The 72,089-nt window shown below is 41.3% G+C and overlaps 1 protein-coding gene and 1 pseudogene across 2 annotated transcripts; one reads left to right on the forward strand and one right to left on the reverse strand.

The window, feature by feature from the left end:
* Positions 1-4,371: 4,371 nt before the first annotated feature.
* Rap2c (RAP2C, member of RAS oncogene family) lies at positions 4,372-19,331 on the reverse strand. 2 transcript variants are annotated; one of them, XM_057760340.1, is made up of 4 exons: positions 19,268-19,331; positions 16,978-17,757; positions 14,363-14,676; positions 4,372-6,840 (listed from the first exon to the last, which is right to left on the reverse strand). In XM_057760340.1, the coding sequence occupies exons 2-3, from the start codon at positions 17,248-17,250 to the stop codon at positions 14,398-14,400; spliced, it is 552 nt and encodes a 183-aa protein (XP_057616323.1). In that variant the 5' UTR covers positions 17,251-17,757; positions 19,268-19,331; the 3' UTR covers positions 4,372-6,840; positions 14,363-14,397. The 2 variants fall into 2 exon arrangements, with proteins under 2 accessions (XP_057616323.1, XP_057616322.1); XM_057760339.1 differs by lacking the exon at positions 19,268-19,331 and adding an exon at positions 17,902-18,038.
* LOC130868632 (ATP synthase subunit gamma, mitochondrial-like) lies at positions 17,249-45,577 on the forward strand (annotated as a pseudogene).
* The last annotated feature ends 26,512 nt before the right edge of the window (positions 45,578-72,089 follow it).

The following is a 72,089-nucleotide window of genomic DNA, read 5'->3' on the forward strand; positions in this document are numbered from 1 at the left end:
TCACGCTCAGGAATTCCCTTGGTTTCTCGGCTTTCCATTAGTATTCTTGTTATTCCTTCTTGCAGAGGAAGTTTGCAGTTTCAAGCTCAAATATTTTTAAAATTTATTTTTTGAAATAATATTATAATTACATCTGTCCGCTTTTAAGTTGGAAGGAAAGATTAGCATGGGCTTGGCCTGGCACCTCACCAATTCCCAGCTTCTCAACATTCTAGCTGCCTGCAGGAGCCCTGGACTGGAAGGCTTTAAACACTGGGACATTCCATGGTGTTTGCTGCAGAGTATGGAATATGTAGACCCTCCGTATCCAGTTCCTGGAGGACTTTCTGGGGCATCTGGAAGACTGCTTATATGACAGACTGCACAGAGCACTATATGGGAGTACATGTTGATATTCCCAGGATAGTCTTAGACTGCCGGAAGGACAAACAGCAAACTGTTCCAGAAACCATTGCAAAAGGAGTTAGGAACTGCGTTTTAGGGCTTCATCACTCATTAAACTGATTCATACAGAAAAGGGCGATGGGGGGGGGTTGAGTACTTCACTTAAATTTAAATGAGGTACAAGCTGGTGAGAAGAACAGTAAGAAAATGGGGGGTAGAGACAAAGGCAAGGCAGAGGAGTTAACAAGCAGTCTAGGTAGGAGTTCATTTGATGGTTTAGAAGGAAAGTGGAAATTGCTACCTTATTAAAAGGGAAACATTTGACAGCTTGGGGATCTTCACGGGAACATTTTTTCTCAGACGTAAGCATTGAGTGCAGTTGAGTGTAGAGAGGAAAAAAACCCCAAGGATGGGCAGCAAATGCTTTCCTGATTATACATTTTAAAGAAATATTTAAGTTTCGCTTAACATATTTTGACCATATTTACTATTTATTCTCCATTCACACTCAAACTCCTTCCTCCCAGATCCGCACCCACCTCCCTGCCACCAATCCTGTTGTACTCTTGGAAAAAAAAATAACCCATCAAGTCCAATTTGTGTTGTCCATATACTCATATACTCACAAGTGTAGGGCCAGCCATTGGGGATTGGTTGATCTACCAAGAGCCAGGCCCTTAAAGAAAACTGATTTCTCCCTCCCCTAGAAGTCATAAACTGTCAGTCAATAGCTCCTTCGGCGGGGTGGCTGCTGACCTCCCCTTTCCACTCCATGCTAGAATGTTGACTGGCTTGAATTTGTGCAGCCAGCCACAGCTGCTGTGGTTTAATGACAACAGAACTTCTGTCATGTACAGAAGACCCTGGCTCTTACCATTTTTCCACCCCCTGTTGTAGGGAGAGGGCCCGCTTGTTCTTCCCGGCCATCCGGCTAGCTTAGCCCCAAAAGAACCACACAGAAATTGTATTAATTAAATTACTGCTTGGCCCATTAGCCCTAGTTTCTTATTGGCTAATTACATCTTAATTTAACCTATTTTTATTAATCTGTATATTGCCACGTGGCAGTGGCTTACTGGGTAAAATTTTTAGCATCTGTCTCTGGTGAATCCTACTCTGCCTCTCTTCCTCCCAGCATCCAGTTCTGTCTTCCCGCCTACCTAAGTTCTGCCCTATCAACTAGACCAAGGCAGTTTCTTTATTCATTAACCAATGAAAGCAACACACAAACAGAAGGAACTCCTACACCAACCCCCCCATCCCTGAGCCTTGGGGAGAAGCTGTGACTGAGCACTCCAGGCACCCTCATTCTCTGCATTTGATTGACAGTTGATTCTATGCAAACCACTGCCCACTGCACGAAGAAATGTCTCTGAGGAGGTCTGAGAGGTACAAATTTTGAGGGAAGTTTGACACTATGTCCATTTATTTAGCAGAATAATATATAATGTATAATAATATAGTAGTAGGGTCCCCGTGGTGTCTGTGAGCTCATGGCCAGATTTACCGTGTCAGACATTCATCTTATTTGTGGAGCAGGTCTTAAATCCACTCATTATAATGTTGTCCCTTGAATCATAGAGGATTTGATTATGGACCCAAGGCTTTTAAATCCAGTCACATAATTCCTATATTTGACATCTATCCATGCTATACTGTTACTTTGGAAGTGATTTTAGAAACCACTATTAGAAACAAAATGAAAAGGCATAACGAAAAAGAAATCCAACATTACCAAAGATGAAGGAAAAAACCCATTTCCCAAGATACCCAATGGATAAAGTATGAAAATCCAGCAGGGAACAAGGGCGGGGGAGGGGTTGCTAAAAGACAAACACCTAGGTGCATGCCTATTTTGTAAAACATTTGTTGGATCTTCGTAACTAGGGATAAGCACCAAGGATAAACAGGTGACGTAGCCAAAGTTCCTGGAGCTTGCGCTCCAAGGAAGCAGCTCAATTTAAAATACAAAGGTAGAAACCACAGCATTTCTGAACGGGGTAACCTGGGCAATGAAAACTATCTGAAAATCATGGAAGTAGTGTTCTTTACTAAAGAAGAACGTGACTGGGACCAGCTGCACTTCTGATTCTCCATGCATACTGTTAAGTTTAAGCACTGGGTTGAGGGGCGGGAAAGCAGCTGAGCTCTGCAATGGATTCTGGATACAGCTGCTAAATCAAACTTCAGTTCTTTTTGGCACTAACAGGGCTGGATTCTGTCTGGTAGTCAAAGGCTGCCAAATCCCTGATTTAAGACATTCCCTTTCCAATGAAAAATAGCTATAATGAAAATAGCTTATGTCTTACATAAACTCTTAGCAGTATCACACACACATTAAATAGGACCCACAGTACTTTATTGCACGTGGACTGTCACACTGAGTTAAACAGCCATTTCTTTTTTTTTAAAGTCTTGCTTCTTCAAGGTTTCTACAAAATAAATAAATAAATAAATAAATAAATAAATAAATAAAACAAAACCCAAAACTTTAATATTAGTCTGTGAAGAATGCTTCCTGAATGCACACAGACTATGTGTGTGTGTACCTGGTACCTACAGGCAACAGAAGAGGGTGGAGTCACTGGGACTGGAGTTAAGAGCATTATTAGTCACCTGATGTGCATGCTGGCAACAAAACCCTTTTCTAGTATAAGTACCCTTTAACTGCTGAGCCATCTCTCTACCTGTACAAGATTTTAATAGTACCAGTTTGATTCTACCCAACGATGAATTCATGTCCAAAATAATCATTTTTTGTCATGTGATTTTTCCTTTATGCGCTTAAACCATGACTTTCCTGCATCTTAGTTTCCTCAACTATAAATGAGACTCTACTTCAATCCTAAGTCTTACAGTGTTGGATCGTGACCCTAGTATCTTATATCCTGATGGAGTGTAAAGATTAGATTAACCATCTTTCTAGGTAAGAATGACCTCTCAGGACCACGTGGAGGAGGTACAGGTGATGTGGGATAGAGTTCCTTCTGAAACTTGATGCTAGTTTTAACTCATCTGCTGACTTTTCCTTAGCTTTTTCTTGTACCACCCCATCCTCTTTCTTTGGCTCACCGGGTTAAAAATGTGGGCCTTACTGGATGAAAGGATTCTATTCCTTTGGCCAAAGTTGGACAAACCCTGGAAGAACTGGGAGGATGTATCTAACGCAGCATATATGGGATGCTGGAACAGCATATAAGGGATGCTGGAACAGAAGTCTGTGATTGACAGTAACAAACAAACAACAATAATAGTAATAAACAATAAACATTTTCTAAATGTTGTGACACAGGAATTCTGCCAATTCTTTCTGAATTCCCAAATGTAGTCCATAGGCACCTACACAGGCATTTTCATTTTAAAAAGTTGATCTTAAGTTTAAAAAGTAAGGTTAAAACACCAACACAGTTCAAGTTAAAAGTACTGTTCTTGACAGTGAATTAAGTGACTGGCAAAACCTTCAAATGGAAAAGACAATGTAGCAATGCACCTGAGTTTACCCAACACGTACAAAGCTCTGGATTCAATTCCAAGCACTGCCAAAACAAACAAATCAAATGGCACCCCAAAAGCAAAACTACGATAACTTTTGAACTTTGTTTGAACTTTCCTAATTTGGTATATCAAAACTTAATTATACACATAATATTGTCTGAAATTATTAATCTATGGATAGTTTCCAGCCAACCAATTTGTATTTGGATCACCTTCTGCATATGGACTAAGTTATATGCATTTTTACTCATTTATCATTTCTGAGTTTTTCCAATTGATTAAGCATTATAATTTAGGACATCTTTTAAAATTCCCTCTACAATGTCAAAATAGCAATTACAGAAATAAGTGAATAAATTTTTAATTTCTATTTAAATTATGTACTATAATATGTATCATGTGGGTAATGACTTTCTGCTAAAAATCAAGTTAGCAAATCTAGAACAAGAAGCAATATACCAATAATAATTAAAGAGACAAGCCTCAGTAATACAGATATCTATTTTATTAAAAAAGTTACAAACAGGTGGACTGCAGGGTCGTCTTACAAAATGACAAGAATGAAATCTATTGGAAAAATTTTACTTTTACAAATCTTCATAGGTAATTGTTCAATGTTTGTACTTGTTATTGGAGATTTTACCGTTCACTGATAGTTACAGTACATTAGATCCATGATAATAGGTTACATTGTTTATTCGCAGAGCCCTACTGCAGTGATCTGGACAACTCCTAAACAGATGCCATAGTAAAGACAAGACATATATTGCATTTAATATTCACTTCTTATCCTAATAAGCAACATGCAATCTATTGAGGAAGCTAAAATAACTTTTGGTCCCTTTTCTTAAAATGTGCTGGAGAAACCACCTTTAAAACCACTTTTCCCCTGATTCCTGTAATCCTAAGTGAATCCGAGTGAAATTTGCTGCTGAGGTCAATGATAATGAACACTGTGATAGAGATAGAGGTGATAGAAGGCGAAGAAGGGAAGGAGGGAAGAATGTCCATAGGAAAGAACACTGTATAAAATCAGTCTGCAGACAATTGAAGTCATGATGAATTACTTGATTCCCTTAGAATTTCACAGAGCTAGTAATGCGGAGCCACAAGCACTTACGCTACTCTGAAATGAGGGTTTGGTTTTAAAGTGCAAACTTAAATGAAGCATTCATTTCAAGCCGTTTGTAAATAAGGAACAATGTTTTGATTGCCTCTACCTTTATAATCTCACCATCAAATCCCAAATTGAAGAATAAGAGCTCACTTTGAGGGAATCTGATCAGGAATCAAATGCAACACGATTTAAAAAAAGGAAATCAAAGCTTAATCATTTTCTACTCATTAATGGCCATGCTGACCAGTAAATCACATGAATGTAAATATCACTTTATTTGAACACCACACACAAGACAAATTTAAAACTGCCACACCCTTCCACAAACCATCACTGCATACAGTAGAGCTTTTCTTGACAAAGTTATCGAGCTATTATTATAGATCAAAAGTATAGTTTTGGTTTTATTTTATTTAGAAGCAGTTTCAAATGACTAAAGCTGGGCTCCTAAAATTGAGAACTTTGGTGCAGTAGGTGAGCTGCAGTTTCTAACTTCTGCAAATTAAAAGGACACAAATAAAACCAAATAAAAATTCAAGAACAAAATACTGTCAAACTTATACAATTGAAAAACAACTGCTAGAAAAAGCACTGGTCATGATGTTAAAACTGAACCAATAGATTACTCATTGTAAGTTTTTCTTTCTCTGTTTCTATACCTGCGTTACTGGTAAAATGTTCAAGTATTCAGACAAAATGTGCTGATTAGGTAAACAACATGGAAGGCAATGGCTATTAGAAAGCACATTTGCAAAAATGAAAGAAAAAATAAAAACAGCCAGAGAATTGGCGCTATTCTCCCTCCTGTTACACAGATTTTTGTCTCTACTACGAACATGCTTCTAGAAAAAAAAACCTAAAAAGCAGTTGTGATAGTGCAAGAAAAACATCAACAAATATTGCTCTAAACTACCGTTTAGAAAGACAAATATTAAGAACTAGAAAGTGTACATGATTTTATTTGAATTCAATTTTACATGTGCAGAAGTCTACAAGATGTCAATGACATGCCTGACAGGCAAAACTGAGCTATCTCTGTTTAGGTATACAATTAATTTACCATGGACACAATATCCCTTTTCAAAGGCATTGCTAAGTAGGTCATAACTAAGTTTAGAACTTCACAGAAAGGAAAATGTTACTGCCGCAATTTGATGCTGTAAATGAGATTAACACATGTGAAGGCCTAATGGAATCAAATTCTTCAAGTAACTGCAGTACAATCAACTTCCAATATCACCTGTAACTTTCAGATTGTTAATTACAAACCACATCACAAACTGCACTTGAAGAAAAGGGAAATTCCATCCACACAGGTAAATGTGATCTTTAGTTTCTTCTTACAACACTGCCACACGTAAACAAAGTCTCAGAGTATTAAGCAACCATTTAAAGGAGAAAGATTTTACAAACAGGATGAAGCATTGGTACGAGGTAATATACAGAAGTAACCATTTGTTTAAGGCTCAATTTTTCTCCATTATATCTTTCTTTTAAAAGGCATTGAGTAGGTAATACTGAGTTTGAGTAATAAATACAAGTTGAGAAACTGATTAAAGAAATCAACTAACATATTAAAAATTAACCCTTTCATATTAGCCATCAATAAGAACTTAAAAAGCTATAAAAGGACGGATTGATAAAGAACAGATTTTAAATGTATGGTAAACGTGCTAAGCATTACTGTTAAGGTCCTTGGATCTTGAGGGCCAAAGACCTTATGCACTTCATTAGATGTATGGCAACATGCTGTGATAGAGACAGGTTTACCAAGGCTCAGTTCTGCAACCCAGGTTGTAAAGTTCTCCAAAGCAGCATCTGTGCAAATTTCCTCTGAGTTTTATCTGCAAGTAAGATCAAAGAAATTTCATGAAAACTTAGAGATACACAGTTGAATATTCAGAAGCAACCCTGACAACAGATCCATATGTATGCATGCATGCTGAAGCTAATTAGTATGGGATCTTACGGTCTAATTTCACTGTGGTCTCCATCAGCTTAAGCAACAGAATCATTTTCTGCAGATTCAGAAAAGTCATCAGAAAGCATTAGTGTAGTATGGCTGAACTGGAGAGAAGACACTGCGTCTGTTAGTAGTTGTTATAATCCTATGTATGACACTTCCTACTCATACATATGTGACATTAACAATATTTGTACTGATTAAAATGATCTTACAATACAGAAATTGGGACAAATGGTGCTTCTGGTTTGAAATGGTGATAGATTTCATTGCTCATTATGAGTTACCTTGTAAGTATACTACTTTTTCCAAAGTTTGGCTTTGTGGGAATTTTGTATGATTCAGAGTGTAGATACTCAGACCTGGAGGGTGACACACAGCAGGCCACATACCCTACTCTGATCTGCTCTTTTCATAGAACCCTCCCACTCACAAGAATTTCTCCAATAGAGATTCTTCAGTTTCTATCCTTATAGCTGACAGATTTCTGCCTTCCATTTAATACTAGGAGAGAAAAAACTATCATTCAGACACATATTATGCCCTTCAGCTGTGCTGAGTCACCAACTGACTTCTCCAGGAATGAAATTGTGTTTGTTGTTTACTGTAGAAGATAAAATATGCTAGCCTATCAGGCAGAAACAAAAGAAAAGCAACTATGAAGGAGTGCCAAGTAAGTTGATGTGAGATCTGCATGGGCTCTAGCAATGTCTACACACACATAATTTTACATTCACTTAACAGCTACACTTCTTTAGTGTTCAAAGAGCTTGCAACAGTGTGTTCTCATTAGCTGTATAATAAACACAATCACTTTAGAAACTATAATAAAAACTTTGTCTTCTTAAAAGTCAGGCTTAAACATGAAAAGCAAAGTATTAGATTAGAACATGGGTTAAGTTTGAGAAAGTACAGTTTCATCATTATTAAAACAGCAAGAAAAATTCTTCCCTCACAGAGATATTATCTCTATCATATAAGGCAATGTGGGAAAGTACTCCATAAAATGAGGATATAATATAAGGAATTGCTTTCCTTTTCCAACCATGTTATTGATTTTTAAACCGCTAGGATCAGATCATCAATTCTTCAACACCTACACTAAGGATATTTGCCTTTCAAGCTTAGTTAGGATTTATGTATCTTTTAAACCAAAAAGTGCTTGATTATTTATATATAATACTTGACTTTCTACTAATTCATATTAGACTTCCCCTGATTAATTCAAAGCAGTATACTATAAATTCTAATTTGCAATTTTCAAAATAAATATACAAGAGCTTGGATTTTTCAGATATGATTGCAGCATCATATCTAAGATACTAAATGTGATGGTTTAACACTCTACCATCAAAGTGACAAAATACTTACATCCCACAAACCAGCTTACTAATCACAATCTATATGAAATAAAAACTACGTATCCATGACTTCCCACCCAGAAAGCCCTGAGTAACATTTGGTCTACCTACATGCCTCCAGTGAAATCAAGCCAAGCAGACAAACTCTGCGTCACACCCAACAATGTTAACACTGAGCATACCTTTAAACAAATAAGGGTCACTTTTTAAAAGAGCAATACATTATAATCCTCTGCAGCAATAAATCCTGAAGCAACTTCTTTCATTAAGCCAAAAGGACAGTGTCTCTCATATTAGGAATTTTCAGGACGGGAAATGTAAATGTCCTTGCTGTACAGCGACAGCGAAATGTTCAGTTTATTAACGCTCTCGTCCACTTAAAAGAAATGCACTTCCAACTCTTTAAAGGCAGCCACTCAGACCAGTGCATTTGCACTCTCGGCTATTACACTGAGGCACACTTGATGCAAAGCTTTAACTCGCTACTTTCCTTGTCCACAGGCCAGAGGATAATACTTAAGCTACCATCCAGCAAACAAATCTTGGTTCTGGCAGCTTCTACTCAAACTCTCACTAAAGTGTTTGGTTTTATTTCATATTTTTTTCTAATAAAATTATCAGAGTAAAAAACAGAAGCAAACAGTAGTTCAAACACTGACTCAGTAAATGAAAAAGGACCTCCCAAGTGTAGTAACCTGGTATACAAACACACCACACACAGACCTGAAAGAACAAAGATCATTATTTATGTCAGCCTGAAGAAAAAGGCAGATTCTTGATTCACGACAAAACACATCATTTCACGAGGCAGCAGAACGCCTGGGATGGTAACAAAGGATCATGAGACACTGCCAGTCTGTCAAGTTTTTTAGCTTAACTGGAGTTTCCATTTTCGAACACAATGGTATTACTACCATACTTTTCTCACTTTAGCAAACACAGACGTGCAATAGCAGTCACTGTTTCCTTTCCTTTCCTTCTTTTCTACTTTCAGACATTTGAAATTCTGGAGATTTGAGCAAGGGACAATCCTAAAAGATAAAATTCTTTTTACATTTTTACTTGACCTTTTCATATTTGAGCTAAATATTAGTTGTATTAATGAAAGCCTGTTATGTGTTCGAGGCAGATTGTTATTGTTGTTGTTACCTATCTTGTTTCATTCCTTAATTCTAATTTGCATGAATCTTATTGGTACTGGAATAGGAAGACCAAAACATTAACAGTATTCATTGTCTCCCATTAAACAGACAGCAAAAGATGAATCCATGCTGGAAGGGAGGCACACATGCTGCGTGCACATGATGAACCCTGAGTCAAGAGGAATGGTTTAGATAGTGTTCTTATTGTCTAGACCTAAGATTGTCAATGCTTTAACATGATGAATTCAATTCCAACATCTCAAATACTGTCGCCATGTCCAGTGGGAATAATGTGAGGCCAATGATGTGACTCCAACTGTTAACTTTGAATCACACCAAGTAAAGTACTGTTCCCCACAAATATAAGTAGTACTTTCTGAAAGAGACATTTCCAATACTTATGCCTAATCCAAGGAATTGTGAATATGGTTTTGATTGGATGTTTTTCCAACAACTGACAGGACTTCATTTTTTCTTAGTTCCATTATCTTCTGATTTGTACAACTCCACTGAGAAGCAATCCCATGAGGAGAATTGTTCCAGTAGTAAGGCTAGAACGCTTTCTCAGAGGCACTTCTCCAGCGCCATGATGCAATATTTGTTAATTCTACTGACGATCCATTCTAAGCCAGAGAGGTAATGGAGTAAAACTTAGCAGTCTGCACACATTTCATTCTATATTAAAAGCCTAATCTTGAGGTGGAGAGGAAGCAATTAAAGAGGGAACAGGTACACAGTCTCTCTCTAGTCACACCCCCACACCCAGTGCAGGACTAATGAGGCACCTATCTCGTCCGAAGTGTCAAATTGAGAACCCTGTGGAGGTCAAAAGGGCCAGGGAGAATCAAGAATGGCAGGGAAGGCAAACAGCTCTGTTCATCCCTAGCACCCCAGGTCCACTGTAGGCACTCATGGTACTCTGCCCCAAAGCAAGCTTTTCCCCAACCCAAATCCTCCTGTTCTCTCTGGCTCACAATATGAAAAGGGGACTGTTTTCCCACTCCAAGTTGCACGCTCAATAGGGCAGGGGACAGAAGATGTACCTGATGACGATGCACTTTTTGCAACAGAAATGCACCCTAGGGTTTTACTCATATGAGAAATATTTGCCTTGGATACAAAAATGCCAGCATTTTAAGGTACATGTGATTTGATATTGAGGATCTTCCTTTTACATTTGCTGAACTATCATATTTAGTGAAAAGAAAAAAAAGATTAAGAAACTGTTCTTAGTCTACATTTACATTAAAAATCTTGAAAATTGGAATCCATCCTAGTCCATTTAAGAAATAATAAACCCAGCTAGAATAAAATCCCATTCATAGATGGCTGAGCCTCCCAGGAGTCTTTGTTACCATCCTGGGCACTCCGCTGCCACGTGAAATGACGTGCTAGTCTTGAAATAAGAATCTCCCTTTTTCTTCAGGCTGACATATATAATGAACTGGGGCTGCCATAAATAATGATCTTTGTTCTTTCATTCCGCTTCCTGGTGTTTGGTACTCTGATGCACCATTTACTGTACTTGGGAGAACCTGTTCCATATCATGCTGAGGAAAATGGTAGAACATTTTTCAGACCTTCAGCCCACAGCAAAGAACACATTTCTCTTTTGTAAAAAAAAAAGTTTCCTTTGTAACATTCATCAATGCTGGACTGACATATACGACTGCTTCAAGTATCATTTTAAAAACTCTATTTGCCAAAAGGTTAGACCAAATTATCACATAAGAGATAACCTGAATGCACATCTCCCTTCTTTGGGGACATGGCTAGAACATTTGAGGCTATTATTATGCCTTTTCTTCAGATTCCTTCTGTTTAGGAAAAACTCTACCTTCTATCCCCTGCACCATATCCATTTGCCAAGGCCCGACTCAAATGCTACTGTTCCCAAGCTCCTTAAGCTCACTGGCTCTTAACGAGGGGTCGCTCAATCCCCACAATCAATGGGTAGTCTGCAATTTCTAGAGATAATAGGTTTTGTCAAAAGTGGAGGGTTGGAGCGTATCAAATCTACAGGATAACTGCCAGGGATATTGCTCAACATAGGACAGCCCTCAGAAACAAAGCCCTGAGTACCGGGAATTTCTGCTTTTTCCTTCTTCTCAATGCCCATACTGCTCTGATTTTCTTCCTTTATAGTATGTTATTAACAAAACAGCCATCCTTCTCAATACCATTATACCCAAACAGCACATGTCGACTGAAATAATATCCACCAGATGGAACTGAAACAAGGGCTCCAACACTGACCTAGGCTTTTATGAATCTGCGGCTGCCTGGGGAAACAGTTCTACAAAGTGCTTGCTAGAAGCCACTGTGGGTCAGTCAGTAAGGAAATCAGGATGGCGGCTGGGTCTAAAGAATCTGCCACACTTCCTAATTTACAATAAAATGACTGCCAGTGGGAGGGTAAAAGGGGAAGAAACAATCATGGGAGCCGGGCCCTGAAGCAGGTGTTGGGCAACAGACTGCTGACCCAAATGAAAGAGTGTTAGAAGATAAATGTGAGGGACTACCAGCAGCCATTCTAAGAGCACTACGAGATCCCCATCTCAGTTGAACACATCCAACGATCAGCACAAGCCATGGTCTTTTTGTCTTAGTATTACTACTTCTAAGCAGACAAAGTACTTTCCTAAGACGAAGGACAAACCCTTCTCAAGTCACCTTTCCTGTCGAAGTTTGATCGTCAGTCTAGATCTGGAACTGACAGCCTGCAGGGCTCCATGACTCACAGGGACTCACAATCCATCACACACTTGTTCAGGTAACAGTGAGGAAGGACAACACGAACTCCACTGGCCTCAGGTTACAGACCCGCATACCTATCAGTTCCATCTGACTTGGCGCTAGAAAAAACTCTGCATACACTGCACACTGTTCTAAAAGATGCTTCAGAAATCCAGCTGATTAAGTGCTTTATTTCAAGGGCCACACCTTCAGCCATGTGCTCTGCTTACAAGAAGAATAAATCAAGCAGAAAGCTATATATTATTACAAAGTCACTTAATAAAAATATGTAATTACTGGTAGAAATAACATCTCAGTTTAGTTGCTGTTAATCAACAAGAAACATGAACGTAGTAGGCTTGGTATATTTAAGCCTTCCCATGTACACATTCCTGTAAGTAAGAAAACTGAGATCATGAGAGCATATATGGTCAAACAAACTCAGAATTTATAATAAAAATTTAAGGATATCTGTAGAAATTATCCAAATCCCAACAGGTGTAACAATTGACCCTTTAGGTATATGAGACTAATTTTGCTTTTACCCTCCTTTCCTACATTAACAATGACAAGAACCATTTTACATGTTTTGGTTAATTTTTTATAAGGATGCTAAAACTGAAACAAAGTGCACAGATTTACGTCTTCTGTTCAAAAGTGTGAGAGAAGTAGAACTTAGTAGTACAGATACTATCAGCATACAGGACTTGTTCAAACCTGAAGCTGGTTTACAACTTAAAAGACAGATTGCAGAGTCAAGAATGTGGGACTCAATCACACACACAGCTACATAAGCCTGTTCCCACCTCAAGAACTACACTGGATGGGCGCCACTGTCAGTATTCATAAGCTAGACCAAAGCCCCAGCAGTGCCTGTATAAAATAACAGATGTAGCTAGAGGTTATAAAGAGGTTGTCATCAATGTTTTGGGATGAGAAAGGCATTTTGAAGAAAGCACCATTGTCATCCTTTATTTTCAAAGGTGACACTACCTGACAAGAGTTCTTGTCTAAAGAGATAAATTAGGGTCTGTGAGTCCTTTCTCTAGGCAGCACAAATAAAGGCAGACCTCTGGTTAGGAATCATGTCTGTGATCTGGCATGCCTCTTGCCATTTGCAAAGCCGCTTCCTAGACTGGAGGTCAGCCCTGGCTCAGAAGGGTCAGCTGCATTCTGATACTGTCTTGCTAGTCTGGCATTTACTGTGGTTTTCTTAATCTTCCACAGTATTGGTGCTTTATATGATTATTTAAATACTACTCTAAGTGAGACTATTTGACCGATTACAATTCAGCTGAAAATCTATCAATCACAATATAGACATATATATATATATATATATATGCAATCATCTCATTTTAAATGCTCGATAAAGTTTTACATGACCTTATTTTCCCAAAAGCTCTTCAAAACATACTATAACTTATCATAAGGTGTGAAGGTTTTTATTGTTCTCAGTTGCATTATTTATTAAGCTGAGTAGAAATGCCCCCTGTGCTTCAGATGGTTCCTTCTGACATATGAGAGATGATTTAAGCAGATTTTCACTTCATCGGGTATTCGAATGAAGTGAAGGTACTTTGTGACGGTGTAATTTGTTACCAGAGGTCACTTAAGTTGCACAAGTGCAAGGTACAGATGAACTTGATTAAATAATCATTCTGTTAAATCAAGTACTTGAGTGATTAGAAAATTAGTGGTTTCAATTATAGTGGCTCTCTTGCCCAGAATATAAAAGTATTAAAAACATCAGAAAATTATTCATCATCTTGTGATATTATTTTCAGTGTTTTGCTGTGCATATTGGACACTAAGACTACAGAACATGGGAAAGATGTACTATGGGATGAATCATCCCCTCCAAATGTTATCGAGTAAGGCTGAGAAGGAAAAATAGGAAGCCACTCCTTAAAAAACCAAATCTCATCAATGGCAATACACACAATTTCTTACCTTTGTTCTGCTTATCTGCAGTTTAAAAAGGTTTTCTGCATTGAATGATGATGGTTTTATGCTGAGGAAAAAATGTTATTTTAAAAATACAGAAACTTAAGGTGGTATCAAATGTATGGACGTATTACTATTAACCAGTTGTTTATTTTATACTTCATCAAAACCAGAAGGCCACCTGGCCCGTACAATTACAATTCCACCAACAACTAACCTGCTCGGTATGGCCATAATTGAGGTTTTCTTTCTTTACTGGACAACACAAGTTGTACAACACTGATCTTGCTTCTCAGGGAGGGATGAATAGTTCATTTGCCTGACGATCTCAGCAAAAAGTTCATCCACCATTGATTTACTTTTTGCTGATGTTTCCATGAAAGGACAGCCCCATTCTTGAGCCAGAGCTCTGCCTTCTGAAGACATAACCTCTCTTTCTGGTTCCAGATCCACCTTGTTTCCTACTAGGATTAGTGGAACTTTTTCATATCTCTTCACTCTCACAATCTGATCTCTCATTGGCTTGATATCCTATTCAAGCAATCACAAAGGAAAAGAACAAAATTATATGTTTGCATTCCACAGCAGATGTGTTACAATATCACAAGAATCATTCCTTGGTATCATATAAAGCTAGAACTACATAGTGAAACAAAGACAACAATGTCATTTTCCCCCGTGGACATGAGAACTAGATAATCTCCACAGGCATTAGCTGTGCTTCTGCATCAGGAATATAAAATAGAAAAGTTGCACACTAACCTTAAAATTCATCTAACCACTGCCCCCACCCTTCCATTTCAATTAAAGAATCAAGTTCCCAAATATGATTAATCCATTTGCACATACAGATGTTTGGCCAGCTCCCTAAACCCACCTAGCTGTCTTCGTTCCCTGTAACACCTGTTATCCCAGCACAAGACTGCAGTGTCTATGTAACTCCTAGTCATTCAGCAAGAGGGCTTAAGAGAAAGTATTTTAAGAGGTAATCCCCCCCAAAATCCACCCCAAAACAACAACCCCTCAAAAACCCACTTTGTAATGCTTAGAAATCCAGTTTTAAAAACAGATTCATACACATAAATATTTCATTTTAAATTGGTTACTATGTGCTTGGCCTTGTACCACCGAACAACTGTCCTAACAGTGAGCATGGCCCAAGAAGGACACCGCATCTGGAGGGTGGGTGGGAAGTCACACATTTCTTCTCCCATGTGTGTTTCCTTCTGATGTCCCCCACGAAGATCAGAGTCTTAGCTGCCTTTCAGTAACATCAATTTTTTGGAAAGAACTCTATTGATGTAAGACAATATTAGAGGCTTAGGCCCAAAATTGCATTTTTTTTTAGTTTTGTAACTTAAATGAGTTGACTTAAGATATAAAATATGTATTTGAGTAACTCCAGTAAACAGAACACTCGCACACACAGGTCAAATACACCCCTTCAATCTTCTCTCAATTGTCAAGCTGCTTTTCTGAGTTTCCTTATGGAACAAGTTTAGCTAAGAATACTAACTTTCGCCTCAAAAAAAAATCTGTGTATCTGCTGAAATAATGCCACAGTTCCATATTCCACACTGATGTCCAGAACAGAAGTGGGTCCAGTGAAAATCTTAGGAGACGCCCTTGAAAAGATTCCCAGCCTCGGGAGAGGCTGCTGATAACAAACTAATCTGAGGACCCCTTAGAATATACCCTTAGTACTTTCTGAAGGAAATGCCTTTATGGTACTTTAGTTTGGAATCTCAATCTACCTAAAATGTACTTTAGATTCATTTACTCAGAACTTACTATCTTTACAAAGAAGTTCTTGAAGTTGTTCTGAGGTTACTGGAAAAATTCCTATGTAGCACTTAAACTTCAGCTCCTGAAGAATGGGAAACTAGCACATTATACTGGCTAAGGCACTTAAGATTTCTTAAGTAAGCAACATTAAGTGCATACCTTTAAATGCAGAAAAAAATATCCGTTTCCTAAATCAATGGAGGTCAATATAACGGGTCAATACAAGGTCATTTATTTTCAAAGAATAAATAACACAATTATTGCATCTCTTAAAATAACGTTAACTTCAGTCTGTTTCCCAGTGAAAGACAGGACGCATTTTCTGAAGCAGCTGGACCAGATCCAGGTTGGCTACCCCGCTGGGATAAGAAAACTGCCCGCGCTCAGCGTTCCCAGTTCCACACATTTTCTCTAAGTATAGCCTACGATGGCAGAAACGATTCGGATCAACGAGAGAAAAGGAGAGTCATTCTTACTTTCTGGTGGTTAGGAATCCTAGGTACTAGTCCTGTAGACTAGTAACTTCCTTTCTGGCTGCATTCCCCCCAGTAAAATACCACGAAAACCGGACTTGGACTCATTTTGCAGCACTGAGATTTAGGATTCCAGTTGAGGAACTTAGAGGCGAACAGAGAAGTGGAGGAAGGAAAAGCAGGCGCACAGGTTTTTTTTTATCTATGTGTACGAGATAATGGACTTAACAATTTCTTCGTGCTCCGTTTACTTGAGATTATCTATGAAATATTTTGTTGAACACGTTAATCAATACTTGTTGAATTGAATACGCAACTTCAGGTTAGAGTAAGGGCTAAATATACGCAGGCTGACCTATTTCGTTTTCACTTTTCTTTTCCTTAAAAATAACTTTAAAATGTTTGTCGATACCTGTGACTTTAGCACTCTCCAGAAATAACCCAGTGCTTGCCCATGCCACACCAAACTTTCAAAAGCCAAACACACTCATTAACGCACAGCTCAGGCAAATCAGAAGTACATGTAGGATTACCACACCCCCTTCGAAGAAATTACAAGACTCGGTTTGATTACCTGAAAAGACTGTTGATTAACCAAACTATACACCAGGATGAAACCTTGGCCGTTTTTGATGTACAGATCTCTCATGGAGGCAAACTGCTCGGTTCCTGCGGTGTCCAGAATTTCCAGTACTGAGGGGGAAGAGTCCACTTCGATCTCTTTGCGGTAGAAATCTTCAATGGTGGGGTCATATTTCTCAATGAAAGTCCCGGTGACAAACTGCACGGTGAGGGCAGATTTGCCAACCCCTCCGCTCCCTAACACCACTACCTTGTATTCCCTCATGAGTCTCACCTTCACCAACTCCTACCCAAAGGGGGGAAAAAATAACACCCCGCTAGCTGCGCTGCGGCAAGGCGAGGCGGAAGGTGGGCGGAAATGTGCGAACTGGGGAGGAGAGTGCGGAGAAGCCGAGGGCCCAACCGGGGACGAGGAGGAAGTTACAGGAGGGGGAGGGGAACGAGCCAAGTGTCGGGTGGGTGGGGATGATAATGCCCTTCCTATAGGAACCCAAGGCTGGCCCGGGGGGCGTGGGGAGGAGGGAGCGCCCGCGAGCGGCCGAGCAAGGGTGGGGGAGCCGCCGCGCGCGCACCCCCCACGCGGGAAGGGGCGGGGGCCTCGCGGCCGGGGGCTGCCCGCCACCCCTCCCCCGCCCTGCACACAAAGGGGCCCGGGGACCCCGCTTCCTGCTGGCGCTGCTGCCGAGCCGGCCCGAGGCTTCGGGGCCCCGCTGCACTCGCTGTCACCGGGGCGGGGTCTCTGGGCCCCGGGTTCCCGCGGGGGTCGTCCGGCCTGTAACGACGGGGGGGGGGGGGGAGAAACGGGGACGGAGGGGGGCGGAAAGGGGCGCACGTTAGGAGTCGCCTGACCTCCACGCCGGCCCCCAAAGTCGTCGCCTCTGCTGCCTCCTTCCCTGGAGCTGCCGCCGCCGCTTACCCTGCCGCCTGGGAGGCTCTGTCAAGCCAAGGCCATGGCCACTCGGCCGGCCCGGCCTTGCTGCTCGCGGACGGGAAAGGGGCGGGAGCCGTCCGGCGGCGGCGGCGGCGGCCGCAGCGACTCCAGTCGAACCCACCTCTTTTTTTTTTCTTCACCCACCCCCCCACTCCCACCCCCCACCCCCACCCCCAGCATAAACCCGGAAGGGTTTCCCTGACACACTGGCTGAGGTGCCCCAATTCCCCGAGACTGGACGCGTTCACTTCCGGTGGGGAAAGTCCCACCTCTTCTTCGGGGCGAGCCGGGTGGCGCTAGGGCCGCGCCCTGCTGAGCGAGCCAGCCGGCCCGGCAGGGTTACAGGTCGGGGCCATGGCCTTGAGAAAGGGCGCCTCGGTGAAACCTAAGGCTCCCTTGCCGGCAGGCTGGTAGCGATTGGCCGATTTTTCTCGACCCCTGGCCCGCCCGAGTCTCCCTGGCTTCTAGGCGTCCACCAGCTGTTTCTGAGGACCAGATTCTCTTCTTGGTCCTTGCAAGACCGCCAGCTAATAATCTAGCAACCGAGAGAACACCAAACATCCCTAGGCTGGAAGTTGCTAGGAAAATAAAACAGTTTAGGAAGTTGATTCTCTTCGCTGACATTTCTTCAACTTGATGTTTGTCCTGAGCAATGTATGCCAAGGACCCTCAGAGTTGGTTTGGGCTCTGATTTTTTAAGGTGCTGTTTTATTCATAAGTGCTACTTTGTACTTTATCAGTTGGCATAGCTGCCTCATGCCCCTCAGCAAATACAAGCTCTTTTTTTAAAAATCACAAAGTTCAAAACATCAACATTACAAATAGACGTTATGGTGGGCTGTTCAGTTTTGTTTAACACAGCAGAAATTGGAACCAGTATTCAAGAAAGTTGACTGCAAATGTTTGGGCCCGTGAAATAATTTTATATAATCTTTTTTTTTTGTCATCTGCATGTCTAAGAAATTTCCCAGCTGGCTGTTCCACAGTGGGACTTTGTTTTAAAAGCCATCTTTCATAGCCTTGAAATTCAAAAACAAATAATAACTCTCCTGTTAAACTGAGTTCTATTTTTAGAGAAAATTGTTACTGCTAACTTTCTATTTGTAAACTTTATGTCAGATCCACGGGGCCACAAGGCTGGGCAGTATTTTGAGCTTTTCACTCCCTTCTTTATTCAAACACACTCAGAAATCTGAGAGAGTCGCTGACCAGCCTAGTTAAAGTGACTCCACATTTCCTCATTTGCAAGCCTTAATGAGCAGTCTGAAGTGTTAGACATTAGAAAAAAAAGGTGAAACACAGAAGAGGGAGGTCCCATTGTCCCTGGTCAATATTCCCCAATGTCACTTACAGTAGTCAAAGGATAGTTTGATTCAGTTTCTCCTCGGTGGCAAGCTGGTGCAGTCTCTCCAGCGAAGTCTCCAGCTCTGCCTCCTGCTAGCCTGGGTCCTGCCTGCAATCCAAGGCACTGCCCCCTGCTGGAAGAGCTTTGGCCTGTGAGCTCGGAGTCTTCCCCCATAGGTCACTGTTCCTTGCCCACACGTGCTGTTGCCAGATTTGGAGCTCTGCTGCTCATCGCCCAGTCTGGCTGTCTCCAGACTGTCTGGTGAAATCCACAACCCTCCACCAGCCATGCTTAGAACAGAATGGGGAAATTCCTCTTCTGATCCCGCCAGCAATGAGCCGTCAAAGCAAGGCTGTGCTGTCACACAACTGTCAAAGCTGTTCTTTTTGAGGCCATCTCACCTGTTGTCAACTTTAATATCTTTGTTTTGGCCTCGCTGAGGAGAAAGTTCTTTGCTTTTGTATATACTGAAACACACTCCAGCATGTAACAGAGTTCTACTGAGTCACTCCCAACTCTCTTCAGTACAAGAAGGCCAAATGGTACGTCCCGTCTGAAGAGCCCTTCAGATCTTGGCCGGAAGAATGCTTGTTCACCAGTTACACCACTTGGTAGGAGATTAGACTTGGAAGTAACTTCGATTCCAATTTATTTCAGGTACTTTGTAATAATTGCATATGTTTAAAATGGAATGCTCTGCAGTTTAGAGGCACAAGAGTTATGTGTTGGTATTAAAAATGGCCTGTGGAGGACTAAAAGAGAAGAAAAATGAACAAATATATAGTGAAATGTGAGTGTGATACAGCCTTTGACTCGGAAACACAGCCATTAATTATGGGCTCAGAGCATGATGAGTGGACTTTGATCTTCCAAATATTTCTATTTTTTAAAGAGCAAGGAGAAATTATTATAGACAGAAAGTAATTGTAATCTTTGAATTTTTATTTTATGCATTATTATTATTGTGTATGATGTGTGTGTATGTGTTTGATATGTTGTGTATGGTGTGCATGCATGTGTTTGATGTGTTGTGTATGATATGCATGTATGACATGCATGTGAATAGATGTCAGAGGACAACCCTTAGGAACACCAGTTCTCTTCTTCCATTTTGGATTCCTGAGATCAAACTCAGGTTGCCAGGCTTGTCAGCAAACACCCTTACCCTTCGAGCCATCTTGCTGACCCTACTATTCATAATGTTTTGGAAGGAGGAGCTAAATAAGATTCTTAATCGCCACTGCATCAAAAACCAATCTCCCAACCATTTAGGAATGGGTCTGTCTAATTTAAACAAGCTCCGACCATCTGCCTGCCTCCCTGGATGGCTCTCTGCTTAGGAAAGTATTTCTTGTGAATTATCTGATAAGGTCCCAGTTGTTCACCAACATATTCTCAGTAGGCAGTGAGGGTATAAAGACGATTTAAAGGGGTTTGGCCTGGCAGTTGAGAAGCAGAGCACTAACTGGTACATTTAAATTGTAGCTCTGCAGCCATCTAGCTGTACGACCTTAAGAGACTTCGCAGCTCTGAGCCTGCAGGTCCTCACCTGTAAAAGGGAGATAAGAGTCTGACGTGAGAATGAAGTGGGGTATTAGAAGGAACCAGCCGTACACCGGCCCCTGCAGCATTATGGAGCTTCAACACATACATGTGATGTTTGTACAAGAGTTTAATGGGGCTGTGCATGTGGGTCTCTGGTGGTAGAGAGATTGCCGAGCATGCACGAAGCCCCGATTGGGTTCACCAGCGCCACATATGTCCAGGCATAGTGGCCCATGCCTGTAACACCAGCCCTTGGGAAGTGGAAGCCGGAGGACAACAAGTTCCAGGTCATCTTGAGCTACATAGTTGAGCTTTGAGCACCCAAGACCCTGTCTCCAAAAAAAGGCTAATAAAATAAAAAGTGGAAAAAAATAAAATGTTAGAGAAGAAAACAAAACTTTTAAAGGCCTAATGGGTTCAAATGGTACACCAAAATAATTCTCTGGCCTATGCTGTTAAAAGCTTCTTGTGTTCTGTTTCAGGGTAAAGTCATTACACAGCAGTGTGTCTGTCAGTCCCCTTCCTACACACATTTTTTTTTAAACCAAAAGAACATTTACACTATTCTGCACCTTGCTTCTTTTCGCACTTAATACATCTTGATAGTTCTTTTTCTTTTCAGAGCATGTAAGTTTACATTTTTCTATAAGTTTGTTTTTCCCTTCATGCCTGTATCAAATAAACCACGTTCCTAACTGAAGGACAATCTTTTTTCTTTTTATTTATTTGTTCTATGCATATTTTACATCATGTGTCTTGATCCTATTCATTTCCCTGTCCCTTTGTATCTGCACTCCACCCCTTCATCCCCCCCCCCAGTAAAATAAAATTTAAGAGAGAAAGTATTAAAAAGGAAAAAAATAAAAATTCTCAACATGGAAGATGCAGCGTGACATAGTGAGTCACGCAGTAATCCCCTTTGTCCAATACCTGCAAGTGTTCATTGCAAAGAGTCATTGGTCTGTTCGAGGCCTCTGGTTTCTATTACACTATTGATGGTGTGCCCTCACTAGTACTCTTCCTAGATATCCTTTCATTGCTCTGTGTTGTGGAGATCCTGCAGCTTTGGGTCTGTGGGTCAGGTCCCACTGACAAACAGTCTTTGCTTCCAGTTTCTTGCACCGAATGGTTCGTGCATATGTCGTTGTTAGGGCAAACTTCTAGTTGTTCAATAATGGAAGCAAAGGGTACTTGAATGTTCATTTCTTTGAGAAAATATTGCTAAGTTGTTCTTCTGAAAGGTCACCCGATTTACATTCTCACCAGTGAAGTACTGTCTTTGTAAATTCATCCTAGGTATTACTAATTTTAGCATTCTATGGCTATTGTTACTTGCTTTAGAGTATCTAGAGGGCTGAAATAGGCAGGGTTTTAGTCTACAAGGAGTTTGAGCTTCAGCGTCATAAAGCCAGACATACTTTCACTCCTTAGTTTCTAAAGCTGGCCGCAGTAGTCTAATTCATAGATAAAGCAAGACAGACAACCTGCTCAAAGATTTAGTCTTCCAGACACTGACTGTTCAAAGAAGATAAACTGTTCTAACAATAAATTTTATCCTCATTGAGGGACCTCAAAAACCCATGCCCTTGAGATTTAGATTTTTTTCTTTCATTGTGTACACATCTCCTCTCCAATGGACCTACTGCACAGCTCTCATTCTCAAGAGTACAACATTTTTTTTTTACCATGGTATGAAAAAAGAGACTAAATTGTATGTCGAATATCTAAATCATAGGTAAATATTTTCAGTTTTTATATCCCCCTGGCACATGGTTAAAGTCTTTGATAGCCTGCTTAAGTTATCCGTTGCTCACTTCTGTTAAGTCTCCTGCTTTTCTTTCCAATCCACACCTCTGTCAGTTGCTGTCCTTAGGGCCTTTAACTGAAAAATAAGGCCTCTGTCAGTTGCTGCCCTTAGGGCCTTTAACTGAAAAATAACGTGCTTCAAGATGGGGAGGGGGAAGAGCCATGTCCTGGGGCCTTCCTTCTTTTTGGCCTCAGATTCCTGGATGAATGAGTCAATAGTGTCCTCAGTGCTCACTACAGCCATATTCTGAAGGCTGTCTGCCTTCATCAGTGCTACAGAAGCCCCCTTCCCATGCCATATGGTGGAGACTGTCTGGGGGTCTTTGCGGCTCCTTCTGACTTCTCAAATCCCACACTCTTCCCTTGGGACTCCTGCCTCCTGGTCCTCCTCTCAGTTTTCCCAGATATTCATAACATCTTAAATTTTTTTCTTATCTTTTCTCATTAGAAAGATTAATACTCTTTGCAAAAAATAAAACAAATGTGTCGTCCCGTAACTAACGGAAAATCACCATTAAGATTTTACTATCAGTTCACAAATTGTTGCTGTGGTAAATAATTTTAAAGATTATGCAGCCCCTCCACCCATGAACATACATACAAGAAATAAAAATCAAGTAAAATGTTTAACAAAGAATGGAATTATAAACTTTTGAGCACAGTGTCGTTTGTTTACTGAAATATCATGTTCGTACACAGGCCTAAAACTGCTTCCTACTGTTACCCAAGTTAGTCTCCTTTCCTACACAGCGGCTGCTGTTTAATCCCATTCAACTTTGCCCTCCTGGAATTTTTCACCCATCCACTGGAATTCCATGAGAGGGACTAACTAGTACATAACCCACAATCCCAGCCTCTGCAGACAAATGTGATATTTGGTTTGTGTTTTTAAAAATAAAGCTTGCTTGAAGATCAGAGTGCAGCACTAAGCCGTGAGAGACCAGAGAGTGGTGCACACCTTTAATCCCAGGATTCGGAGGGAGACAGAGGCACACTGATCTCTGTTAGTTCAAGGCCATCCTGAGCTACAAGACCTTGAATCTTTCTAACAGAGAAACAGAGCTCACACAAAGGAGGTCCCAGCACTTGACATCACGTGTCTTTAATCTCAGCACTAGGGAGGTGGAGAGAGAAGCCATATGGCTGGGTGGAGAGAGGAATATAAAGCAGGAGACAGGAGCTCAGTGTAGCCTGAGGTTTGGTGGAAGCACACGGAGTCTGGAGATGCAGTCTGAGGACAGAATCGCCCTTTCGATCTGAGCATTGGTAGAGGTAAGAACTCTAGTGACTGGCCGCTCTGCTTCTCTGATCCTTCAACTTTCACTTCTGACAGCTGACTCTGGGTTTTATTTATTAAAACCAATTAGAATTCATGCTACAGGCAAATGTTCACATATCAACACAGATGTTGTTTTAGGGCTGTTATTGCTGTGAAGGGACACCGTGACAGCGGCAACTCTTATAAAGGAAAATATTTAATTGGGGTGGTTCGCTTACAGTTGCAGAGGTTGGTCCTTTATCACCATGGTGGGAAGCATGGCAGCATGCAGGCAGATGTGGTGCTGCAGTAGTAACTGGGAGTCCAACATCTTGCAGGCCACAGGAAGTTGTCTGAGGCACTGGGCCGTATCCTGAGCATAGGAAACCTCAAAGTCTGTTCCCATAGTGACACACTTCTTCCAACAAGACCGTACTGATTTGAACAAAGCCACACCTTCTAATAGTGCCACCCCCTATGAGATTATGAGGGCCAACTACATTCAAACTACCACAGTACCCTTAAACATGGACGTACTTAACACAATCTGAACTAATTTAATTTTTGTTGCAGGGTATGGTGGAACTTTATGCCCGGGTCCTCCCTACTCAATATTCATTAATTTGTTAATTCATCACACTTGTAGCCAGTGAGTTGTTAGGAAGAAAGACAATTAAATCAACATTTCCAGAACAACCTGGAAAGTACTATGATGGGGATATGGCCAGAGAGTTCTAGAGAGTTTATTTGAGAAGGCTGTTGGACTGCAAGTGAGGAGAGTCATACGGGTTAGTAGGTAGAGGTAGACAAAAATTAGCCTTGTAATAAGGTTTTGATCTTTCCCCTGGATACTATAGGAAGTTGCGAAAGATATCTTTTCAAACGTCAGGGAATACCTTACATTAAGTATAGTTTGGTGACCAGTATAGGTACTGGTTCGGGTTCAACATTTGGTGGTGTTGTTTGAGAAGAAATTACTTACCTTCTCTGAGCTTCCATTTCTACAAGTGTAAAGGTCAGATAGTATCCCCCTTCCCTAAATATCTGGCATGTGGTAGGTGCTTAACTCGCGGTAATGATGGTCAGGTTTGAACATCAGAAAACTAAAGACATACTTTCTACATTTTTATAATTCAGGGCATGAGGAGCTGACTCAATGGGTAACAGCACTTACTGCACAAGCCGGAGGTCCTGAATTCAAATCCCCAGCACCCATTTGAAAAGCCGGGTGTAAGTGTGTGTGCATCTGTATCTATCCATGCACTAGTACTGCTTGGGAAAGGGACAGAAAGATACTGGGACTTGCTGGCCACCAGCCTATTTCATGGTCAGTGAGAGACCCTGTTTCTGGACAATAAGGCAAAAGGTGTTAGAGCAGGACACCATTGTCTTCCTGTGGCCTTCTCTTACACACATGAGTGTATGAACCTTCACACACATGTGCACACACCACACACATATACAAAACACACATCCTCAAGACTTAATTATTACGATGTATTTGCCACTGCAGGATACTTCAATTATAAAGGTCGGATTGGATGTGGCAGCAAGTAGCATGATTTAATGAAATGATGAAAATCATTTATTGATTACAGATTAGATACTAGGCATTCAGCAAAGTTATTGATACACATTTCATTTAATTCTTCCAATTGCCTTAAGAGTTATTTTTGTGGAATAGTATTTTAAGATGTGTTGCATTTCTTTATGCTGTGAAAAATTTGTTTAATGATGCAAAGATGTATTACATTACATTGCGTTTGTTTAACTCTGTGAAGCTGTGTTACTTTGCCTGTGTAAAACACCTGATTGGTCACATAAAGAGCTGAATGGCCAATAGCTGGGCAGGAGAGGGATAAGTGGTGCTGCCAGGCAGAGAGAATAAATAGAAGAGAGAAGAGGGGGAGTGGAAAAAGAGAAGAAGAGAGGATACCAGGGGCCGGACATCCAACCACCAAGCCAACTATTTGAGTAAAAAGTACAAAAAGGAAAAAGAAAAAGGAAAAAGAAATTTAAAAAAAAGAATATAGAGTAGAGAAAGGTAAAAGCCCAGAAGCAAAAGGTAGATGGGATAATTTAAGAAAAACTGGCTAGAAACAAGTCAAGCTAAGGCCGTGCATTCTTTTTTTGTTTGTTTGTTTGGTTTTATTTTTTTGAGACAGGGTTTCTCTGTGTAACAACTCAGAGATCTGCCTGCCTCTGCCTCCTGAGTTCTGGGATTAAAGGCATGTACCACCACTGCCTGACAAAGGCCATACATTCTTAAGTAAGAATAAGTCTCTGTGTATTTATTTGAGAGCTGGGTGGCAGGCCCCCAAAGACCAAAGAATGAAAAAAAAAAAACCTACAAGTTATACATTCCCATTACTCTCAGTTTTAAGAACCAAAGAGTGAACGCTCAGGGAAGTTTACGGGTGGAAGTTGAATTACAACTCAGTTCAGTCTGCACCTGGAGCCTCCCCCGTGTTCATTCACCACCTCCCTCCCAACCAGCCAGTTCTGTTTCAATGGAGCGCAGGTCCGAAGTGCTAGTCCACAGTGTGAAACAATTTGTGTTTTATTAGCCCCATCCTCTGACGTTGAACAAGGCCAGTTATTTGGAACAATTTCATATCCCTCGGGGAACTTGCTACTATGCCTGTCACAGGACCCTTGACCTTGGGTCTGTGTCACCTTGTGCTGAGATGCTGGGGTGGTCATAATTACCTTTCAAAGTTCCCTGGAGCCTTTCTAGCAAACTGTCTCCTCCTCTAGCTGCTGGGACAGTGTTTGACTGCATGGGTAGAGGCAGGGCATGCTTCATTATTTTCAATATGGTTATTACAAATGGCAGTTAGGTTTATTGTGTCTATAGTTTTGTGGAACATTTCGATCCTTCCAACAACACCACAAGGTAAGTAATATCATTATCTTGAGTTTAGAGATAAAGAAACAGTACCCGAGTTAAGGTAGAAGAAAAGACAGGCACATTCGTTCCGTGTAAACCTCAGAGTATTAATTTCTCTTTGCCTCTATGCCTATAACATTACCAACCACAAATCTAATCCTCTTGAATGTCCCTACTGACTACGTGATTTAATTACTACAAATCCTTCAAACACTATTTCAAAAATGCATACACAGATCAAGCCTCATCCTCCAGAGGTGGTTCTGCCCCTTCCCCATCTACACATTCCTTCTTCCTTGTAAATATGTATTATAGTAATTACATGTCAGGCTAAAGTTTTGTTGTTTAGCATGGACTCTTACTATAAATCTGAGGGTTCTTCAATGGCTGAGAAGTATGGTTATGGAAATATTGTAGCCTCCAGTGCCAGGCAACATTACTTCCAAGGAGACTTGAATATTTTCTGCTTTAAAACGTGCAGGGTGTAACTGTAATTTAGGTCTCCACGGACTGTGAAGAATATCTGTAGCAGGTAAGCAAATTAAGAGTAGAGATGACCTGAAATTGGAATTTCTGGATCTTCAAAAAGATGGACATCTAATTGCTTCTTCTGACTGGTATTTAGTGTAGGGGCTGATGTTAGAAAACTGACATAAAGGTATGGTAGTGTGATAGTATGATCGCTATTTTAAAATGGTGTGTGTGTGTGTGTTGTGTGCTTTGTGAGTGTAGGTGCGCACATACCACAGCACTTATGTGGAGGACAGCATCCAAGAATTGCTTCTCTCTACATCTTGATTTCAGTGTAAGGCCTCTCTTTCTGTTGGTGCTATGCCATGTACTCCAGGTTAGCTGGCCAATGAGCTATTGACTGATTGTCCTGTCTGCACCTCCCATTGTGATGTAAGAGTTCTGGGAATACAGATGTCACCACCACATTAGGCGACGGCCTTCCCATCATTAGGCTTGCCAGGCAAGTAAGTGCCTTTATCCCCTCAGCAATCGAACAATCCCCAGCTAGGATTGTTCAATGAAATATGATGTGGGAAGTCCTTCTGAATATGTGTTGCTTTTATTGGTTAATGAATGAAGAAGCTTCTTTGGCCTGTGATAGAGCAGAATAGAGCTAGGTGGGAAAACTAACCTGAATGCTGGAAGAAAGTAGGTGGAATTAGTGGGACCCCATGTAGCCACTGCTGGAGATAGACGCACCAGAACCTTGCCGGCAAACCACGAGCCTTATGGTAAAATATAAAATAGAAATGGGTTAATTTAAGATGTAAGAGTTAGCCAATGAGAAGCTAAAGCTAATAGGCCAAGATGTGATTTAATTAATACAGTTTCTGTGTGGTTACTTTGGGAGTCTGGGCAGCCGAGAATGAATGAGCAGCCTCTGTCTACAAAAATAGATCTTTTTTTTAGTTTCAAATTAATGATAACTTTAAAATCCAGATACTGCCCCCACCCTTTGTGTGGGACAGTTAGCAAAATATGCAGAATTCTGGCACTAGGTGTCAGCAGAAGATTAAATTAAAATATCCACTTTAGTTTTTTTCTAATTTTTCTACATTTTTTCATAGCTCTTAGAAAAATAAGTATAATAGATTTTCTGGATTTCATAACAAAGACACAGCATATTTCCTTGTGGCTGTCACACTATTGATGTGGAGAAGGTTGAATTGCTGGTGTTCAGAGTAGAGACCTTAGGGAGACCGCCATGGCTTAAGGAATTTTGGATTACATTGGCCTCAGATATGAAGAGTCTGGAACCTAAACATCTAATTATCTTGTACACAGTAACATAATGTTCACACTGACCATAGTGCTTGTGTGGGTCAACTACTTCAGTTTCTTCCCATGTGGACAATATGAACAAAAGGAAGAGGACCAAACGCTCTGAGAGTCATGTGTTTGCTGATTCAAGGATGCCTCAGACTTGCTATAAGCAGAACATACTGAAAATCTGAACTGTTCACAAGTCAGACCTTTATCAGTGCCAACATGCCACAAATCGAAAATTCCACGCGTGGCCTCCTGCTAGAGTTGTGGTCAAAATGCAGGTACGCTAAAACTGTAGCCCATTCCCTTCCGGCTCCGCATAGAAGGTGGATATGAAACAAATGAATTTCCTACGGCTCCCAGATGTCATTATGTCGGTATAAATATCCCAAGATCCAGAAGCAGTCAGAAGTCTGAAATCCTTCAGGCTCTAAGTATTTCAGATAAGGGATCCTCAATCTATATCCATACATTTAGCCTTTTCTTTTTCTGTCCAGCCTGCACCTCCCTATTATCATGCTCCCTCCCATGTATTGAACATAGAACTTAGGATACCACCTTCAAGTCTGCCTTCATCATCAGTCCCCATAATCAAAAACAACTGAAGTCCCACCAATCCTCTCTTTACTATTTCTTAATTCTGTCCCATTGCATGTGTGATGTAATATATGTATATATAATGTTCAGGAACACTTCCGTGACATCTTAAACTTTACAATAGTCTCCTAAAAGGTTTGGATGTGCCCAATCTTTTCTTTATTCTTTCATGAAGAAAGGCTATTCTGTTGATAACTTATTTCTTTATGTTGACTTCAGCTACACTTTGCTAAAATTAAATGCATCCATGTATGTACATGTGTGTGGAAGCCAGAGGCTGATGTCCGGGGTCTTCCTCAGTTGCTCTCCGTCTTACGTTTTGAGACAGAGTGTCTCACTAAGCCTGAAGTGTAGTGCTAGTTCATTTGTGTTTTAATAAATAAAGCTTGCCTGAAGATCAGAGAGTAAAACAGCCACACTGATCAGCCTTACAGACCAGGCAGTGGTGGTACACACTTTTAATCCCAGTGGCCACACTACTTTGCCATAGAAACAAGGTGGTAGTGGTGAACACCTTTAATTCCAGAACTAGAGAGGATTATAAGATGGGAGGAGACAGCTCTCATCCTCAGTCTCATTCTGAGATTCCTGGAGGCAGGATCACCATTTCGGACTGTGGTAGAGGTGAGAGCCAGTGGCTGGCTGTTTTGCTTTACTGACCTTTAAGTTGAGACCCAATATCTGTCTCTGGGTTTTTCTTAATCATGCTATACTGCAGCTGTTCACTTGGTTAGACTGACCAGCCAGGGAACTCCAGGTATCCACGTGTCTCAGCCCTACCATCCCAGTGCTTGGCTGACTAATGTGATTTCTGTGCTCAGCTTTTACGCAGATCTGAACTCAAGTTCCTACGATTGTGTGTCAGGCATTTTAATACTCATTAAGCCATTTCCTCAAGATCATCAGATCTGTTTTCTAAAATTCTGACCTTGCCTACTTTCCAAACAAACTTCCTGCTTTTACAGTATTATACTCTGTTAGGAGTGAACTCATTAGGATTTCAATAAATCTGTACTTAGTCTCATGTCTTTACATACAATTATATGTATTATAGTCTACTGCACTGACATCACTAGGTGTATTGCTCCCATCAACATTACATTCAAACTTACTCTAGTACTCCTTGTGTGTGTTCAAGCATCTGAGATTTAGCATGTCCCATGTTGACCGTTGATAAACTACCTATCCTCAGAATATACCTCTGTCAATGAAAACTGGAATTTCAGTTGCTTAGTTCAATCTTTTACAGGTGGACTTCAGTCTTCTAGCTATAAAGTGTTGTGCTATTAAATTTATCTTGAGATGCTGAAAGTCTTACGTGTGTGTGTGTGTGTGTGTGTGTGTGTGTGTGTGTATGAGATGTCTTCCTGGCTTTTATGTGGTTTCTGAGAGTATAAACTTCTGTCCTCATGCTTTCGAGACAAGAACTTTTAAAAATGATTTGTTTTTATTTTATATATATGAGTGTTTTGCTTGCATATGTGTATGCACATGCACCATGTACATGCAATGCCTACCATGGCCAGAAGAGGGCGCTGTATTCCCTCAAATTGGAGTTACAGATTAATGGGAACTGCTTTGTGGATGCTGGGAATCAACCTTTTACTGCTTATGGTTTAGGCATAATATCTTAACTGTTTTGCCAGTTTTGAGGTCATTAAGACACCTTACATTTTCATCTGGGAAATTTTTAAATTAGCCTTACATCTTTAATCCATTTTGATGTTGTTATTTTATGGTTTGAGTCATGGTCTGGTTTCAACATTTTGCATATGGATAGCTAAGTAGTTGTTACAGCACCATTTGTTGAAGGGGGATTTTTTTTTCCTGTTGAGTGATGTTACCAGCCTTGTCAACAATCAATTAATCATTGGCATCTAGTTTATTTCTGAGCTTTTAGTCTGTTTTGTTGCTCTGTATGTCTACTGGTTTTGCCCTCAAAATTAATGCAAGATTAAAATTTCAAATGCAAATTTAATAAATATTCATAATAAAAGTTATACTTTTAAGGGTGCTATTAAAATTGTTCAAATACCAAGAAAGTCAAAATATAATTTTTAAAAAATCCCCACAGTAAAAATTCAAGTTTAATCTTGCAGAATATTTAGAGCCTAGTTTCAGTTTCATTGAGGAGAATAAAGAGTTCAATAGCAATTTATTTACCATAGCAGATATTCACATAGTAGTTAAATGGAAACAGAAAGAGTGACCATACAAACCGATATAAATTTATTCATTCTTTGGCAATGTTATGCATGTACATAATGTATTTTTAACCTTATGTACCCCATTCTGTTCCCACATCCTCTTCCGCTTTCACTGAACACCTTTGCAACAAAGAACCAGTGATTCTATAATGTGAAATACATCAAGATTTTAAGAAGGCAATAATGACTATTTTTAATTAATATATTATTGAGACTAAAACAATGATAAAAATACACACTATGCATATTGTGTCATTATAACCCTGATTACAAAGAACAAGGAAAAACTAAGAATATTAAATATGAACAATTAAGCATATTAGCATATTAAGATAAATGGCAATGTTTAAGACATTCAAACAAGGTTAATTTGTTTCAAATCTACCATTATTCTTCAGAATACATAACAGGTAAAATCCCTTTGTTATAATTTAATGAATATTCATTATTTACCACTACAACAATTTACTATAAATAATCCCACACAATTTAAAATTGATGGAATATTTTCTTGACTATTAAAGATTTTATTAAGCTTTAGAATTAGGAAATATTAATCTTCAACATTCATTTTTCTCAATTTGATGTGACAATTTTATTTATTTTATCAGTTCTTTAAGAGTTTTGGGTTTTGTCCAATGTGTATCGATCACACTCGCCCCTTCTCTCTCTACTCTTCCCACATCCACCATCCTTCCTTATCCACTAAACTTTGTGGCCTTCTTTTTAAACCCTTCAAGACCAGTTTATGATGCCTAGCAACTTTTGGATGTGTGGCTTTTCACTGGCACATGGTGGGCTGATCAGGAGTGACACTCTTAGAGAAAACTATCTCTCTCCCAGCAATGAACAGTTGACAGTCTTCCATGACTAGTGTGGAACTGTATGCCCTATCCCCTCTTCATGATGGCCTTTGCACTGACGTGGGCTTGCGTAGGTTTTGTGCATGTTGTCAGGACTGCTGTCTGTTTCCTTGTAGTCATGCATTGCCTTTGGCTCTTAGACTCTTTCTGCCCCCTCTTTTGCAAACATTCATAACTCTTGGGGGCGGGTGCATAATATATATGTTCCCTTTATCCAGAGGATATGACGACTTATCTTTAAAAAAGCTTCATCTCAGTTTTCTGTATGCTATCTTTACAGGTGATATGTGGATATTTTCTTAAAAGTCACCATCTAACAAAAATATCCATGTACTTGAAACATAACAAAGATGTTTGACTTCACTCCTTAGTGAGAAAAATATGGATTGAAACCACACTGAGGTGCTAGAAGCATCATAATACCTGACCTCAAATTATACTCTAGAGCCATAGTAACAAAATCAGATACACCTATCAATGGACTAGAACAAAAGACTTTCAATAGACACAATATTTTTTAAAGAAAAATGCCAAAAACATACACTGGAGAAAAGATAACTTCTTTCACAAATGATGTGAAGAGAACTGGAATCTACAGGTAAATGAAAAAAAGCTAGATCCGTAGCTCTCCATTCTGCAGAAAAAAAAATCGACCCAAAATCATTCAATGATATTAAGGTAAGATTTGTAACTTTGAAACCACTAGAGAAAACAAAGGTAAAAATTCTAGATGTACAAATAAGCAAGGACTTTCTGAACAGGACTGTATCGTCACAAGAAATGATACCAATAATTAGCAATGGAATTCCATAAAAATCAAAACTTCCCCACAGTAAACTAAATAAATCAGCAGAATAAAGAGACAGTTTACAGAATGAGAAAAATCATTGCAATTATATGCTAAACATGGAATAATGTTTATAGTATACAAAGAGCTACAAAATTTTGAGTACAAACCAAAATCAACCAAACAATAAATGGGGTAACAAACTGATAGACAGTTCTCAAAAAATTAAAATATTCAATAAAGATATGAAAAAGTAGCCAACATCTTTAGCCATCAGGTAAAAGCAAATTTAAATTCCTTTGAAATTCCATTTCATCACAATCAGAGTGTCTATCATTAAAAGAAACAACACACGAAGGCCAAATGCTACCAAAGATCCAAGAAAGAAGAAAGCTTTACTTCCTAGCAGTAGGAATGTAAACTGGCAGAGCTACTATGCAAATCAGGATGGAGGTTCCTTAAAAAACCCCAGGAAATACCACCACCACATGAGTCTCCTGGGGATATACCTGGAGTATTCTAAGTGTGCACCCCACAGACGTACTTGCATACTTGCATCTATGTTTATTACTACACTATTCACAAAAGCCGGGAAACAGAAGCAGCCTAGTTGTCCATCAACAGATGAATGGATAAAGAAAATGTTGTACATGTGCACATGAGTTATATTCAGCCATAGAGAAAATGATCATGACATTTACATTACAGGAAAATGGGTGGCACTAGAAATGATGTTAAGTGAAATAAGCCATTTTCAAAAATATAAATGCCAGGTTGTCTCTCATATGCAAAAATATAGATTTTACTTTATCTAGTACATATGTGTTTAATGTGGAGCTATTCATGTGCACAAAGGTCATCACAGTCGTGTAAACAGAAATCGAGAGGAAGAAGAGATCTTAGCTGAGGAGAAGGCGAAGTACAGGGTAATGGAAACTCTCAGAAGGTGAGACTGTTTGTCTAGAGGACTTGGATGAGACAGCAGGGGCGTGGGGGTGGGTGGGGCACATTGGGGGAGGGCAATGAATAAGAACAAAGTACAGGGCCGCTAGAGATGGCTCGGTGTATAAAATTCTTGGAACATAAGTGTGAAGACCAGAGTTCAGATCCCCAGAAGTCATAAAAGTTAAACAGGCTTAGCAACTGTCTATTCCACCCCAAATGTGCATGCACACACGCACACACATACACACACTCAAGCAGAAGCAAGGAATCTGTAGGGCAAACCAGTTAGCTATAGTAGTTGGGAATGGGCAGCTCTCAGTTCAAGGAGAGCCCGTCTCAATAAACAATAAGGGTCAACCTCTGGCCTTCACACACACACACACACACACACACCAACATGTGCATACACACATGTTGCACACCACACACATACATAAAAAGCTAACATGGAAAAAATATAAAGATATAGGTATGAAAATGTCATATTGAAAATCATTATTTTGAATGCTAACTTAAAGTGTTAATAAAATAACATTCAAAACAGCATATTGATTTGGTAACTGGCTTTCAAGGACAAAGGCACAAGTATAGTCTCTGAACTAACAGGCAGATCGTTCATCAGCTACCTCCTCCATGGTTTGGCACGCGCGTAGATGTACTCAGTTGGATTGGTTTTACATCAAGAGTTCACTAGGTGTTTATTAACAGCCAGACATCATGTAAAGACAAGTCAAATGAATAAGTGGTCTGGCTGGCCCATAAATTTTGAATTAAAGCTGAATTGTGATCATTAAGAAATGAGATAGTTTTTCTTGAGGGCTCTGTAATTGGCTCTGAAAGCAAGTCCTATTCCTGGCGATGTTTTTAAGTATCAACATCTAAGTACACTGCCTCTCATGGGAGAACTTTGGAAAGGTAACAGTACTTATCAGGTGTACCTGTGACTTCCAGGCTTGTTTAATTTGAAATATAGGACAATTATGACTTACAAGCTATGCATGTTGGCACACACTCATAACACCAGCACTTGGAAGGCTGAGGCAGGAGATTCACAAGTTTTAGGAGAGCCTATAAACATCGAGTCCAGGCCTACTTCAGCTACATCAAGAGGGCATAAGTGTTTTGTTTTTTTGTTTTCTGTGTGTGGTTGTTTCAGGGCAGGGTTTCTCTGTGTAGCCCTGGTTGTCTTGAAACTCGCTCGGTAGACCAGGCTGGTCTCAAATTTACAGATCTGCCTACCTCTGTCTCCCAAGTGCTTGAATGAAAGGCATGTGCAACCCCTACTTAGCATTTTTGTTATTTTGACTTTTTAAAACTTTTTTTCCAGAGTTGAGGACAGAACTCAGGGCCTTGCACTTTCTTTCTTTCTTTTTTTTTCTTCATGAATTTTTTTTATTGTTTATTTATTTATTAAAGATTTCTGCCTTCTCCCCGCCACCACCTCCCATTTCCCTCCCCCTCCCCCATCAAGCCCCCCTCCCTCATCATCCCTAAGAGTAATCTGGGTTCCCTGCCCTGTGGGAAGTCCAAGGACCACCCTCCTCCATCCAGGTCTAGTAAGGTGAGCATCCAAACTGCCTAGGCTCCCACAAAGCCAGTACGTGCAGTAGGATCAAAAACCCATTGCCATTGTTCTTGAGTTCTCAGTAGTCCTCATTGTCCATTATGTTCAGCAAGTCTGGCTTTATCCCATGCTTTTTCAGACCCAGGCCAGCTGGCCTTGGTGAGTTCCTGATAGAACATCCCCATTGTCTCAGTGTGTGGGTGCATCCCTCACGGTCCTAAGTTCCTTGCTCGTGCTCTGTCTCCTGCTCATGATTTGGACCTTGAGATTTCAGTCCGGTGCTCCAATGTGGGTCTTTGTCTCTGTCTCCTTTCATCGCCTGAATGTTTTTCTTTGGGTTCACCTTCTTATTTAGCTTCTCTAGGACCACGCATAATAGGCTCAACATCCCCTATTCATGGCTAGAAACCAAATATGAGTGAGTACTTCCCGTGTTCCTCTTTTTGGGTCTGGCTCACCTCACTCAGGATAGTGTTTTCTATTTCCGTCCATTTGCCTGCAAAATTCAGGAAGTCATTGTTTTTTACTGCTGAGTAGTACTCTAATATGTATATATTCCATACTTTCTTCATCCATTCTTTCATTAAAGGGCATCTAGGTTGTTTCCAGGTTCTGGCTACTACAAACAATGTTGCTATGAACACAGTTGAGCATATACTTTTGTTGTATGATAGGGCATTTCTTGGGTATATTCCCAAGAATGGTATTTCTGGGTCCAGGGGTAGGGGGATCCCGAAATTCCTGAGAACTCAGGGCCTTGCACTTTCTAGGCAAGTGCTCTACCACTGAGCTAAATTCCCAACCCCAGCTAAACAGTGAGACCCCCAAATAGTTACATGTTAAACCCTAATTATTACCCATATTATTATTATTATCCTCATTGTTATAGTTTGGGAATAGGAAACATCTTTTACTTCAGTAGAACAGTATTTGGAAGCAATATGCAATGTCCCTTCCTTTCAGGAGTCTACACACTGTACAAGATTAACACCCAGAGCCATCTCCGCGAAGAAGACATCATGTATTCCATTTAATGGCTGTTGAAATCAAGATCCAGGGAAAGCAAATGCTGTATCAAAAATATCAGAATCTTCCTCCATGTTTGCAAAAATCTTCTAAAGTGGACTTGCTTGTGGTGCATGGGAACAGTTCTTGCTCAGCAGTCAACAATGCAGTATTGGTACAATAGAGTCGGGCCCTTTTCAGTGTTAGAATACCACTTTAGCTGAAGAGAGCCCAGCATCCCTGTCATAGGAGCCTGCACCAGAATAATGTGATAAAAAATGATTTTATTTATTGACAAATAAATGAAGCATATAACTTCCTTTGTCGGTTGTCTACGGAAGGGCTTCCCTATGCTGTTGCACAGTTGATATGCTTTATTAAGTATCACATCTTTTTGCCCACACTACATATTCATCTTGACTACTAATAAATGTTCTTTGTTCTTTTAAGTCTGGACTACTTAGTCTCCAGGCTTCCAAAAAAAAAAAAAATCACAGCCAAGAAAATGGTAACTAACTAACCCCGGGTAATGTATTTAATCACTCTGAGCATGTTTTCTTTCTTGCATCTCGGAATAAAATTGCCTCTTGCTGCCCCTGGGGGCACTGATGGATGATCCGAATGTGGTAATGTATTTGAATGGACCCTGAAGAAGCATAATATATGCTCCAAAATGCACAGGTTTTTCCCCCCAGTGATTACGTGATTGACTAACACGTAGTCACCGTGGATTTGGATGTATGTAATTTGATCTGGGCTCTGAGCTGGCTCCAGAGAAAGATGACTTGCCTGTACTAGCTGGAAACAGGGGAAAGGAATCGCACAGCACTCAAGTCCTGCTTCTCAAGAGTTTCCTTTGGACAATCAAGTGTGGCAGTGGTTACTGCTCACTGTCTGAAGCCTTCCATGTGGTGGTTTATATCAATGAACCCAGTGGGAACTTTTCTCTAAGAAGGAGCTCCCTGAAGGGAGACGCTGATTGGCCTACAGAAGGGAAACAAAGGGAAGAAGTAAACACTCTCAGTGTTAGAAGCAGGGGGGCTCCCGCGGCATTCAGCCCTGATTGTTGCCCATTGTTGATGGCGGGCTAAGCCCTCTCTGCTTTCTGATTACTCAGTTTCTTTAACTAAAGAAGAGGGTGGACTGAAGGAATAACATTTGCTTTACTTGCCCCGCTGGAATGCCGTAAGATGCTTTGTCAATTGTAAAGAGCCATGCACAAGGTATTAACTCAAGAAATGCTTATTGAGTGCCTACTGAGTAGAACTCACACTTGCCATTTACCTGCCCTTAAAGTCTGGGGAATTAGGAGGTGATTCAGCCAGTAAAAGCACCTGCTCTGGCAAGCACAGGGAGCCAAGTTCAAATCCTCGGAACCCATAAAAAAACCCATACAAAATGCCCAACATAAAAACCCAAGAATAAAACACAAGTCAGTGATTCCAGAATTGGAGGGATTCAGAGGAGGGAGACAGATCCCTGGAGCTCCTTGGCCAACCAGCCTAGTGGAATCACAAGTTACAGGTTCACCTAGAGAACTTGTCTCCAAAATAAAAACAGAGAGACATTTGAAATCCACTTTGGGTCTCTACATGCACACAGGCACATACTACCCACATAACGCAACACCACAGAAACACACAAAGCACTATATAACACAGACACAAGAAAGGAAAGGAGGAAAGAAAAAGAGAGAAACAGAGAAACAAAAAAAAAAAGGAAAGAAAGAAACTGGTAGATAGCTCAGTTGATGTTTGCCTCTGCACCTGAGTTCTACACACACACACACACACACACACACACACACACACACCTTGCATCCCCCACATAAACAAAGAAACTGGTAATCATCACAGAAAGAACATATATGAATTGTGAAGTAGAAAATCATGAGCCTAGTTGTCATCTGGTCTCCACCAGCATGTGACAGGCATGTCCCCTTTCATAGTAATAAAAAAGAAAAAGAAAAGAAAAGCCTTCATTCAGGGAACTGGTCTTTCTTTCTTTCTTTCTTTCTTTCTTTCTTTCTTTCTTTCTTTCTTTCTTTCTTTCTTCCTTCCTTCCTTCCTTCCTTCCTTTCTTTCTTTCTTTCTTTCTTTCTTTCTTTTTTTCTTTCTTTCCTCCTTCCTCTCTCTCCTGCCTCTCTCCCTCCCTCTCATCCTTGTTTCTCTTCTTTCATTTCTTTTTGTTTTTGTTTATATAACAAGATTTCTCCGTGTAGTCTTACAGGCTGTCCTGGAATTTGCTCTACAACTCAGGCTGGCCTCAAACTCAGAGATCCACCTGCATCTGCCTCTTGAGTGCTAGAATTAAAGGCATGTGCCACCAATACCTGGCAAAACTGGTATTTCTTAGAAATCATGGTAGTCAAAATAGAGGCAAGCATACTATTTCAAAAGACAAATCAAGTATGCGACTGCTGGGCTGGAACTGATCAGTAAAATGGTTAAAATTATAAAGCAATTCCCTTCAAGTACACAGCTTTAGCATCTCATTCATTTTGTTCCTTGAAGTTAATGCATTGAATTTTTTCACTGAGCGAAGGTTTGTTGGACAACATTGTAATGTGGGATTCCCCTCTGTATGTTATGAATATGTTTTATTATCATTAGTTAATAAAGAAGCTGCTTTGACTTGTGGTAGGGCAGAATAGAACTAGGTAGGAAAACTAAACTGAATGCTGGGAGAAAGTAAGCAGAGTCAGGGAGAAGCCACGTAGCAGCCGCTACAGAAGACAGATGCTGGATGCCAAACAGAACCTTACCAGTAGGCCACAACCACATGGCAATACACAGATTAATAGAAATGGGCTAATTTAAGATATAAGAGCTAGCCAATAAGAAGTGTGAGCTAATAGGCCAAGCAGTGTTGTAATATGCTATAATCACTGGCCAAGCAGTGTTGCAATTAATATAGTTTTAGTGTGCTTATTTCTGATCCAGGCGACTGGGAAACAAGTGAGCAGCCTCTGCCACCAACATTGTATGTTGTTCCCTGACCTAGGAGGAAAACTATAGCTCTGGAGTAGAAATAAGAACACATAAATGTGATCCAAAAGAACAGGGTGCAATTTTGGACACTAGAGTATTTCAAGTGGGGAGACCAAAGGAAGCAGCAGTTGGTTTCAGCTGGGGACGGAGTGAGATGGAGCTCTGAGTATTACAGGTCAACAAGAGCAAATAAAAGTAATTTACAATGGTAATGACTCGTGCCATAAAATCACTCCCACACTCAGAAAGGTTCAAGAAGAGACCTCACTTCTCCTATGTGGGCTCTGATTCCTCTCTTCAGACACCCTGCCATGTTGTCACTGATGATGAGACCTGGACTCTCATCAAAGCCCTCACTACAGTGTTGTCTAGCTGTCCACAACACTGGTAACTCTTCTATTAAACTACACACCCCAGAAAAATCTGTCTCAATGTCTCTCTTGAACCTGCATTCAAGACCTGTCCCTGAGAATGTTCATAGAGAAGGTCACCATTGAATATACGAGAGGGAAGATTCTAAAGCAGAAAGGAAGCAAGGAGCATGGTTATTTCCAGCAGAGGGAAGGGCCTGGATGCAAACACAGAGGCAAAGAAGTTGGGAAATGCAACCAACTTTGCATAGCTGCATTACAGACTGAGTTGGAGTAAGGGAAGAGGCAGAGATTATATAATGGGATCATTTCGCTCTCTGTCATAACTTTATCTAGATGCGAAGCTGAAATCACCTTTTCATCTGCCTTGCCTCTGTTTCATAAAATCCCATCCATTTCAAGTCATCCTGAGTTGGAAGCACTTTCACTTACATGTGAGTTTCTGAAATTGTTTACAAATATTTTCCATATAAAAGCCATGATACCGAGCAGTGCAACTGGATTTCCAGGGCTGTGCCATCTCTTGCATATTGGTTAAAGGGTTTCTATGTGAACTTTTCTTGTCAGGAAAAAAAAAAGCGTTACAAAACAAATCCAAATTACAAGTCAGTATTCTAGAGCTTGGAGTCAGTTGTTAGACCAATAAATGTCAATGTTGTTTGGAAATGTTTTTAAGTAAATTCTGTGTGTTCCATGTTGACATTACCTCAACTCTGTGGCTTCAAGTGCAACACTTTTCACGAGTCAGTGAGACTGAGGCCTTTCCCTTTTGCTGTGGAACCTATGGACTATTGTGGTCAAGCTCACAGAAATGGATACTCGGTGCTCCTAGGGAGCTGACATGTGAGTGCCCTTTTGTGATATATTCCCCATTCAGAATTGCAGAGTCATTATCTGTTGTTGACTACAGGCAACCTTGCATGGACATCATTCCTGTCTTTTCAGCAGGGATTGGTCCAGTGCAACAGTCATTTGCCATGGGGGAATTCCATTACCTGTCTTTACCAGAAGGATAGATTCTGTCTGGTGTTTACACTAAAGATGGGGGAAATTTAATTAAGTTCTTCCAAGTGCTAGATTTACTTACACTATCAATTTACTGCTAAAACCACCACTCTCATTTTGGAGAAGTAGAATAGGACCATATGTCTCAAACTTATCAACTGTCAGCATTTCCAGTAATAGTTTTTCTGCTTAGAATAAAAGGAAGACTCTGGTTTTTGAGTCTCCAAAGCCCTCCAGTTAGAACCTTAAGGAGATGGTGATTTGGAGCCAAACTGACTATGCTCTTTTAACAGAATGAGTTGTGTAACAAATTCAGTTTCTTCTTTGTCCAACGTTTCAGGGAAGAGTTTGACAGAGTCTTCCAAAGGTAGGTCTCTTCTCCTCTCATCACCGGTGAAGTGTATGCAAGCATTCAATAAAACAATACCACTGCTCCTAAATCATCTGCATCTTTGGCCAAGTGACAAAACTTTGGCCTGTGGGACAAGGTAGAAAACATTAGGATAAGTACATATATTTATTGGCTTGGAGATATATCCAAAGAGATTAGTAAAGATTTCTGAGTCATAGATACATATTTCATAATCCTATTCCAAAATGATAACATGGGAGTCCCCCTTTCTTTTCAGCTCAGATGACGGACTTATGGGTGGTACAAAAATAGACATGCATCTTCTTCTCTAGTTTGGAAACAGAATGTCGGACACATGAATAGAAGTTGAAAAGCATATCAACCATCTAATAGAACATGTGGTCTGTCCTCAAATCACTTCGAATGCAGTTGGAAACATGAGGGTGGCGTTGCTATTCAACTCAAAGGAAGTTCACAATGAAGGGTGAAGTGAAGAAAAGTTACTGCATTAAAGATCCGCACTTTAAGCTCTGGGAAGACGCATCTGTAAACCCACCACTCATGAGGTTATGGCAGGAGGGTGGTGAGTTCAAAGCTAGCCTTGGCACACAGAAAGATGTCTTACAAATAGAAAAGTTTTTACAAAAATCTTACAAATAAAGTGGAACAACGAAGCACTGAGTTTGGAATCCTGAGGAAAGATTTGGGAAGGTTGTGATTTGTGTTCTGACTGAAAAGCTAGATAGTTTGTACATACAAAATGAAAGCGAATGGGGCATTTTGATTGACAAAGGAGGAAGAAACTAGCAAGACATAGGCAATAGACTCTGTATGGTGGGCAGAAAGTCAAAAAAAGACCCACGATTGCCTGGGGCAGAGGATGTGAGAAGGTTGACATGGCCTGGTGGATTCCCACTTGGCCTTTTTGGTGTAATCTTAAGAATTTAGTTTGATACTGGGTGTGGTGGTCCCCAGAGCCTTTAATTCCATCATTCAGAAGTTAATAATCTTGGGTGAGTTTGTGGACAGCCTAGTCTACATAGTGAGTTTCAGGTCAGACACAGCTGTATAGTGAGACCCCATCTCAAAGCAAAACAAAAAACAACAAAAACAAAAAGCAAAACAAAACCCAAACAAAACAAGAAAGAGAGAGAGAGAGAGAAGACAGGAAGGAAGGAAGGAAGGAAGGAGGGAGGGAGGGAGGGAGGGAGGGAGGGAGGAAGGAAGGAAGGAAGGAAGGAAGGAAGGAAGGAAGGAAGGAAGGAAGGAGAACTTGTTTTGAGAGGTTGGCATGGAGATGGCTCAGTGTGTAGGAGATTTTGTTGTGCAAGCTTGAAAACCTGACTCAGCACCTAGGTAAAATGCCAGGTGTGTCCATGTAAGCACCCACCACCCCAGTGCTGAGGCTGAGAGGGAGACAAGAAGGTCACTGTGGCTACCATCCTGGCTAAAAAACAGTGAGCTCTGGGTTCAGTGAGAAACTCTGTTCCAAGAGTTTCAAGAGCTCTATACATTGTTAAATTTCCCAAAGTCCTCCTTGCTACACAATAACATGTTTCAAGGCAGAGAATTATGTCTTTCTCCAGCTGCCATAAGCACAGGCACATGCATGTGAATGTCTGTACATGTGCCTACACACACACACACCCATGCACCCACCTCCCCCATGCACGCGTGCGCGCGCGCGCACACACACACACACACACACCCGCGCGCGCGCAGTTTGAGTTCCATATTCAAAGCAAAAGCATCAGGATCCATTGAAGAGCGTAACGACATGAAGAAGCAGTGTTGTGGGACAATTAGAGTAGGATTTATGGGATTACATATGGCCAGCCAGATGGCAAATGCTCCAGCTGCATAAATTCTTTCTTGCCCCCACAATGAGCAGTGAGACAAAAGCTGAAAACCAGCAGCAAAGTAGGCTCCGTTGGAGAATAGGACCTCGCAGAAGGAATTCAGATGCGAAGGACACACACCTCCACCTGGCTTACAAGGCTGCAAAGCAGCATTCTGATATAGTGTACCCAGAGGGAACCAAGAGACACATAAACCCAGCAAAAGAGGAGAGCTACAACAGTGAGCATCTATTATTACCTGGCCCTGTGCCTGGCACTCCAACCCAGTTTTTATTTACACCACTATCATTGAACTGCCCCAAAATTCATGTCTTCTAATCCTTCCAGACTGTTGGCCAGAACATGCTTCCTCTTGTTGTCTTGAATGCATCTTTTGTAGATAGAATGGCCACCAAAGATATTCAGGCCATACTCTCAGGATTCTGTGAACATGTTATTGTATAGCAAGGAAGACTTTTGGAAATTCAGCAGTGTATAGAGCTCAAGATAGGGAGGCTGATCCTGAGCCATCTGAGAAGGTCAGTTCCAATCAGAGAACTTTTCTTGTCTGTAATTAGAGAGCCACAGAAAGCAGAGGAAAAAGGAAATGTCAGAGAAACATGAAATATGAGAACAACTCACAGCCATTATATCCACTTTTGCTGGAGGGAGACATGACATGAAAATTGTGCGAAGGAATGGGGGTGGACTTGGGAACAAAGATTGGCCTCTGGCTAAGAGCCAATGAGGAAATGAGAACCTCTGTCCTACAAAGGGAAGGAAGTGAATTTGGTGAACATCTGAACAGGCATGAAAGCAAATCTCCTAGCCCCAGAAATAAATGCAGCTATCATATCTTAGACTTTGTGACGCTATAAGCATAGAAGCCATTCAAGTCATAATGTCCACAAATTTATTTTTAACAATGGAACAGTAAGCTAATAAATGGGATCTTCTCAAGCTGGCGAGAACTGTTCCTACAGAGGACCTGGGTTTGGTCCTCAGCACCCACATGGTGGCTTACAGCTCTTTCTAAATCTAATTCCGTGGGATCTAGGCCTTCTTCTGGCCTCTGTAGGCACTGCAGGCTTGTGGTACAAAAACACACGTACAAGAAAAACATAAAATTTAAAAAATCTGTAAAAATGTTTTGTCTTTTTAAGATCCGAAGTTCATAGTATAGTTGTACTCTGCTAGGCAAGTCATAGAAGCCTAACAGAGCATCCTTCATGCTCTGATCCAATATCATGCTACTTGGCAGGTTTTCTGACTATTCCCACTAAGGGCTCTTGGGTCAGAAGAACTTTCGAAGGGTGTGATCATGTGTTGCCGGAGACAAAATGATTAGAAGATATTAGAAATTTGCTCACAGTATGCAAAGAAAAAAGGGATTACACTATTATGAATTCCCTTTAAAATGTCATTGAACCCTAAGAAAAATGTAAACATAGTGTATTCTTTGGATCAGTGGTGAATGTGGTTCCATTATCTCAAGGATGATAGTTTTACATTGTGGTATAGCTCTACTGTATGATGGAGGGGGTTGTAAGTAGAATAAATCCTCATGTACTAGTAGATGAACATAGACCCATGGTAATGAATGATAAGATAAGCGTGAATGCTATTTAGAAACATGGAAGCAGTTAAAAATTAACAGTTAAACATACAAGTCAAGAGGGCCAGTGAACTGGGAGCTCCCACGCATGCACAGTGAGGCCTGTCTGCCTCACTTTTTGGCTTCTACCTTGTAGCTGCAATGGATCCAAGTTTGAAACACAGCAACTTTGACAGATATTATAAGAGACTGAAGTCCATTAGAAATATCCAGAAAATTACCAGGTCTATGAAGATGGTGCCAGGTGAGTAGGAGAAGCCAGCTCAGGGGTACGGAACTGGCTCCTTGGCTCTCCATGAGAAGGCTGATAGTAAGGGCCTGGGACAAGAAGAAACACACACCTTCTTATTCGTGTGTCCTCAGGTTGAGGGCTTTGTGGGACTATTCAGTCCTCGGGGACTATCCTCCCAGCAGCTGGAAAAGAAGTTATGCTTGCTAGGATTGGTGAAAAAATCAGGGGCATATTTTAAGGGGCTCACTCTGACCAGTTTTTGGTGTCATTCAAAGACTTGGAGATGAGTAAATCATCACCCTTGGATTGTTAAATTCTGGATATGACTTTGATGAAGGCTCTATCATTTTTAATCAGCTCAAGTCTGCTATCTCCTGGAAGACAGAAGAGAAGCCCCCTTATCTCTCAATGCCATTGCAACTGCTGAGAGCATGAGTGTTTATGAGGACATCACTGCTGATGTGCCGCAGCATCACCAGGAATACAATCTGTACATCTACCTGAAAGAGTCTGCGAGCATAGTGCCGGGATGGCAGCTACGGATAGCACCCGCAAGAATGCCTCTGATATGATCGACAAATTGATGCTGATGTTCAACCTCAACTGCGTGGCTATCGTCACAGAGGAGTTAATTGAAATCATCTGTGGGGCTGCTGCTCAGGATTAATGGAAATCAGGTTGCATTTTCCTAAAGAAGGAAAATGCAGTAAGCTGATTTTGACTGACTGCTGTCTGTCAGAAGAAAACAAGGTCCACTGAGATACAGAGATGGCAAGGTGTTTGTAAATTATCTTATGACAAACAACTTACCATGAGAAAGAAGTTTATAGTTAAATGTGCCACGTATGTGGACAGAGGAAGAACAGAAATCCTACTCTTCAGAACAAAGCTACATGACATAGCAATGCACCGTATAAAAACAAAGACTATTGGCTGGGGAGATGGCTCAGTGGGTAAAGGTGCTTGCTGTGCAAGCCAGGGGACCTGAGATCAAATCCCAGAACTCATGTTAAAAAGTCAGATGTGGTTGCATGCAAGTCTGTAAGTCCAGCACTGAGGGGGTGGAGTGGAGTCAGAAGGATTACTGGGTCTTGCTGGCTACCAGCATAGCTCCAGCTTCAGTGGGAGACCCTGTTTCCAGGAAATAAGCTAGAAGGTAATTGAGCAGGAGCCCTGGCAGCCCCCTCTAGTTTCGCCTCATGAGAGTGTGCACCTGCATGCATATTACAACATACACGTGCACGTGTACTCACACACACACATGCACGCACACACACACACACCACAATTATTTGGAAAAATAGTCAGTGATGGCAGTGATGGTTAGTTTTTTGTCAACTTTATACAAGCTAGGGTCATGTGAGAAGGGGAAATTTTAATTGAGAAAATGCCTCTATAATATTTGTCTGAATGCAAGTTTGTTGGGCCATTTTCGTTTTATTAATTGATTTGGAAGGGCCCATCCTACTGTGGACAATACCACTCCTGGGAAGGTGGTCCCAGTGGCAAAGAAAAGCTAGCAGAGCAAGCCATGTAGTACAGCTCAGTAGGCGCCCTTTCTCTATGGCCTCTGCTTTATTTCTTGCCTCCAGGTTCCCATTGTGAGTTCTTGCACTTACTCCCCTTCATGGTGGATTGTAAGCTGTGAGCTGAAATAAAGCCTTTCCTTTCCAGATTGCTTTTGGTCATGGCAGTTTCCACAGCAACGGAAAGAAAACTAAGACAGTAGCTTAACATAAAAGTTTGTTTCACCCCATTTTCTGAACTATGTGCTTCCAGTCGTCCTGCAGCTTCCTTCAGCAGTAACTGGAGATGAAAGAAGCTGTCCTTCTGATGAAGGGTCCCAGAAGACAAAATCTACAGTTTTATTTATTTTTGACAGTTTAAATTAGATTTCTTCCTTTTTTGAACTTTATGTTAAAGTTTTTTATTTTTAAAATCAGCATACAAAGTAATGGGTTTGGGTATGGCGTTCCCACACTTACTTTGTTATTGTTGAACCTCCTCCCTCCTTCTCCCAATCACCTTGCCCTCCTCCTGTTGGTCCCCTTCCGTCATTACACTAATAGTTTTTGTGGGAGTTTGAATGTAGCTGGCCCCCATAATCTCATGGGAAGTGGCACTATTAGGAGGCGTGACTCTTTTGGCATGACCTTATTGGAGGAAGTGTGCCACTGTGGGGTGGGCTTTGAGATTTTCCATGCTGAGGATACCACCCAGCATCTCAGTCAACTTTCTGTTTCCTGCAAGCCAAGAGACAGCCAGCACCACATCTGCCTGCATGCCACCATGCTCCCCGCTATGATGATAATAGACTATAAATGAGCCACCCTAATTAAATGCTTTCTTGATAAGAGTCACTACAGTCATGGTTTCTCTTCACAGCAATAAAAACCCTAAGACAGCTTTCATGTCACAGGTACCCTGTTACCCTCTTTTGTCCCCTCATCCCATCATTTAATACCATTATTCTCCTTTCTCTGTGCCTTCCATTCTACCCTCATGATCTATACACACACTTCCACATATATACATGAAGAAGAAATTCCACACTAGCTCAGAATTGAGTATAATAAAGGGTTATATATTTAGGGGTAGATCCACAGATCATAATCCTCTGCATGAACAGAGAACAGGAACCGAATCCCGCCACCCAGAAGAGAGGCCAGACGTGCACTTTACATTGGCATAGACAGTATAAGAGGCCACGCCTAAGTGGGCAGGTAAATTAAAGGCTACTGGCTGTAGGAATTCCTATAGCATATCCACAAAAATAAGATTAAAATTTAGGAACCATGTATGAGAGAATGTATCCAGCGTTAGTCCTTCCGAGCCTGGGTTTCCTCACTTTATGTAGTAATTTTCTGTTATGTCCATTTTCCTACATGTATCATGGCTTCATTTTTCTTTCTTACTGAATAGATCTCCACCGTGTTTATGGCCCACATTTTCTCTAGCTACTCGTCTGTTGATGGACAGCTCAGCTGGATCCACACCTGGCTGTTGGGAATCGTGTGAAACAATAAACGTTGAACTGTAAGTATCTCAGAGGTAGGAGTTAGAGTCCTTTGGGTATATGCCCAGGAGTGGTATAGCTGGGTAACATGGTAATCCTAGTTTTAATTTTTTGAGAAGCTCCATACTGATTTCCTTAGTGGCTTCATCAGCTTTTCAGTTTTAAAAAAGAAGAGTGTGGAGTGTGCCAGTTCTGAGCAAGGAGTAATTCTGAACATCGATATACAAGAAAGTAGCACAAATTGATCAAGACAAAGTTCAGTTGCACGGGTTGGTACTTTGTAGCAGGGAAGCTCTCGTGTATATCTCCACGGAGTAGCCCAACCAAACAGCTATATTTCATTCATAAATGACTTTTTTACCAAGGTTGTCTTGTCTGAATCCTATAAGGTCAAGCTCATCTAGTTAATGTGTGAATAAAGATGCAGGAGCCAATAGGATCTAGGGCTGACTTGAGGGACCCCAGTTTCGGTACCCACTGCACCAAAGTGCTTTTGCTACTGGTGTTTTGAGGGTTAAGTGTGAGCTTAACCCACCAGGACAGGCTTAGCTATTATCATAGTTAGGGTTTTTGTTATGAAAAAAACATCATGATCAAAAGCAACCTGGGGAAGAAAGGGTTTGTTTCAGCTTACTGTTTCACAAGATAGTCCACCACTGAGGGAAGTCAGGGCAGGAAGTCAGGTAGGAGCCTGGAAGCAGGAACCAAAGCAGAGGCCATAGAATAGAGTGTTGCTTACTGCTTCCTCCTCATGACTTGCTCAACCTGCTTTTTTCTAGTACCCAGGATCATCATACCAGAAGTGGTACCACCCACAGTGAAATTAATCATCATTCAGTAAAATGTACCACAGGCTTGCTCACAGGGTAATTTGCTGAAGGCATTTTTCTCAGTTGAGGTTCCCTCTTCCAAAATGACTCTATCTTATGTCAAGTTAACATAATAGCTAGAACAGCTACCCATCCCCAACCTGCCAATTAACAGGGGAATTTAAGGGGCACTTGGGATATGGCTCACTCAGGAAACTACTTTCTACTCAAGGGTGAGACGCTGAGTTCAGTTAACCAGAACCAAAGTAAAGCTGGACGCAGATGTGCATACAGCTGTTATCACTGCACTCCTACTGTGAACTGGGAGGGACAGACAGTAGTGTCCCTGGAAGCTCAAGGGCCAACAAAGCTGGTATACATAGTGGTGAACAACAAGAGAGGTTATCTCAAACAGGAAGGTCCGGACTGATGCTCATGGTTCTCCTCAGGCCTCCACACATACACTGTGGCACATGAATACTCTCTCCCCTCTCCTTCTGCCCCCCACTTCCCCTCTCACTCACACTCACACACACCCCACAAATATTAAAAATGGGCCTAGTGAGATGGATCAGAGTTTAAGAGCTTCTATCGCTCTTGCAGAGAACCTAGGTCCAGTTCCTAGTGCTTGCATGGTAGTTCACAACCATCTAGAACTCCAGTTCCATGGGATTCCACACCCTCTTCTAACCTCTGAGGATACTAGGCATGCATGCGGTACACACACATACAACAGCTGAAACACTACTAGATATTAAATAATACAATAAATCAGTCTAAAAATATTTTAAATAGAGGAAAGTATTAGTTAAAAAGCAGAAAGAAAAGCATCACTCAATGTGGCTATATGAAGCAGAGGAATAACAAAGAGCCCAGTGACCCTCAAGTCTATCTTCAGAGCACTGACATGAGAGTTAGGTTTAAGTAGAGGGCAAGACGTGTTCATAAATGAGCAGTCTGCTCAGGGGCTAGTCTCAGCCTACCATTGACACGACATTGTCTTGCTTTTGTCTTGCAAGGCAGTCTGACAAGTTGTCAGGTGGGAAATCATTCTTGAGGAAGAGTTCTTCCTCTGGCTGTCACCATGACTTACCCCTAGGCAGTTTTACTCCTACTTTCATGTCATATGTACATATATATTAATGTATATATGTATATATATACATACTCTAGGAACCACAAATGAGGGAAAACATATAATATTCATCTTGCTCCAATTGGCTTACATTGCTTGTATCAGGTCTGGTTGCATCCATTTTCCCACAAATAACACAACTTCCTTCCTTATGGCTGAAAAAAATATTCATTGTGTATAAGTATCCTACAACAGAGGAATGAATAAGGATAATGTGGTATAAGTCATGGGATTTTTGTGGGCCCCTCCACTCGGAGCACAAACACTTGGTTAGCAAATTCTGCTGCTGCTGTTGCTCCCCCTCATCTTCCCCTTCTGTTTGATTATTTATTCGTTTGTTACATTCATTAATTTGGAGACAGGGCTGTGTCACATAGCCCAGGCTACAAAGAAGGTCTATGCCGCAAACTTGCAGCCATCCCCTCTCCTCTCTCTGCCTCCCAAGTCCTGGGTGCAGGCCTGAGTCCCTGGCCTTGGTTTCAGCTCTTGCAAAAGTCCACCATCAGCCTTCCTACTCCCAGTCTCTCTTCTTTCTAAAGACAAAATCATGGCCAATGGAGAAGGGGCACTAGAAGAGACAAGCTGAGGCAGTAACAGAGAGGGAAATTAGGTTCCAGTCCCCAACGTGTTCATCTGATAAGAGCCTCCAAACTGAGTCTTGCCACTGCTGGCCTTCTGGGTAGAAGATACACTAACAAAAACACAAAGGAGGCCATTGCCCATAACTGCCAATCAACCCACAGTAGGCATGTCATAGTACACCATTTATCAGCCTTCCAGGATGGAACCAAAACGAGTCTCGTGCCAGTCCCACCAGATTTTCTCTAATTGCCTCAACCAGACATCTGGCAGGTGGATACCATCCAGACCAATGTCCAAATCAGCACCTTAGGAACTCCTGCCAACCTAGTAGGAGCCTGGGAAGCCTCTTCACTGTGGGAATCCCGGGAGAAGCTGAGCTGGATAAGTCAGAGATAAAAGATGAGGACTTTGCTTCAGAGCTTTGCAAAGGTTAGCTCTTGGAATGTCCCCATTGTTAGGGCCAGCCATGGCAACCCAAACACAGCAGTGCCTTCAGAGCTTTGGCTCGGTTGCTAGAGTACCTGTCTGGCATACAGAAAGTTCTGGTATTCAACCCCAGCACTGCAGACATGTTGGCATACTCCTACACGCTCAGCACTCATGAGGTAGAGGCCAGGGAAGTAGATATTCAAGAGACCCTATTTAAAAAAAAAAAAAAACCTGAAGCCTGGGGAGGAAGAGATGGCTCAGCAGTTAAGAGCACTGGGTGCTTTTCCAGAAGCCCAGGGTTCAAGTCCTACATGGTGACTCATAACCACCTATAACTCCAGTTCCAGGGAATCTGATACCCTCTTGTGGCCTATGTAATCATTGCACACACATGATGCACAAACACCCAGCAAAACACCCATACACATTCAATTGTTTTCCTTGTTTATGCATCCTAGCCAAAGCTTTCCCTCCCTCCCTTATATAATGTGACCACTGTTGTAGAAGAGATAAGTCGAAATTGTGGCGACTTTGAAAAGTGCCTGGAGCCGGGCGGTGGTGGTGCACGCCTTTAATCCCAGCACTTGGGAGGCAGAGGCAGGCGGATCTCTGTGAGTTCGAGACCAGCCTGGTCTACAAGAGCTAGTTCCAGGACAGGCTCCAAAACCACAGAGAAACCCTGTCTCGAAAAACCAAAAAAAAAAAAAAGTGCCTGGAGAAGGGGAACCTCATCTCATCCGGAGGACATGAAGTCAGACAGGTTTTTCAAGAATAAGTAATATCCAAAATGACATATTAACCATGGTAAGAAACCCACAATGACCAAGCCAGGTAGTCATTGTCAGGGAATTCAGTGTCAGTGAGGAGGACAGACACAGATAACAAACACCTTCTGCATTAAATGTCTGTGGAAAGGTAACCCCAGTGTCCTCTGGGAGTCCAAAGAATGAGCTCATAATGAGAGGGGAGCGAGGGGATCGCTGTTCCAATGATGATTCTCCCTCGGTTGGTTCTTGATGGGCACTGTTGTTCTCAGAATGTGCCTGTGTCTAGAAACAGTGATTTTAAAGTGGAAATTATGCTAAAATGAGCTGATTACAGCTGTCCTTGTTAGTTTTCTGTCCATTTGCCACAAGCTAAGGTCATCTGAGAAATGGAAACCTCAATTGAGAAGACACCTCCGTAAGATCTGCCTGCAAGGCATTTTCTTATTTAGTGATTGATGTGGGAGGGCCCAGCCCATTGTAGGTGGTACCAGCCCTGGGCTCGTGGTCCTGGGTTCTATAAGATAGCAGGCTGAGCAAGCTATGATGAGCAAACCAGTGAAAGCAGCCTCCATGGCCTTTGCATCAGCTCCTGTCTCCAGGTTCCTCCCCTGTTTGAGTTACTGTCCTGACTTCTTTTCATAATGAACTGTGATGTGTAGTGTAAACTAAACTTGGTTTTGGTCATCGTGTTTCATCACAGCATTGTAGCTTCAAGTAAGACAATAGTGAACTCTAATTCAAGGTGAATTATGACCTTATAAGAATAAGAAATCTAAATGTAAATTGTTATATCTATGCATTATGAACACAGAAGTTAAAGGATGCCCATTGACAAACCAAGATAATTGGCCTCAGAAGCAGTAAACCCAGGCAACAATTGTGTCTTAGAATACTAGGCTCTGCCTATCATACAACAAAAGTATATGCTCAACTCTGTTCATAGCAGCATTGTTTGTAATAGCCAGAACCTGGAAACAACCTAGATGCCCTTCAATGGAAGAATGGATGAAGAAAGTATGGAATATATACATATTAGAGTACTACTCAGCAGTAAAAAACAATGACTTCCTGAATTTTGCAGGCAAATGGACGGAAATAGAAAACACTATCCTGAGTGAGGTGAACCAGACCCAAAAAGAGGAACATGGGATGTACTCACTCATATTTGGTTTCTAGCCATGAATAGGGGACGTTGAGCCTATTATGCGTGATCCTAGAGAAGCTAATTAAGAAGGTGAACCCAAAGAAAAACATTTAGGCGATGAAAGGAGACAGAGACAAAGACCCACATTGGAGCACCGGACAGAAATCTCAAGGTCCAAATCAAGAGCAGGAGACAGAGCACGAGCAAGGAACTCAGGACCGCGAGGGGTGCACCCACACACTGAGACAATAGGGATGTTCTATCAGGAACTCACCAAGGCCAGCTGGCCGGGGTCTGAAAAAGCATGGGATAAAACCAGACTTGCTGAACATAATGGACAATGAGGACTACTGAGAACTGAAGAACAATGGCAATGGGTTTTTGATCCTACTGCACATACTGGCTTTGTGGGAGCCTAGGCAGTTTGGATGCTCACCTTACTAGACCTGGATGGAGGAGGGTGGTCCTTGGACTTCCCACAGGGCAGGGAACCCGGATTACTCTTAGGGATGATGAGGGAGGGGGACTTAATGGGGGAGGGGGAGGGAAATGGGAGGTGGTGGTGGGGGAGAAGGCAGAAATCTTTAATAAATAAATAAATAAATAACTTTAAAAAAAAGAATACTAGGCTCTGGAAGTATGAGAACATAGATTCTGTTGTTTACTTGTGTAAAATCTGTTGTGGTCTCTTACTGTGGCCCATGACTACCAAGAGACAATTCTTTACACTGACTTTAGAAGGACTCTTGACTACCGAATTAGTTGTGTAAAATATCTTCATTTTTGTTTGAATATATTTTTATTTTGAAAGTGATAAATAACAGACCTTTAAAAATTAAATACCAAATTAATAAAAAGAATGATCATGTTAAATGTCTTGACTCTTTATATTAAATAAAATGTGGAATATTTGTTGTATCCCAAAGATTTCCATAGCCTTGCAGTTGATATGTTGGCTTTCCTAGCCCATCTGACCTATTTGGGACCAGAAAGATGAGAAAGTGTGAAATAAGAGAAAGCAGTTTTAAAAAATAATATACTCTGTAGAGAAAGTAAGTAGGATTTGTGGAAGAGAATGTATCCCAAATCAGCAAGGTGAGGAGGGGGATGATGTCTGTGCATGTGTGTATGTGTGTGTGTATACATAAACGTGTGTCTATACAAATATATATGCACACTATATAAATATATAAAATGAATCACTGGTCATGTAGTTTTAAATAGTGAAATTGCCCTTAAAGGAGTGGCCTAAAGGGTTGTATTAGTTGGAGATCATAGTACCTCGAGGAAGAAAGACATATTAATCCCCTTTAAAATACCCTCAAATGGGATAAAGGGGATTGTATCAAACTTAAAACCTACATATCCAAGGAAACACTTAACACATTAAACAGATAACCTATAGGATGGGAGAAAATATTTTCAAACCGTGTACCAGATAAGAAGTTCATATCCAAATTTGGCAAATTTTCCATGGTCAGAAGTTGCACATCTTCAAATCCCATCAACCATGTCTTGAAATATCTTTTAAAATTGTGCCTGTAATAAATACAAGCAAACTTTTTCTTGTGACATTCCTCAAACAATACAGTTTGACAGTTGCATGGCTGGGCAGACTGAGGGGCCACTGCCAGTGGATTTATCCCCACCGCATGTACTGGCTTTTTAGGATCCTATTCTCTTTGGGTGGCTATCTTGCTCAGCCTAGATGTAGTACTGAGGGCCTTGGACCTTCCCCCAAAGAAATGTGCCTTACCCTCTTTGAGGAGTGGATGGGGGTGGGGTAAGGGGTTAGATGGAGGGATTGAGAGGAGGGGAGGGAGTGGGAACTTGGATTGGTATGTATAATGAAAAAAAATAAAAAAATAAGTAAAAAACAAAAATATTTAAAATAGAACTCAGGAGATTAAAGCAGGATATTGACAAGATTTTTGTACTCCATGTGTGTTGTCAAGATAAGGAATCATCATAACTGTTCCTCGATGGATGGAAGGAAGAGAAAATTTGATGCAGACATACAATTGACTATTTCTCAACCTTAAAGAAGGAAATGCTTCCATTATCATCTGAAGGATGATGAAACCATTTAGAACCTTCATAGTCATTAAGACACAACAATTTCATTGTGTCATCTGCTTTTGGCATCAGGATGATGACACAAGTTTCACTCAAAACTTTTGAAGAATTAGAAGAGACAAGGCCGTATGGCTGAAACCTGAAGCGTGCGTGTGTGGGCCAAATGATAGATGCAAACATAAGGTATATGGAGTATATATGCTAACAGAAAAGAAATGCCTACTAATTAAAATGTCAAGTAATAGAGGAAACAAGATACACTGTACAAAAGGCAGAAATGGAACTAAGTCGTTCAAAGATTAGAATTGAGCCGGGCGGTGGTGGCGCACACCTTTAATCCCAGCACTAGGGAGGCAGAGGCAGGCAGATCTCTTGTGAGTTTGAGACCAACCTGGTCTACAAGAGCTAGTTTCAGGAAAGGCTCCAAAGCTACCGAGAAACCTTGTCTCGAAAAACCAAAAAAAAAAAAAAAAAGAAAAAGATTAGAACTGAAATAATTTAAGAGAGAATATATCTGAATACAGATGCTAGAAGAAAGGATTACTAAATGAGGGAACATCTCATTGTCAAAAGAGAAGGACACACAAAAAAAAAGAAAGTTCAAAGAAGAGTGTGAGTAAGTGACTTTCTCATGGCTTATTAGTATTAATATGTCTTAATTATACACATCAAAGGGACTCGCTGTGATATCTTCATAATGCATACATTACACATTGGCAATAGCCATCGGTGTCTCAATGTAGTTTTGACATGCATTTCTTTTTTTTTTTCTTTTTTGGTTTTTTGAGACAGGGTTTCTCTGTGGCTTTGGAGCCTGTCTTGGAACTAGCTCTTGTTGACCAGGCTGGCCTTGAACTCACAGAGATCCGCCTGCCTCTGCCTCCCCAGTGCTGGGATTAAAGGCGCGCACCACCACCACCCAGCTTGACATGCATTTCTTTAATTACTGATGCTACTGAGCACTTTCCTGAGCCAGTATCTTTCTATGTAGCTCAGGCTGCTCATGTATAGGGGAGAAGTCTCAAGAGTACATGTGAAGAGAAGGGCAGTCAGCTATCTCATACTCTGTGTCTTTGGGTTCTATATTATAGATTTATCTATTACAACTCAAAAGTATGTTTTAAGTTGCTGCCGTATTCAACATGGCATTTTTCTCTAAAGAAAAGAACCTCACAAATATTTTCTTCCTATTTATATGACAATCATTATTATGAATAATCTAGAGATGATTTAAAGCATCTAAGAGGATGTATAGAGATTATATATGACAATCTTCTATAAGAGCTCTGACCATCTGCAGATTTTGTTATCTTCTGGGCATTCTGGAACTAATGATCCATTATTGCATAAACTTTTCCTTCGGAGATAAGAACAAACAACTACTCAGTCCAGATGACCAACCAAAGTAATGAGACCACTGATTTGGTGAAGCGGTGAAATTTTTGGACTTAGCTATGGGTCATAGGTGATGTGTTATTTCCAGGAGTGTAGATGACCCCAAATCATCTGTGTCACTCAAAAGTCTCACTCCAGCACAGAGAATGAGTTTCCCTTCAGTTAACCTTCCACCTCCTCCCCATACACCCTAGCCTTGCACCTTCTGATTCCATGCGGCCAGATGCAGCTTAGGCACAGATACATTCGTTTGGAGAGGATGGTATTGGATGAAGTATCTAGAATCTCAAGAGGAGATCTGACAACCCTCCCCATCACCACCACATGTTTTGTTCTAGCAAAAATGTGAACAGGCCTGAACCTGGGTGTCTCTTGCAAGTAGTCACAGTTTTTCCGATTTAGATGGCTATGGTCATTATGCTCAGAGGACAGAACTGTACAGCACCAATCATACGTGACTATATTCCACATCTCTTCAGTTGTTCACCAAAGGCTTGAGACCCAGATGCTCCCAGTTCAGGAATCACAAAGCAGGTGGGGAAACTCTCTGGAAGACTTATAAGCAAACACTCAGATAAGGGGCTTCCTCCCCCTCTGTGCTTGCCTGTTTGGAGGTTGACAATTGCCCAGCACTATGCCTTCCCAAGGAAGCTGAGCCCCCACCACATATTCTTCCAAGTCCAGGTTTCACTCAGAAACTCTCACATACAAATGTTCGATGTCATCGTGAAGTTCACATCAGAATGAGTTCAGATTACATCTTACTTACTCCACGGGGCTCATTGTGCCGCAAATGTCGGAGCCATATTTACTCCTAACTCTGTCTGCTTATTTTTACTTCTTTGACAAGAATTATACTTTAACCAGCTCCGTGAAAACATTAATTTGCAGATCTGATCACTTCCAAGTGTATTTTGGGGGTAGTTACAGTATATCACCCAAGAAGGTGACAAGTGGAGTAATCCTTGCATTGTCGCATCCAGGGTGTCCATCTTTTATCTTATAAATACAGCCAACTCCATCGTCTCGGTTACTGAATGGGAAGAGTAGTATAAATAATCAAAATGGCTGGGGTAAAGTTCATTTGGATTTGTTTGGGGGGAATGTACCATAGTTTTTCCTGCAGCAACAACAGGTGTTCCTAATTACGGTTTTGCTTAGGCTAATACTGGAATTAGCTTGCCTGCACAGAACGTATATATGTCAAGAGCATGTGTAACTGAGTGGGAAGAACTGACCCAAGACTCTTGATGCTATTTGATATACAATTTGTGTGTGCGGTCTGGAGTTCTCTATTTTTAACTGACCTATCAGCACGCATTAAATGAGAGGCACTTTCCACACTGACAGGAGGCATGCCAGATCCAAAGATGCCATAATTTCTTCGATGGCTCAAGATCTCCCTCTGTGATTTACCCCGCAAGCTGCCTTCTTTCCTGACAGCCTGGCAATTGCGATGTTTGAACCTGGAGGAATTTGGGGGCAGGCATAGCTGAGAGGCATGAGGAGGAAAGCAAGGCGTGTGGTGGACTCGGGATGAGACGGCAAGCAAGGCTTCAGCCAGCATCTCTTCCTTGCTGACTTCAAAATTCCTCTCTCTGGCCCCAACCTCTCTCCCAACTCTAATGGGGTGTGGGTCTGCATATTCATCTCCTCTGGAATAGACACAACACACACCCCAGTTAAGTTTCTCTTCTTCAAATCCCCTCTGGGATTCATTTCATCAATGATTGTAATGTCTCTTCTATCCAGCCCCTGGCCTAAGAGTTCAGTAATCATCACTGCCAACCTCTTTTCTGCTCCTCCACACAATCTCCAGCTGTTGCTGCTTTAGCCTCTTGATTGTCATTTGGGTTTCCCCATCGATGCCCTCACTCCCGCTTAACCCAGTCTTTATCGAGTCTTGTCTCTTTGACACAACCATTTTCATACACGGTGTTCTTGCATTGCATCTCCACAAGACAGAGACCCAGAAGCACTGTCAAACGGAATTGTATGCTGTGCCCCGAGCAGGCCTCATACTGTCTTCCTTGTGCATTTGCTTCTGGAGATGCATCCTTTCAGCAAGCCCTCACCACGGGGGAGGGTCTCCTTTCTCAAGAGCCAACTCCAAATCCCTGTCTCACCGGAAGCTTTTGTAATTCCTGCTTGCAGCTGCAAATGTCTTCCCCTTTCTTCAAATGTCCCTAGTACTTTCTTCCTCCGTTGTAGCACTGTTCCCATTAGTAGAATGATGCTTGTGAACACAGGGTGCAAAGTGCAAGAGGGGAGAGTCCAGTCATTTGAAAGTAGCTGAGAAAACTCAGTTCACTCACACAAGAAGTTTGAGTCTAGTTTGCAGGCCAACTGCACGTCTGTAACTTTGTACACAGATGTAGCCCAAAGACCAGAGGCCAAGGTAACACCCGAAGGCTTGCCACTTCCGATCTCAGGCCCACTCACTGGACATAGCAAATCAGAATCCAAATTTCCACGTGGTCCTTGGTGATTGCTGGGCACACTCAAGTTTAAGAAGAGTACTGTGGTTTTGCATAAGTAGGGAGGGGAGAGGGAGCCACCTCCAAAAGGGACACACACCAGGTCCTGTCATTAATTCAGTCCTCTGGGGCATGGTACTAGCTTCCGGGTCAGTCGTGCAGTATGTATTGCTACTCTGAATTTACCAGTCCCGTTTCCTTCCTACCCTTAATTTGGGGGTAGCCCCCTTCCCTTCTCCAACCGCAAACAAGAGAACCTTGTCTCCTATTGGCGAGCTGTGGCCGCACAAAGCTGGCACCAATTAGGGACTGGGATTGTACAGCCTGCCTCAATCGATGTGGTCTCTGGCCAAGGTGTGAGTCACACTCGAGTCCTCTGTTAAACATCAGAGAAAGGAATGCCACAGGGTGATGTCAGAGTGAGCTTTGGAGCCAGCCACTCCAAAACATCTGGTGCCGGAGGAGTATTCTGAGTTTGCGTGAAGAGAACACAAGAGCAGTTTGGAGTAACCATCGTGTTTAGTGTCTTCTATGAAACATCTTTGTTTTGTTCCAAAGAGGTAAGTAAATAAGTGATATTTGGAAGAAAGATAAAATAACAACAACAACAAACTACAACCCCCCCCCCCAAACTCCACTAAAATGACTTTCCTTCCTTCCTATCCTTTCTCTTTCCTGAGATCTTCTGAGCAAGAACAGCCTTCCTTTGTTTCCTAGCCTTTTTCTAATTATCTCAGCACAAGCTCGGCCCTTTGCACCCACTTTGTCGGCAGATGCGGGTGGGGCCCGCGGAGCACAGGCTCACTTCGTTCTCTGTGTCGCAGAGAAGCTGGGAATTAGAAAGGCTCTCAAGTTGAGGCCAGGTAGCTCACACTGGGAAGTGGCAAAACCTGCTGTGTTTGCCTCAGGCGTGTTTTTGCTGATAAATTACTGCTCCTCAAAGCTCCTGGCCTTGGTGGAGCTGTTCAGTTTCTAATCAGAACCACACCCCGACTGTGACAGGAGTGGTTTCTGAGTGCCTTGTGTCTGGTGGTGGGAAGAAAGCTAATACTGTTCTCCTGTCACAAAAACCAGAACTTGCTGCTCACTTCTGTGTCACAGACCACTGACTGTGTGTATTTAATGAGTATGTATTGTCAGATTAGGTCTTGCTAATCAGTGACATACATGTTTTAAATTTAAAAAATCTGAAAGATGATGACACACTCTTGGTAGAAGCTATACAACTCACGAGAAGTTGCCTCCACACAAAAATCGCAAAATAAACACATTTTCCTTTGAATTGTTTCTCCATTTGCTGAGTGTAAGGGTTCTTTTGAGAACAGATATGTGTGTGTGTGGGGGGGGGTAAAATGAGTTAACATAGTTGTGAAGATTGGCAATTAAAAATCCATAGGACAGAGCTAATGAGTTGTCTCTGGTGACAAAGGCTTTCACTATCAGCCTCGGAACCCAGTGTGATCTGGGACCCAAATATACTAGGAGGAGCAATCCTCTAGTTTGTCCTTTGACTTCCACACACGCACACATACACACACCTAATACATAACTAACTAAATGAATAAATTACACAATTTAAAAGAAAAAAGCAAAATCCAAAGGGCAGGTTAGCAGCAAGCAGGAAAATCAGGCAGGGATTTCCATGATACAGAATTCCTTTTATGGTGTTACGTGATAGTTTTAGAGTTGAAGTTTCATTTTCTACAGGTCATATTTGGTTCCATGTTTTCTATGCTCAATCACAGTAGTAGATAAAGCTAAGGCTAGCCAGCCTTTCTTGAAGAAGACTACACAAGTACAATGTGTCAACACAGGTTAACTACCCTGTGTGATTAGAAAGCCATGAAAGTCTACAGTGTGGTGACATTTGTCCAGTGACTCCAGCATGCATAGCGAGAGTCTGTGAGGCAGTGTTTAGACAGCCTGTGAGTACACTTTTTATTGCTGTATCAAAATGCCCGAGTTTGAGTATTTTCTTTAAAACTCTTTGTTTATCTTAGAGTTTTGGAGGCTTTAAGTCTGAGATTTGGCAGCTTCATCAATTCAGCCCTTTGTAAAGGCTTTGGTTGTATTTCAGGACATGGTGGATAGCATCATGGAGCACGTGTAGAAGAGAGAGAGAAGTCACTTGGCGAGACAGAAAACAAGAGGGATCTGGAAGCTAGGCATTTAAAAAAGATTTATTTTATTCTAAAATTAAATGCACATGTATTGATGTGTGTGAGCATGGGAGTGCGAGTGCCCATGGAGGACAGAAGAGGGCGCTGGATCCCTTGGTACTGGCAGTTAGTTGAGAACAGTCTGCTATGGGTGCTAGGAACTAAACTTGGTCCTCTTCATTTTTGTTTTGTTTTGTTTTTATTTTTAAGCAACACATTTATGTGGGAATTATGGGGAGAACTATGCAAATTACACTAATCCCTTTTAGGGGGACTGTCCCAATGAGCTAATTATTCTTCACCTGGCCCTGCCTCTGCAGCATGCCATCACTTTGACACCCCTGTACTGGATAGAGGCTGACACATAAATCCTTGCAGGATCCACTCCAACCATATTTAATGGATAACAGAACCAACTCTCAAGGTGTCATATGTGTGGCTTTTTTCCTGGGGAGACATAAAGAAACATCTATCTGTCCCAGATAAAGAGGAAACTGAGAAACCAAAAGGAAAAAGTATTTGTTTAAATTATTTACCAGGGCATGAACAACTCCAAGATTAGTTTCCTATAGCATTTATACTGGCAGACACATCACAGAAAAATCCCATTCCCACCCATTGTTTATACCTTGCATAATCTCAGAGAGCAGAAGGGTTAATTGGCCTGATCTTGGGAGGATCTCAGGCAGGTGGTCATAGGTGCTGTGATTCAGGATAGGAACAGTCATATGCAGTCAAGAAGAAACAGCTTTACTACACACATCAACCAGGAGATGGCCATGGTATTCCAGGCCATATTTCCCCCTTTCTATGATCCTAAGCAGCAAGCCTTCCCTGTGTTCAGAGCTTCTGATCCTACACATGGGACCCTGGAGTTCACTCTCAGGAAGCAGAGTAGCAACAAGGTTTGAGTAACTGAGAGTAACTTCATGTGTTTGTCAAGCAATAAATATGTACCTAGAGTCTGCTCTATGCACTGTATTACATGTCCAGTTTACATGGGTTCTCTGGATTGGAACTCAGGCCCTAAAATTTGTATGGTGGGTGATTTTACAACTAGACTATTTCACCACTGCCCTTTTATCTATATATTCATGATACTAGATACACAATTTGCAAATTTCTTTCTCATACTCTGGTTTATCTGCTTACTTTTTTCCTGATGATGCATAAAATCTTTTATTTAAAAAACAAACTCATTAATTTTACATTGGATATGTAGTGAGAGCTGTGGGCCGCTTCCCACTGCCTGGCTCCCAGCTATCTTTACCCAAAATAATTACACGGAAACTGTATTCTTTTAAACACTGCTTGGCCCATTAGTTCTAGTCTCCTATTGGCTAACTCTCACATTGATTAACCCATTTCTAATAATCTGTGTAGCACCATGAGGTGGAGGCTTACTGGGAAGGATCTTAACCTGCATCCATCTTGGAGAGGAGAGCTATAGCATCTGCTTGACTCAGCTTTCTTTCTCCCAGAATTGTGTTCTGTCTACTCCGCCTATCTAAGCTGCTGTCCTATCAAAGGCCAAGGCAGTTTCTTTATTAACCAGTGAAAGTAACACATAGACAGATGACCTTCCTCCATCATGGATATTGTATTTACAATTTTCATCCAGGTCAAAGTCAGAAAATTTTCTTTGTTCTTGTTGTTTGAGACAGGGTTTCTCTGTGTTGCCCTGGCTGTCCTAGAGCTCTGTACACCAGGCTGTCCTTGAACTCACAGGGATCTTCCTGCCTCTACCTCTCAAGTTCTGGGATTAAAGGCATGAATCACCATTGCCTGGCTTTATTTTTCAATCTAAAAGCTTTATACATTTAAGTCTTTAACCCATTCTGATTTAAATTTTGTCTGTATGATATATGATAAGGATCTCTCTTTCTGCATGTGAAATTCAAGCATCTCAGATTATCCGTTGAAAAAACCCAATTTCTCTTTATTGACTTACATTGCCATATTTGTCAAAAATCAATTGTCTACAAACAGATTCTCAATTCTGTCTCCTGCTATTGTGTCATTATTAAACACTTTGATGTCTGTGCTTCAAACCAGGTAGCGTTTTCCTTTTCAAAATAATTTCTTTATTTTTACATGCATGTTGGTATGGGATTATCAATTTCTACACAAAAGCCTGCTGCAGTATTGCTGACACTATGGCATTTTATTACAACATCCACTTCAGGCTAATACTCCTGCTGACAGTATTCAGATTCCTAGCTTATGTTATTTAGATCTTTATTTTCTCTCAGCAATCATTTAGAGTTTTTGGTGCCTAAGTCTTTATTATATTTTTTTATTGAATATATTCTGAAGCATGTTAACTTTGATGCTAACATGAATGGCACTTGAAAACCTTTGATTTTCATGATTTTTTTTCTAGGACATACAAACACAGCTGAATGCTGAATAGTGGTCTCTCATCTTGTCATTCTTCCAAACTATTTATTCATTTTACCATGTGTGTGCATATGCGTGCATGTGTGTGTTCCTCAGTATTTTCCACACAGAGGATCCTGCCCTCTGTCATGCATTCAATTTTCTCTCTTCTTTTTCAATGTGAATGCCTTCAATTCCTTGCATTTACTTATTTACTTTCTACACTTGATAGCGCCCCCAGAGAAATGTTGAATAGAAGTGAGGAAACTATGAATTCTTGCCTTGTTCTCATCTCTGGAAGCATTCATTATTGCATCACTGAATAAAATATCAATCCATGTTTCATTTGATCTCATTTTTGTTTGTAACAGTCTTATCAATGTTAGGAAGCTGCCTTACCTTCCTAATTTGTTGAGAGCTTTTCTCATGAATTTACATTGGCTTTTAGATTTTTGGAAAATCTCCTCCTTCTCTTCCCCTTCCTTTATCCTGTTTCTGCTTTTATTCTCCTCCTCCTTATTTCCCTCCTTTCATTCTTCTTTTACGTCTATTGAGATGATCTTGGGCTGTTTGTTCTCTATTCATCCCAATATGATGTGTTACGTATATCACAGGTACGTCCCAATGAGTTTTATTTCAAATATGTAATACATAGATCCACCTAGAAAGGGGAAACAGACAAGATCACCTGACAAGATTGAGAGCATGGGGCAGAGGCAGGAGAGTAGGGAGGGCATAAGGGAAAGACAGGGGAGAAGGGGGAGGAGAACTTGAGGGAATGGGATAGTTGAGATAGAGGAAGGACAGAGATGAGAGCAAGGAAAGAGATGTTTTGAATGAGGGAGCCATTATGGGATTAGCAAGAAACCTGGCTCTAGAGAAATTCCCAGGAATCCAGAAAGATGACCCCTGCTAAGACTCTAAGCAACAGAGGAGAGGGGGCCTGAACTGGCCTTGCCCTGTAGTCAGACTGGTAAATATCTTAAATATCACCATAGAACTTTCATCCAGCAACTGATGGAAACAGAGGCAGAGACCCACATTAGAGCACTGGGCTGAGCTCCCAAAGTCCATTTGAAGAGGGGGAGGAGTGAGAATATGAGCAAAGAGGTCAAGACCATGATGGGGACACCCACTGAAACAGTTTACCTGAGCTAATGGGAGCTCACCAACTCCAGCCGGACAGGGAAGGTACCAGCATAGGACCAAGCTAGTCCCTCTGAATGTGGCTGACAGTTGCAAGACTGGGGCAGACTGAGGGGCCACTTGTCAGTGGCACCAGGATTTATCTCTACTGCTTGTTCTGGCTTTTTGGGGAACCTATCTCTTTAGATGGATACCTTGCTCAGCCTGGATATAGTAGGGAGGACCTTGGACCTTCCCCAAAGCCATGCGCCTTACCTTCTCTGAGGATTGGATGGGGGTGGGGAGAAAGGTGGAAGGAATGGGAGGAGGGGAGGGAGTGGGAAATGGGATTGGTATGTAAAATGAAAAAAGATAGTTTGTTTTCTTTTTAAACAAACAAATAAATATAATCAAGTCTGTAAAGTTCTTTCTCCAGTTTTGATAGACTGTGGTTTTGTTGTTGCTATTTTTTTTTTTGCCTTTTAGACAATATTTCAGTGTACCATGATAAATAAAAGCCCCGAGACAGATATTGGGGTTCAACCTGAAAGTCAGAAAAACAAAACAGCCAGCCACGGGCTCTTACTTCTGCCTCAGTCCAAAAATGGTGATCCTGCCTCCAGGAATCTCAGAATGAGACTGTGTGTGAGACCTGTCTCCTCCCATCTTATATTCCTCTTTAGGGCAGGGATTAAAGGCATACACTACTGCCTGTTTTTTATGGCAAACTAGGGTGATCACTGGGATTAAAAGTCTGTAAGGCTGACCAGTGCATCTGTTTTACTCTCCGATCTTCAGACAAGCTTTATTTATTCAAATACAAATGAAATATACATTTCACGATGCAGCCCTGACTGGTGTGGAAGTTGATATATAGACAAGACCCACAAGGCTAGTTGTGAGCTCACAAAGATCTGCCTTTCTCTGCCTCCCCAGTGCTGGAATTAATGGCATGCACTACCATGCTCAGCTTAATTTGTGTTTTTAAAAGAAACTTTTTTAGTTAGTTACATTACCCTATTTTGGGCATGAAAGTTTTTATTAGTATTTGAATTTAATCTTTTTAATTTCATTACTGGTGACAGTAATACCCTCTCTGTCATTCTCAACATTGCCCATCTGTGTTTTTTCTTGCTTGTAGAGTCTAGGGAACTTGATCAGGTTCATTGTCTCTGCCATTTTGTTGAAGAATTAACAGGCAGGAAAAATCTCAAGGGCAACAGGTGGCATCAGAGAAATCCCAAACGCCACAGAGTGCAGCAGACAGAATCAGTAGATGAAAGGTGTTTAGTCAGAGCGAGGAAGCACACCCCTGCAGCACACACAGCGGGAAAGACCCTCTACAAAGCAGAAAAGGACTCAGAAAGCCAAAAAGTCCAGCTCTTCTCCGGGTTTGAGGGTTTTAAAGTCTCTCAAGACTTTTCCTCCCCTAATTGAAGAAGATTGGTCAGTTTGAAGAAAGATCAGGTGGTTGGTTGGCTCGGAACTGTGGTGCGGCAAGTCCTGATCAGGCCTTCAACTTGCCCAGCCAGCTTGTAGAACGTGAAAGCTTACAAGGCCTTTGTTTCAAGATGTCGGATTTTTGTCTCAAGTCTGGAGGGGAGGATGAAAAAGATGTCGGTCAACTTAGAGGTTTGTTGCCTTCATTACCTAGCTATGGCCCCCTCTATATCTGTTATCCTGCCAGGGTGTCTTCCTATCTCTCACTTGCTTCATCATTGGAGTGGAATCAGTTATCACATTTTTTTTCTTTTCTTTTCTAAAATGATTTTTCAAGATAAGGTTTCTCTTTGTAACAGCTTTGACTGTTCTGGAACTTGCTTGGTAGACCAGGCTGGCCTCGAGCCTTAGAGATTCACTTGCCTCTGCCTCCTAAGTGCTCCAAGTAAAATTGTGTGTCACCATGCCTGACTCTTATTGAAATTCCTTAATCTTTTCAAGGAAGCCACTTTGGTTCAAATGATGTTCTTATACTTTTCCATCTTGTTAGTTACATTTCCCCTTTGCATTTACTTATGGCTTTAACTCTTTTGTCCCCCTCCACTTCTGATTTATTTGATTTGCACTACTAGGAATTGAATACACGTTGCCCATAGTAGGCAAGTGCCTACCATTGTGCAATATCCCCAGCCCCCCTTTTATGTTTCTATAAGATCTCACTTCATAGCTCGGGCTTCCTCAGTCTCCCAAGTGCGCTATGTTAGTTTTGTAAGGTCAGGTATTAGATTGAGACATTTCTTTTTTCTGATATTAGGCACTTAATTAAATTTAATCACTCTTCTAAAATTTGTCTTAACTGAATCTCATAATCTCTGTGTGTGTGTGTCTCTGTGTCTCTCTCCTCTCCTTTCTTCTCTCTCTCTCTCTCTCTCTCTCTCTCTCTCTCTCTCTCCTCTCTCTCTCTCTCTCTCTCTTTCTCTCTCTCGTGTGTGTGTCAGAGTTTGATAACTGGTGCCTTCCTAGTTTCTCTTTATCATAGCTTCTGAGACAGGGTCTTTCATTGAATCAGGATTCATTGATTCCGTTAGGCTGTCTGCCCAGTAAGCTCTCAGCTCTGCCTCTCTCTACCTACCCAGCTCTGGTAGTACAGATGCATACCACTTGGCCCCCCTTTTAGAGATCAAATTCAGATCCTCCTATTAGCATAGCAAGCAAATTATCAACGGAGTCACCCCTCTAAACCTCTCTAAATTTTATATGTTACATTTTCATCACCCTTTAGACCCAACAAAAGTCTAGTTTCTCTCTGTATAAACTGGCAACATGAGCACTCCATGGTATCGTTGGGGGGGGGGCGGTTATTCTAAGTATAGGATAGAGAACAGGCAGAAGCATCTGGAAGGGTCCAGAGCAGAGAGAGAAATAAGTAGACTGAACATGGCCAGCAGATTGACATGGCCAGGGCTATCTGCAAGAGAGGAGAGAATAGTGCGGTGTAGAGAACAGAGAAAGCATATCGAGAGAAGCGGCAGCAGAGCAGAGAGACAGAGAACACTAGGATGTTGAGAATAGCGGGGTTATAAGGAGAATACGTAACTGGAGGAGAGAAGGCCATGAGCTGGAAGGGGTTTAGGATAGAGGAGGCTGTGAGATGCTGGGATGGAGTCTGAAATGTGTAACAGGTACTTGTGACACCGAGGGAGCCTGGAGGCCAGCATGAACTTTGATGTGCTAATAGACACCATGAATAGCCATTTGTCCCTTCTGCCAAAGCTGGTTGAAACAATTCCTTTTGGTAGAAGGGAACAGGCTTCACAAGCTTCTGAGGAATGCTGGCTTTTCTCTATCTTCCAGAAATCCTCCTATAGTCCATGTTGAGCCCATTGGACTGCCTTTTGGAGTTGGGGGAATTGGAGCTTCCCTTGGAGCTAACACTCTCACACTTCTTTCTTTGACTAAGCAGGTTGTATGTAAGTATGCAGTTTAATTTTTTTAGTATTGGGGGATTTATCCAATTCCTTTGTATTTTCATTTACTAGTCCACTGAAAACCTTTGTGACATCTATATGTGTGCATATATGGTGGGGGTGGGCACAAGCACCACAGAGTGCATGTGGAGGGCAGAGGACAGTTTGTGAGAGTCAGGTCTCTTCTGCATCTTGAGAATCTAATTCAGGTCACCAGGATTGGTGGCAGGCACCTTTACCTGCTGAGCCATCTTACCAGCCTTTACTGCATTTTGTTTATTGAGCATACTTGGTATAGTTTCAGTTGTTTCAAATTCACTAAAGCATTTCCTGGCCTAGAATAGTTTATACTGGAGAATATTATGTCTCTGCCTTAAAAAATGTGTTCATTGATTGGGGAGGAGGCTGTTTGATGTTATTTTTCAAGCTTTCTACTTTATTGGTACTTGTCTGCCTGGTTGTTTTATCAATTATTAAGAATAGTGTATTAAAATATCTACCCATTGTTTGTACATTGTCTACTTCTCTTTTTAAATCTGTCACTTTTGATTCATGAATTTCGACACCTTTGTTAGTTGTGCATACATTTGTAATTCTTGCCAATTATCCTGTCATTATTAAATGCCTTTGTTACACTGTAGGAGAATTTTCTGGTTTGAAGTCTGTTTTGTGTGGATACTGCCACTTCGACTCTCTTTGCTTGGTATCCCTTTCATCATTTTTTATTTCTTTAGCACCACCTGTCTTTGAATATAACACGTTTTTCTGTCTCCAGCATCAAATGGTTTCTGCTTCTGCATCCACTCTGATGATATCTGCTCTGGTGGGTTAATAAAAACCCAGATACAGATATTGGGGTTCAACCTGAAAGTCAGAAAAGCAAAACAGCCAGCCACTACCTCTATCTCATTCTGAAGTGGCGATCCTGCCTCCAGGAATCTCAGAATGAGACTGTGCGTGAGAGCTGTCTCCTCCCGTTTTATAATCCTCTCTAGGGATGGGATTAAAGGTGCGCACCACTACTACACGATTTCTATAGCAAACTAGTGTGACTACTGGGATTAAAGGTGTGTGCCACCACTGCCTGGTCTATAAGGCTGACCAGAGGGTCTGTTTTACTGTCTGGTCTTCAGACAAGCTTTATTAAAATACAAATGAAATAGCCCTACAGTGATATCTGCTCACATCTTTTCTGCTGGGTTTAATTATTCTTATGGTCAGCTTTCCGTTCACCACTTTGCTATTTGTTTTCTATAGGTTTCCACAGTTTTATTATTTGTCTGTTCTTCCCCAGTTACCTTTTTTATGTTTAATTTTAAGTGTATTAGTATAATTTGCCTGATGGTTTTAACCATATATTTTAGTTTCTTAATACTTTCTCTAGGAAATATAATTATCATCTTAACCCAGCAAGTCTACTTCTGATTAATATCAGTTTAATTGTGGAACCTATTTTCTTTAATAGAGTTCCAGCTCCTTACCCTACCCCACTTTGTTGTGGTTTTATTGTCCTATGGCATATGTGCTTTGTTCCTTTAGAAAATCTTACGTCTTTTAGAAGGAAGAGAAGAAATTAGAAAAAAATAGATCCATAAGGTCTTTTATCTTAACCCACTCTTTCTGGTACTCATTGCTATTCCCTGGGGCTGGAAGTCAGAAATCATTTCCTTCCAGATTGATGGCATCCTTTACTATTTCTTATCCTGCAGTCCCACTAGCAAGGAATCCTTAGTTTTTATCTTGAAGTATCATCTGTATTTCGCCTTCATTTATGAAGGATGAATTTGGTGTACACAGAATAGGTAAACGGGGTTACATTAAACTGTAAAGCTTCAGCACAAGAAAAGAAGTGGCTATAGCCTGGAAGACTTCTTGCAAGTCAGACATCTAACAATGAGTAAACATCCAAGCAATTCTACAGGAAGTAAACAACCAAATAAGAGAAGGGCAAAGGAATGAAATAGAGTAGCTGTTCCTGAAAAAGAAGACATATAGGGGTTAACACATCCAAGAGGAAAAGGCCTGACATCTAGAGACTGCAAATGAAAACATCAGGGTCACCTCATCTCACACCCTTTGCAAAGGCCAGAGATAAGTAGTGTGTAGTAGGGAGCTGCGGGCCTCTTCCCACAGCCCGGCTCATGGTTGCCTGGCTAGCTTATGCCCCAAAATAATGACACACAAACTATTCATTTAAACACTGCCTGGCCCATTTCTATTCATGTATGTAGCACCCAAGGTGCGCTTACCGGGAAGATTCTAGCCTACGTCCATCCTGGGTTGGAGTTTCATCGCGTCTGCTCTGGAGAGGAGAGCATGGCGTCTGCTCCAGAGAGCAGAGCTGTCGAGTCTGAGCTCACTTCCTCTTCCTCCCAGCATTCTATTCTGTTTACTCCACCTATCTAAATTCTGCCCTATCAGATGGGCCAAGGCAGTTTCTTTATTAGCCAATGACCTTCCTCCATCAGTAGTGTTGGTAAGGAAGTGAGGAAAGCTGACCTTTGCACACAGTTGAGGGAAATGTATCTAAGTATAGCCATGACTGAAACAGCACGGGGTGGCCTTCAAAAATATTACATATAGACCCACCATGATATTGAGTAATCCTGTAAGCGGGTATACAGCTGAAGGAAAAGAAACCAGCGCGGGAAAAGAGGTATGCGCCCTCTAGGGCTGATTAGAGCATTGGTTAACTGAGCCAAGAGATGGAAACGACCCAAGTAGTCGTCAACAGATGACTGGAGAAAGTGTGGCAGGTTCACACATAGGTGTACTATCCAGCTGGTCAGAAAATGTTTTATCATCTGCAATGGCATGAATAGGATTAGAGGCCTTTATATCTAGTGAAATTAGCTGGCCAGAAATATGGTTAGCGGAGGCAGGAGATGGGCTTCTTGGGGGAGACCTGGACTCACTAAAGTGGGCTGTATGCTTATTTTCAGAGCTGTTGCACAGTATAGTCAATATACCTAATAGCTGAATATAACATTTTTCAGTGCTACGAAAGTGGATAATAAATATTCTCCACGTAGAAGATGCCAGATGTTTGAGATAGTGAATGCTTTGCTGTGTTGATCTGATTGAATACTTCTATGTTGTATTAAAAAGGATAACACAACCCTCACTCTTGCAAATATATAGTTATAAATTATCCTTAAAAGAGAGATTTTTTTGGATGAAGTCTCAAAAACCAGGGTAGAATTTTGAGGGTAAGAGAAAGGTATTTTGAGTCTGGATTATTGAAAAGGCCAAAAAAATACCCCCCCCCACAAAAACAGAACAAAAAAACAACAAAATAGACACAGAAATGATGTGATGAAAACAGCAGCAAAAGATGGACAGGTTAAGGAGGGGGAGGACAGTTTTAGAGACTTTTATTTTGAAAGCTTCTTGTAGGCAATAGAGAATGTAAGCCTGAAGCTCGGGAGCAAAGAAAAAGTGGCCAGGACCTTTTCATATTAATACTTTCATGCAGTCATAAGCAGAAATATAGGGTCATCATTATTACTCCTTTGAAAATACATGCTTGATCCTCAGTGCTCTTAATATTAATTTAATAACCCTGAGAGGGGGATTTGTTGTTGCCTCCCTTCCTTCCCTCCCTCCCTCCTTCTCCACCCCCTCCCTCCATGTTGTTTTCTTTTCCATGGGAATCAAACAGAGGGAGGCCATAGGGGAGGAACACACTGATTAGGGGAAGTCATGGAACAGTGGAGAAGTTGAGAACGGAAGAGCTAAAAGGCCCAGAGTTCATAGCAGTCGCTTCCTCCACCACCAGCCTCTAAAAACACGCTTCTCTGCTTTCCTCATGCTACGACCCCTTAGTACAGTTCCTCATATTGTGATAACCCCAACCATAACATTATTTTCATTGTTCCTTCATAACTGTCATTTTGCTACCGTTGTGAATTGTAATGTTAATATTTGTGTTTTCCAATGGTCGTAGACGACTCCTCTGAAAGAGTCACTTGACCCCAAAGGTATGGTAGCGCCTCATAGGTTGAGAATCATTGCTCTAGAACCATGTTGGATATGCTGATCTATCCCGAGTGATTAAGTTGATCTACCCCTCGTGATTAAGTCTCTCCTCCTTTACTTTCCTTGCTCTCAGTTTCTTTCTTTTTCTTTTTAAGATTCAGTTTTGCTTTGCCTGCATGTACGCCTGCGCACCAGAAGAGGGCCTTAGATACCATTGTAGACAGTTGTAAGCCACTATGTGGCTGCAGGATATTGAACCCAGGACTCCTAGAAGCACAGGGCTGCCAGGGCTCTTAAGCAC

Source organism: Chionomys nivalis, chromosome X (genome assembly GCF_950005125.1).
Source record: "Chionomys nivalis chromosome X, mChiNiv1.1, whole genome shotgun sequence".
In the NCBI taxonomy this organism is placed as follows: domain Eukaryota; kingdom Metazoa; phylum Chordata; class Mammalia; order Rodentia; family Cricetidae; genus Chionomys; species Chionomys nivalis.

Excerpts from the sequence above, each read along its gene's own strand:
- Rap2c (XM_057760340.1), bottom strand. The coding sequence starts at position 17,250 with ATGAGGGAATACAAGGTAGTGGTGTTAGGGAGCGGAGGGGTTGGCAAA. Across the intron at positions 14,677-16,977 it reads TTAATCAACAGTCTTTTCAG|GATATCAAGCCAATGAGAGA; the intron begins GTAATCAAACCG and ends TTGCTTGAATAG.